Source organism: Lactuca sativa, chromosome 1 (assembly GCF_002870075.4).
Source record: "Lactuca sativa cultivar Salinas chromosome 1, Lsat_Salinas_v11, whole genome shotgun sequence".
NCBI lineage: Eukaryota > Viridiplantae > Streptophyta > Magnoliopsida > Asterales > Asteraceae > Lactuca > Lactuca sativa.
The window spans coordinates 84569914-84642002 of record NC_056623.2 but is presented as its reverse complement, the minus strand read 5'-3'; the positions used below and the strand labels follow the sequence as shown (position 1 = coordinate 84642002).

Genomic DNA, 72089 nt, shown 5'->3' with positions numbered 1-72089 from the left:
AATCATTACATTCACGATAAAAGTTCATAATGTTAAGAGAATAAACTTGAAAGTGCTAAATTCCAATTTCCGCACAAGATTCAAATTTCCATAAGTACTATTTGCTACTTCTTTCATTTACCTCTAAATGAAAACATTTTAATGTCACCTAATTGTATCTTTGTAACACACACAATGTTATTCCCTTCCAACTCAACTGTTTCAAGTCTTCCCATGTTCAAGTTAAACTTAACTACTTCAACACTGTTATGACCAAAAACAACATGAAGGGGTGTATTTGCTATCACTACTAGAAAAACAACCTTTTACGACGCTCATTGCGCGTCGTAAAAGGCTCAGATGACGCGCAAATGTGCGTCAAGGAAGGTCCTGTCATAAAGAGAGACGATGCGCATTTACAACGCGCAATTACGACGTGCGTTTACGACACTCAATGCGTATCAAGGAAGGTCCTGTCATAAAGGAAGACGACACGCATTCGCGTGTCGTAACCTTACGACGCACGTGTTAATGACACACAATGCGTATCAAGAAAGCCCCTGTCAAGAAAGGCCATGTCATAAATGAAGATGACACACATTTTTGCGTATCGTAAATTTAAATGTTTAAAAAAATAAATTTATATATTTATTAATTTTTAAATTAAAATTGCATTTAATTTCTCATAATTGAAATAAAATACTATATACAAAAAATACAATCGATTGCATGATATAAAATAAAATTTCATACTCAAAAAATAAAATAAGTTGCACAAATTATAATGTCATACAAAGAATCATTCAAATGTTAAACAAAAATAATAAATTGCTAACATGGGTTATACATTGCTATAAAACTAACAAATAATCATACAACTCTGTTTCTTACTGGAAAGGAATGCCAAACATGATTACAAGTCTCCTTTAATCTTGATTACTCACCTGCTTAAGTAGAATGCTGTTGTTGAGAAGGTTACCTAGCAACAGAGAAAAACACAACACCTCTCCCACAATCACAACATCATTTACAGAAAAAAGGTTGTCAATTACTTTCATTAAGACTTTCATTTAATCAAAAAAAAATATTAAATAAAAGGGTGGTGCTGACCAACAAGTCCTTAATAGGCTTTTCATTACCTGATAAAGAAGAATATCAGAAGCCATCAACACCGGATAGGTCAAAAGTCCAACCCCAACATTTTCATCCCCTTAAAAACAATAACAAAACAACCATCATTAATTTCAAAAAACAATCTTGAATTAGCAAATATTATTGAATTTTATTTTCATCAAAGCCCCTTAATTTTGTTTAAATAAAGACGCACCGCCTTACACGATTTCTCTTTGAACTAAATCATTCCGTTGAGCCAACAGATTGGTGTGGTAGCACTGAGCAGCCACATCAGCTCTACATGAGCACGAACATGAGATTGAACAAATACAAAAGCCTGTTTGTATACACACATTGTAAATTCAGTTTGCAACATTAAATTATTATTATTAAATTATTTTTAAAAAAAGACCTTTGAGGTGTCAACACCACATGCCAAATAAAGTGTTGCGGTTTCTTTAGTTGCTTTAGACAGTTGTTGGACATCATAAGGTAGAGTTATATGTGTTAATGTTACAAAAACAAATGGAACAAAGTGATGCATATATAAAATTATGATTAGTATGCATAAATCAGATGTCCTAAAATGCTTAGTGCACATACTGCATGGAGATCCACAATAAAGAATAATGTCTCATACTTATCCTGAAAGAAAAAAAAAACATATATATATATATATATATATATATATATATATATATATATATATATATATATATAAATAAATAATTGGTCTAATTCTTTAAACTATATAGAAAGATTTATACATTAATGAAACTGGTACCTGTAGTGATACCTAATTTTTTATTGCACCAAGATAATTCCCATGGTGTATAAATCCTGTTGGCTTGACACCAGACACAATTCTCTTTCTGTAAAATACATTTTTTGGTTCATAGATTTAGTTAAGGACACCTGGAAAGAAAATATAAAATAACAATTAATTGAGATTTAATATAGTTACTTTATAGAGGTGGAGGAAGTTTCTGAAATAACAGGTTCAGGGGTTGCAACACTGCAATAGCATCTTTGGCTGCTAACACCTCCAACAATTGGAATATGATTCTCTCGAGTCAAATGTAGTCTTCGTTGTAATTTACTTGAAGTACTATAGGACCTTTTTCAAAAAATCCGTTTATTGGATCATTTTTTGGGTAATGGTTATTTTCAAAAGTCACCTTTAGACTTTTTCAAGCATCTTCATCTCTCAGAGACAATATGTCAAACACATGGCAGGCATAAGACTAAATTTCAGAACTAAGTCACTGTACATGGCCTATTCAGCTCATCATTGTTTCAATGTTCAGAATAAAACTTCACTGGCAAAGATGATACAAAAAATGACATATGTGGGTAGAGAGATATATTTATCAAGAAATGGTTAATTGAGCTACAAAAAGTGATGTTCACCTTAGGAGTAGAAACATTCTAATCTATCAGCAATTAGCCATTGCCCTACTCCAATTGTTAGCATAACCTGTTCAAGGAGATGAATGCAAATAGGTTAAGTTTGGATAGTAGTGGGAGCAGTAAGTCATCATCTTAGGGATCAACTATACTTGTTATATGTTCAATCATTACTTACTGGAAAAAGTTTATTATGAAGCCTCTGGTGGCTGATATCAGCACCTCCAACCTCCCACCCAACCAAAGTATAGTACCTTAATTGTTGAAACCGTGGTAGACACTTCTCAACTGAGTTATTTATGCCTGGAATATGGTCACTACCACGAACTACATAAACTATACCATGCTCATCAACTGCAGCCATTAATAACTTTACCTGCATTTGAAGAACATCAAGAAAATAAACATATAAAAAAAACTTAATCAATCGACTAACAAGAAGACTTACTAGATTAGTGATTTTATCTATATCTACAGTCCCTTCATATGTGATGTTTATACATTATTTGCTGAAATAGCTTCTTTTCCTCGCTGCTTATACCTGACATACAAAAAATTGATGTAAATGTCATGTTGTCTACATAGTATTTACAGGGTGTTTGGATATGCATTTAAACTAAATAATTAGTTATGATGTGTTTCGGGAAAAATTCTGATTATTAAGGTCAAAATAATCAGATTTGGAACAAAATAAAACCCACAAATGGAGAATGAATGTAAATGGCATACAAGAATATCATCCAAATTGATTTATTTCAACCTTTTACAAAGTCAAAAGTATCAAAACAAAATAAAACCCACCGATATTAGAATATTAATGATCTATCCATTCATGTAAATGTACAGAGACATGCTCACTCTCAAGAGCCATGTGATGCTTATGCACAAAGTCAACAGGGTTTTTGGGCCAAGGAGGAAGCTTAACACAATCTGAAAAGTAAGCAATAGAATCAAATTACAACCCTTTAAAAACAGAAAAAAAAAAAAAAAAAAAAAAAAAAAAACAATTAAAGTCCACCTAGCTTATCTCCAAGTTGTGTGGTACCAGAATCAATTAATAATATCTCTGGAAGGTAAAACACCTCAAGAACCTAAGACAAAAAGAAAAGCAGGTTTTATTATAAATTTTGGCATAAGAAGCCAAAACCTTTTTTCAACAAACAAAAGATCAATTTTGTAGTTTTGGTATGTATTCATACCAGTTCCTTCACGTCACTCATGTCCTCCATAACATCATTCCAAATAGCAGGAATATCTAAAAACATCCTGTCTGCATGATCAAACTTTCCAACTTGTAATTGAATTAATAGAGTGGTAAATGACTCCACTCGTATGAGGTAATACAAGACCTGTCACAAAGAAGAAAAGTTTAGTTTTACACTTGCACATTGTCGATTGAAAGGGTCATAATGTCTAAATAAAGCCCCCTTATGTTGACTATTTGAATCTTCACATATACCCCAAGCAAGTGAATTTATATCAGAAAGCATGGGATAGCTTACAATACTACTTACAGCTCCACCTGCACAGAAGATTCATATAACTTGCATCTTAAAATCAACATAAATTAGGTTTTATCATAGGATAAGCAATTAAGATTGTTAGATTGGATGTTCACCTTTGACTAGAGGAAGAAGTAACCCTCCATGGTGATATGAAAGCAATAATATAAGTTCCCTGATTGGGGAAAGGAAAGCTTCACGGAACTGTGCCAGGTTTGCTAGCAATCGAGAAGATTCCCATTTTTGCAATTGCACAATGGCAGGGCCCTCTTCACCAAAGCTATAAGTCATGACGCTTCCAATATCTTTGACTCGTATGGTCCAAAATACCCATGACTTCTCATCACTTTAGTTATTGGGTTTCATATCATGATAAAATTCTAGAAACCCTATCTCTCCCTTCCAAAATCAGAGATTACAAATCCATATTACTGAGGATGAACTAAAGATGGTGGAGATTTTGCCCTAAATCAGTGGTGTTAGAGGAAGAAACAGAGGAAAAGGTAGCGAGTGTCGCTGGAGAGAATGTAGATGAACGATTATAAGCACATCATACCTTTGTTAAACCGAAAGAGAAGAATCGGACCTGCTTCTCATTCAATCGAAACTATGGGTTTCATATCATGATAAAATTCCAGAAACCCTATCTCTCTGCTACAATGGTTCAATCCTGCATTTTGATTCCGCCACAACCACCACAATGGTTTTGACTCTCGATTCAGTATAGGGAATAAACCATACAAGAGCTATCAAATAACCCTTGGAGTGAAATTGAAGAAACCGTGAAGATTTTAGTGGATAGATAACAACGGTTTTAGTGAAGAGATGAAGAGCTGGGGAGGGGACGAAATTGATTTCTAACTAAAAAGAAAAATCTAATTGAATAGATAAACCTATTAAGGTAGCGGCCAGGGATGTGAGATGGGACGCAATCACAGGTGTGGTAGAAGAGTCACATTCGTAGTCATCAGTGCGATGGAGGAGTCGCACACCCAATTGAGAGTGAAACGATTCTGTTATAAGTATTAGCTTATCGTTGGTCGATTTGTAATGAGGAAGGTCTGACGTAGCTGGAGGAGAAGTGACCAAAGGCGAAGCAAGGTGAATCGTCCATTGTTTCAGAGCTAAGAGAGATGAGAGATTGTTTTTGTTCTTGAAAAAAGCCCTAGCAAAAATGGTCACAACGATTTTGTGGAATTTTGTATTTGGTGATGTTTTGGGATTTTTTTTTGTGCGAGAAAAGAGGAGTGGATATGATATTAGGGTTTTTTGGGTATTGATCAGTGAGGAGAGGGAAGAACGATGGAAATAATGCAGAGGATGAACGAGATGTTTGATGATACTGAAGATGAAGATGAGGGACCTAGGGCTTTTTCTTGCTAAGTAGAAGAGGCGGGGGGATTAACTTTTGGGATTCAATAGGCGGGGTAATTTTTGTGGATTTCATTTCCCGCCTAAAACGCGTGTTTCACTTAAAAATTATAAAGCGACACCTTTACATGACACACATTTTATGAAAGGCGCCCTCCGCATTTTTTTTCTTTTCTGACACTAATTTTAGGGCGCACACAAATGCGTGCCCTCTATCCTTCAAATTTTGCAAAACTGACATTATCTTTTAGGGCACTTCAAATGCGCGTCGTCTATCAGCGAGTGTCATTGTTTGCGCGACATTAAAGGGCTGTTTTCTTGTAGTGTATCTACATAAAGAAATATTTATGAATGTAAATAATCGAATTAATAGGGTAAATGTCACTCCTTACTTATGGATCCTCAAATCATCTCATTTATAAAACATCAAGAATAACTAACTATGAACATCAAAAGAATAAAATTATGTCACAATTCTACTCAAGCATAACATCAAACGGGTAGTGTGCGATTATTATTAACTTAAAATGGTTCCTAATTCATTGCCCATTATTTTCAATTTTTAAGATTCATGAATAAGTTAAAACAAACAGTAGTTTTATATTAGGATTTATATTATATTACCACCAAAACACATCAACAATAGATAGCCTTGTTCGAATACACTAGTAAATGTGGAAAAGATAGCAGGGCCGGTCTAGACGGTAGGCAACCCGGGCGACCGCCTAGGGCCCACGACTCCAAGGGGCCCAAAATTTATGGGTTATATAGTGTACATATATAAACCAAATATTACCAAAATGATTTTTAGGGCCTAAAGTTTGCAAACTCAAACTAGCTCAAAAGATAAATAATTTGTCTTGCTTGTTATTGCTAATTAAACATGTTTATAGTGAAGAAAAAATGATATTTTTTTTAATCTTTATTATATTTGTCTTTAAGGGGCATTTTTTCCTTTTGCCCCGGGTCCCATATACGCTTGGACCGGCCCTGAAAGATAACATAATAAAAAACTGATTATCAATGATAGTTTTATCAAGGAGGAAGTAGATAAAGTGATCGTATCAAGGAGAGCAAAATCGGAATTATGGGAGTGTTTTGGTATGAGCCGGTAGCAAGGTCGATATTCACATAATCATAAAATTCAACAACCAAGAACTAAAATAAGCATGATTTACTCCGAAAATCACAAACCATATGCAATTATCCTTACGTCTGTAAAAAAAAATTAAATAAATAAATAAATAATAATAATAATAATAATAATAATAATAATAATAATAAGATGAAGTTAGATAAGTAATCTAAAATCAATGGCAAGAGAATTTCAATTATTTGCCACAAATGGAATCTATCTTTAAAAATGGGTGATTCACTCGGGTTGGATGTATATATTAAGGGAAATCCTTCTCTTATGCATTTTAACTTTGGATACGATTATGATTTCTTTCTTACTATTGAATTCAAAATTGATTGCTGATATTTTAGGATATGAATTCAACGTCATCATTGATGACTGGTATAACAGAAATTGACAACTAAGAGTAAAGGGGTATTTCCTAATTTAATGTGAATATTTGAAGTATTTGTAATGCTGAAAATCAGGAACTCGGATTGTAAAGGCAAATGAAAATTTTCACTTAGACATTTTGGGCGGGAAAATTAGTTTGGGGGAGGTCTTAGCAATTGTCACGTGACAATTAGATACTTATTTATTAATTAGGATTGAAGATTACTAACAATATCTATTATGATGTGCTACTCAATTATAGTTCAACTAGAAATAACATTAATTTATTTTGAACAAGAAGTCATAACACCGCTACCAATAAACACACCAAAACAATAAACATCAACTTTATTTGGATAAATACCAATTATATTGGCCTTACATGGTCTCGTGGAAAAGTTTTTTTTTTTTTTTTTTTTTGGAATTACAACATCACATGACCCACCCAATATAAAGAATTTCAAACATTATCTATTTGGAACCCTCGTACTCGTGACACCAGATTCCGAATAAGTCTTTAGAATGTTGTACGGTACAACCCCAACTCCATTCTTGTTCTTCCTACTCTCATCTGCATTCCTCCCATCAATAATCCCTTCCAATTCATTCAACATCCCTGCAAATATTTCATAATTAAGCAGCTTTTATCTACCGATTTGCCTCAAAAGCTGGTTCACACGTCTCCCCAATATACTCATTCTCTGTTGAACGATTTGATAAAACATCCAAAACCACCATAACGTCTGAAGCTTGAACATGAGACGGAAATGCAGACACAAGTTCATCTTCAGACATACACTTAAAAACCTTCCAGTCATCATCAGTCGGATCTTCACATGGAATCTTCACTCGGGCAATGGTCGGCCTGTTTGGAATGTATCCTGCAAAGTCATACTGCCCGAAGTTGACCGCTACATGCTGACCGGAAGCTACCCAGATGATTTTTCTCAAAAATTACGATTAAATCATTTGGTGTTTTGATAACTGGCCACTAGGGTTCGTCTTTTTTGTCTACGTGTCCGACTGTTCTAATGTCTGTCCACAATGCTTGAAGCTCTGAATCAGATTCTACAAGAGTCTCTTCTGGCTAGTAATGGTTGACATTTGTCAACCATTACTACCCAGAAGAGAATCTTGTAGAATCTGATTAAGAGCTTCAAGCATGGTGGACATAGATTAGAACAGTAGGGCACGCAGACAAAAAAGACGAACCATGGTGACCTGTTCTCAAAAGACCAAAAGATTTAATCGGAATTTTGACAGTAGCTTCCAGTCACCATGCAACGGTCAACTTCCGGCAGTATGACTTTGCAGGATACATTCAAAACAGGCTGACCATGCCCGAGTGAAGATCCGACTGATGATGACTGGGAGACATTTATGTGTAGGATAATCTTTGATGATTAGCTTTACACCATGTGGCGAATCTGAATCTTCTGCAGCCATGCATGCCCCTTGCAATAAGGTCATCTGTAATGCTTCATGATCAAACCGCCATTGTTGACCATACAATCAAACTCAACTCAATGCTATACTTTCCTACAGAATATGTGAGAGCTTCGCGAGCCAAAGCATTGATCTCCAATGTATATGGGAAATGAGGGCGTAATAGATTATGTATCGGGTGCATTTTCGTAAGTTGACGATTGGTCACAATTATATATGGTTCAGTGCAACAGTGTGTTCTCAACCTGACAATTTGAAATCAGACTATCTTAAAAAAATAACTTTTAATAAGATTATGGTTGATCACTTCAAATCTTAAATAAAGGATGTGTGGCTAGTTACTTACCAGTGATCACTTAATTACGAGTTGATGGTAACCACTATCATGAACAAGAGCATGGATAATTAGCAAGCTTCCGTAGCCAAGAACCTGTTGCATCCCAATATGGAGTGAATACTCGCTTCGATTGAGGTTTACCATTGCCAGGTTGCCTAACAAGCTCGATTGTCAATGGTCTTAATGTTCCAGATGACATAAGAAACATCAGCGTTCTTGATCCATATGAAGTGGTTCTGAAATTTTTTTGATCTCTAACTTTGCGCCAACACATCATGATAATCTATAATGAAAAGCTTCTTGTTCTCTATTGCCTGCATACGACGTAGGATTGACATGGTTGGTTAATTTTCACGTGCATAAGCCTGTGATCTCTTTGGTTATTGCCCATTCAGGTGGACCATACACCTCAGGATCAAGTTTACTTTGCAGTGGCCATTCTAGTTAGTTTCTTTAGGGTTATTGCTAAAACCCTAATTTTACACAAAATAAAATTAGTTCAATTTACCCTCTATCCGGCTAACCCGACTTATGAGGGGCTGACTGGGCGCAGCTGCAACGTCAGCGACTACTCCTTCCACAGAAAAGAAAAACACAAGGCAAGCTCGAAAGGGGGTGAGGTGATTTTTCAACCACAATGCTAAATGGATTTTTTATTTCTTATTTTGGAAAAACTTCATTCTTATGTTGTGTCATTATAATCAATTTATTTTTTATATTAGTTTTTTTATTCAAGTCTTAAAAACCGAAAATTGTATTCAGTTGGATCATTTACCGGTAATAGGTTATCATACTTTCAAAAATTATATTAATTATATTAAAATTTACACTTTCGAACCATATTTAAAAATTTTGATATAATTTTATCCAAAATTAAGATTTTTACATTTAAAAAAAAAATTAATATGTTTTGTTTGTTGTATAAAATCATATTTTTACAAAAAAAAAAAAAAAAAGTATTTTTTTCACATAAAAAGCCTTCTTTTTTCTATATATTCTTTTTAAATAAAAAATATTATGTATGCGAAAAGACCTATTTATAAAAATATTTTTTATTTTAAATACCTATTTATAAAAAGGTAGTAATGTGAATATGAGTAAAATACACTTATGTAAAATACGTTATTATACTTATACATACCTTAAAAAACGTTTATAAAATAGGTAGCTATTATACTCATACATATCTTAAAAAACATTTATATTCATTTTAAAAAACGTTATATACAATTTTAAATATATAAATACCATTAAAAATATATTTAAACATTTATATTTAAATTTATTTAAAAAAGTATTTGAAAATATATGTACATAAGGTAAATAGCACAAAAGGCACTCAGTTTATACCAAAATTTTAATTTGACACTGTGTTTTTTTATCACAAATTTGATACTGAGTTTTCCAATTTGTTGCAATTCTGACCACTTGACCGGTCAACCAGGTTAAATGCTGACATGACATGATGACGTAGCATTCTGACATGATATATATATATATATATATATATATATATATATATATATATATATATAACTTTTAGTATTGATGAAAAGACTTTGATGCAATTAATAATTTTAAGTAAATTACAGTTTTTGTATGTGGTTGACATGAATTTGCAGGTTTAGTCTTAATTTTGAAATTTAGATAACACTTAATTTTATGGGTGGCAAATACTTTGGTTTTGGGGTGGTTACTAATCTAGCCAAATTAAGAAAGTCATTAGCAATTTATAGTTAAAAATTAGTAAATGTCAAAATATAACCCACAAAACCGTAGGTTTCGATATTCGTCTACTGTTTCGCCAAATCGTATACTGTTTCGTGTTTTACAAAACCGTAGGTTTTTTAAACCTACGGTTTCCCAAATCGTAGCTACGGTTTTGGGTGAAAAAATACATTATTTTTTTTTTTTAAATCTACTGTTTTGAGGTTTTAAAAAACCTACAGTTTTGTATCCTAAAAATGAAAAAAAAAATAATTATACAAAACATAAATTAATAGACGATTTGGCGAAATAATTGTCAACCTACAGTTGACTACTTTTTTGTGGGCTATTTTTGGCTAAGTGGTTTTTTTTTGTCTGTTTTTTATTAAGTAATTAAAGATTTTGATTAGATTTGTATTTTCTCCATTAATTTTGAAATTTAGATAATACTTAATTTTATGGTTGGCAAATACTTTGGTTTTTGTCTTTTTCTAATTACCATCTATATTCGGTTATCTTCCTGGAAAATGATGATGATGTCTATTTATTGTCTTCTTCTTTTTACATTTTTATTAAACTTAAGTGACTATTTCTGTAGATTCGGAAATGCTCCCTGTAATATCTTCCAACCCTACATAATGGTATTGCCGGTAACTGAAATACAGACTAATTTTCCAACCATATGTATTAGCGGTGTAAAATTTTCATATTAGGACAATACCTGCGTAATTGTGTCAACCACATAACCCAAAATTTCAATTTACTATTCATTCTTTATGTAATTCTTTTAATATTTGAGTTTTCATCAAAAACAAATCAATTTGTAATTTATATAAATTGTACATTATATATTAAAAAACAATATGTGAATAGTTTCTTCAATTCATCACGCGTTGGAGAGGTGACAGATTAATTTTCGGCCAAAAAGCATACGAGGAATGCATATGGGGTGTGTGGCCCATGTGGCGGAGTGACCTTATCCACTCGTTGCATCTCCTATTACTTTTAAACTTGGAGATTAATTTATTTATATCTTTAGAAAGAGAGAAATGTTTTAATTTTCTTTTCTTTATGTAGATTATGACACATTTGACTTTTTTTTTTTTTTTTTTTTTTTTTTTTTTTTTTTTTTTTCATTTTTTACAAGTTTTCTCTAATGGTGCCAAGACCATACTCCCATTCATTTACAAGTTGTTAAGGCCATTTACATTTTTTGGTCGTCATAAAATCAGCATAGACACTTACTAGGGTCAACCGAGGCTGCATAAAGCTCCAAAAGTAGCGATTTTCCGAGCAGATCTCCGATGTAGTCAAAGGCTCTGTCAAAAGAAAGGTTCGATAGGACACCACGTCCGTCAAATTTGCCGATTGAGGTTTTGTAGGAAAAGCTAGGATGTTAAGAAAGAGAAAGGATGAAGGGCTTCCGATATTGTCAACAACCCCATTTCCGGGGATAAGATTCTTCTTCCCTTGTGTGAGTAACCCTGGAGCAAGGCTGTGGTGGTGGGAGAGGTTATTGAATTGAGCTTTCAACATGCTTGTGAATTAATATTGATGTACAAAAACTATCATGCATGCCTCCTTATATATAGAAGAAGAAGAACAAAAAGACAAAAAGAAGAAGCGCTTAATATATAATAGAAAATTATTAAATTACAAAACTATCCATATCGACTAATCGTAGCTAGGTTGTTTTAATTTCTACTTTTATACATTTGCCTGTTCACTGAAAAGTCTCATGTTTTTAGTAAGTTATATTAGTAGTTTATAGTACTTAACCTTGAAAATGAAGTATAGATACTACAAGGACAAAGACCATTACCGGCGATAAAAGTCGCCGGTAAAAGTCACAAAAGTCGCCGGTACTGATAATAGCGGCGACGCGTCGCCGGTACTGAGTTGCCGCTACTGCCTCGTCGCTATTGATCAGTTTGTCGCCGCTAATGATAATAGTCGCCGCTATTAGTATGTCGTCGCTAATGACTATTGTCGCCGCTAATAATGTTGTCACCGAGAATGACCTATGTCGTCGGTAAAAGGGTCGCCGGCAAAAGTGTCGCCGGTAATGAGCTCTGTCGCCGGTAAAAGCGTCGCCGGTAATTTTTTTTCAATTTTTTTTTTAAATAATGATTTTCGTTGCCGGTGATAATATCGCAGGTAAAAGTGTCGCCGGTAATAACAATATTCGATTAAATATCAAAACCAATAGTGTCGACGCTAATTACAAAACAAACATCCTATTAAATATCAAACATAACAGTGTCAATGCAAATTACAAACAAACATCCAAAATACAATTAAATATCAAAAGTCAAAATATCCGAGTAGCAAAACAACAAAATTTTTACAATCTACCAAGTAGCAAAACGAGACAATATATGCAAATAAAACCCATTCTTACATACCCTCATCGACGTTCCCATCGTTTCCTTGATTATTTTGGGATTGAAAAAACGAATAAAGCTCATCCCTACATGCCGGGTCGGCGAGCATTGCACGAAGATTTTCCAACTACATAATTAATAACAATATATATAAACTTATAAGTTAGATCGTCAAACATAAACAAAAACTATCAAAATACATTGTTATTTTTAAAGTAAGATAGAAAACCAAAGTACATTGCTAAATTTTGCACTTGGGACAAAAACCAAATTACCAAACTTTTTAGCAAATAACCACCACAAAACCAAAACTACCAAATCAACATGCATTTTACGATGCTAAAGTAGATTGCTATTTTACCTGTGATGGTTGTGATGGTTGCGAAGGCTGTGGAATCGTCGGGAGACCAGAAGGTTTGCGGCCAATGCCTCTAATGTGGCCACGTCGCTCTCCTAATACTTTCTCGAACGTAGCTCTTTCTTGAGTTGGCGTAAACTCACTTTTGAGTTTGTTCTAGCAGCTCTTCAACTAACCGATTCTGTAACTCCCAAAAGTGAGTAACAATTAAGTATAAATAAACATTTAAATATATGATAAAATTATAATTAAATACTTACATATTGTTGTTCCGATTCAGCAGTAACAAATACACCATTCTTATCGGTATGAGCTTTGCGAAATGTTTCCACTCTCTTAAGGTTATGTTTAAGTTTAAAAATTAGATTATATTTTAAATAAATAATTACATGTATCGTACGGTACCTTCTTATAGCAAGTACTGCTATACGAGCTCGAACCCCCACGATTCACAGTTTTTTGCTTTTCACGGATTTTTTGTTCCTTTCTGAAGCAATTTTGTGTTCGTCAGTTTGAAAATATTCAACTGTCTTCTCCCAGTTATCAACAAGCATACCATCCGGAGGATTTGCCAATGCTCTCGGGATATCTTCATACCCTCCGACCTTCTTGAAATATTCTTTTGCGTCGGCTTTACGCTCTCGAAAACCTTTTAACAAGGCTGCTTGAAAACTCTCTGTCAATAAAGTAGCTTGTGCATCCTGGTATATTTGATTGAGATCAAACTTTGTCTACAATAAAAAAAAAAAAAAGTTAACCAAGTAAAAAACAATTATAGTTAAACCTATAAAATATGTTTAAATAAATAATTACCGCTAAATGTTGTAATACAGTGTCCTTTATATCAGGGGAAACTCTTTTCCAACTCCATTTGTCGAAAGGGACCATCTGCCACATTGTTTTCCCAACTTCTCGGGAAAACATGTCTCCCGCCTCTCCTACGTGATTAAATGTGATATCCCTATCATATTGCATGCCTATTGGTTTCCCCTGGTTCTGCAAGATTGCTTTTTCAAGCTTTATATTTTTTGCTTTTCCTCGAGCTTTCCTTCGGGCACGTCCCTCAACTACAAATGTAATTAAAAATTATTAGAAACGACATTTAATTTATGATAATTGAACAAAAATAGTAAATAAAAATTCATGATGAGACTTACCGTCCTGCTCGTGCTGGCTAGGACTTCTACCACCTGGGAAAGGTGGGTCCTCAGCTCCGTCTCCCCTATGTCCACGACCCATGACAGCAGCCATGGTAAACATAAACAACAGCCACACTCTCATCATTTCCTGAAAAATTATAAGATATACAAATACAATTTTTATTATAGATACACATTACATAGAAAAACATTTAGATAGGAATAAACATTTAGATAGGAATAAACATTTCTATTTAAACTAGAAATCCAAATACAGTTCATATTACAAACACATATTACAAATACATATTACAGAAGAACTATTCTAATCAGAATCTTCCTCATATCCTTCAGTGTCTTCTTCAGTAAGAATAGACATTCATTTGCGGGCCCATTGCAAGAACCGACAACTCTTCGTGGAATTCTGGAGATTTTTCTATTTTCATTTGATAAACCTAACAATTATAAATTAATATGTATTATGTATTCGTTAGATCAATAAAACAAATTTGTTTATTAATTTATATTACCTTTTCACGAAACCAATTACGAAATTCTCTCTTTTCATCACTTTGGGGAGTTGATCAAATGAACTATCAGTCCATTTGTTGTTCACCTTGATATGCATTAACTTTGCTAGAAACTCAAGGGAAGAAAAGATGCAACCAGTATACAATTGAGTTTCCATTTCTTCCAACAACTGTGCAAAATTATCATCCACACCGCTACCCCTTGTATTCGAGGTTCCTTCATCGAGGTTGGTATCATTTTCTCTCGACTCCCACATCACATCGTCGATTAAATCAGCCATTTCGTTACTTGGCAAGACGACGGGAGGAATAAAAGATTCACCATGATAGATCCAAATTTTGTACGCCTTACTGAAACCATTTATAAATATATGGCGTTCAACTACAATCGGGTACTTGAAGTAACGGTTATCACATTTTTCACACGCACATCTAATTTTACCATTACTATCAAGGTGCAACTTGGACTTCTCAATAAAAGCTTTGAGTCCTGCTTGGAACTCGGGATGGTTTCAATATGGATTAGTAGTCCAGCTTTTATCAATAGACATGATGTTGCTGAAACATAATTTTGGGTTTAGAGTTTAGTATACAGAATTAGCATTGTTTTTTTTTTCAATCCACATTTTTTTACATCTAAAATAATACAAAAATTAAGTAATAAAGAAATGAAAAAAATAACTTAAAAATTTTTATTTATGCATTTTTTAATTAATTTCAATTAAAATTACTTGTAAGTTTTTAAAAAATTTTATAATAGACATTATGTTGTTGTGTTGTTTTTTTAACCATCGAGATTAAAATATATATAAGTTTTTAAACAATTTTATAATTTTTTTTGTGTTTTTTTTCCAATTATAAGTTAACTATATAACCTATTGGTTAATTAATTTGGAGTTAGCTTGGGTAAAAACTAGAAGCTTTCTAGTTTTTGTATATAAGTTTTTAAACAATTTTATAACTTTTTTTGTGTTTTTTTTTTCAAATTATAAAAATAATGTATTTTTATTTTTTTTCAATTATAGCATCCTACTTATAAGAAAACCACACATAATTTTACATAATACATAAGAACATGAAATTCACATACTTTTACATACGTATTATGTTGTTGTGTTGTTTTTTTACCGTCGAGATTAAAATATATATAAGTTTTTAAACAATTTTATAATATTTTTTGTGGTTTTTTTTCCAATTATAAGTTAATTATATAACTTATTGGTTAATTAATTTGGAGTTAGCTTGGGTAAAAACTAGAAGCTTTCTAGTTTTTGTATATAAGTTTTTAAACAATTTTATAGTTTTTTTTTTTGTGTTTTTTTTTCAATTTATAAAAATAATGTATTTTTATTTTTTTTTTCAATTATAGCATCCTACTTATATGAAAACCACACATAATTTTACATAATACATAAGAACATGAAATTCACATACTTTTACATACGTATTATGTTGTTGTGTTGTTTTTTTACCGTCGAGATTAAAATGTATATAAGTTTTTAAACAATTTTATAATTTTTTTTGTGTTTTTTTCCAATTATAAGTTAACTATATAACTTATTGGTTAATTAATTTGGAGTTAGCTTGGATAAAAACTAGAAGCTTTCTAGTTTTTGTATATAAGTTTTTAAACAATTTTATAGTTTTTTTTTTGTGTTTTTTTTTCAATTTATAAAAATAATGTATTTATATTTTTTTTTTTCAATTATAGCATCCTACTTATAATAAAACCACATATAATTTTACATAATACATAAGAACATGAAATTCACATACTTTTACATACGTATTATGTTGTTGTGTTGTTTTTTTTTACCGTCGAGATTAAAATGTATATAAGTTTTTAAACAATTTTATATTTTTTTTTTGTGTTTTTTTTCCAATTATAAGTTAACTATATAACTTATTGGTTAATTAATTTGGAGTTAGCTTGGGTAAAAACTAGAAGCTTTCTAGTTTTTGTATATAAGTTTTAAACAATTTTATAGTTTTTTTTGTGGTTTCTTTTTCAAATTATAAAAATAATGTATTTTTATTTTTTTTTTCAATTATAGCATCCTACTTATAAGAAAACCACATACTTTTACATACATATTATGTTATTGTGTTGTTCTTTTTACCGTCGATGTTAAAATATATATAAGTTTTTAAACAATTTTATAATTTTTTTTTTGTTTTTTTCCAATTATAAGTTAACTATATAACTTATTGGTTAATTAATTTGGAGTTAGCTTGGTTAAAAACTAGAAGCTTTCTAGTTTTTGTATATAAGTTTTAAACAATTTTATAGTTTTTTTTGTGTTCTTTTTTCAAATTATAAAAATAATGTATTTTTTTTTTTCAATTATAGTATCCTACTTATACCAAAACCACATAGTTTTACATAATACATAAGAAGGTGAAATTCACATGCTTTTACATACATATACCACATATACACCAAATACAAATACACACAAAAGAACATCCCACTTAAACCAAATACACATAATTTCGCATATATACATAATAACATCCTATTTATACCAAATACAAAAGTTTCACAATCATATATCACATTTACAACAAACATACATACATTCACATACACACAATAGCATTCTACTTATAACAAATACATATAATTTCTACTAATATACCACATATACATCAAACACACATACATTGGAATATATATACCAAATTCACATATATTCAAACAAATACGGAATATACAATCTAATTTTCACATATGACAATTTTCACATAATTTCACATATAAATACAACTTGAAGCTATACAACTAATTGCAATTAAATAACCACAAACAAAAAATTGAATAACTTGCTTCTAATCCAAAACAACAACACCAAAAACAAGAATATGAACAATTTATTATCATTCAATCACTACATAATGCTACAAATCGAAATTCATACAAAATAAAAATGAAATCATCAAAAAAAACTTACATTTCTTCAAGAAATGGAGGTACCTAGAAATTGATCACAAAGCTTTAACCATTTGCTTGGAACAATGCTTCTAATCCAAAACAACACCACCAAAAATAAAGAATATGAGCAATTTATTATCATTCAATCACTACATAAAGCTACAAATCAAAATTCATACAAAATAAAAATGAAATCATCAAAAAAAAACTTACCTTTCTTCGAGAAATGGAGGTAGAAATTGATCCCAAAGCTTTAACCACACCTAGAGACACTTGCTTGGAACAATGTGGGGAGAAATTTGCTTGGAAGAAGCAGATTGAAGAGGAAATCGGCGAGATGGTGAAGGAAATTGGAAGCAAACAGAAAGGAAAATGAAGAAGGGAGGTTATCTGCGTGCGTTTTTTTTTTATCTACGACAGGCAATAGCGGCGACGCCAGGGACATTACCGACGACAATGAGTAATAGCGGCGACAAACTGGAGAGAAGGGTATCGCGTCATTTTTAGCAGACTATTAGCGGCGACTTTTTTAACCTTTAGCGGCAACATCTGTGTCGCTGATATTAGGTTAGACCGGATAAGGCACCCCACCCGTTGGATTGGATATCTCATCGAACGGTTGAGATGCAATAGAGGGGGAAAGTGCGGATTCGGGTGACAACCCTTTAGCGGCGACACTATTAGCGGCGACAAGGGGCTTTACCGGCGACTCTAGATAAAGTCGTCGGTAAAGCCCTTGTCGCCGCTAATAAGTATATTTCTTGTAGTTCTTTTTTGGATGGTATCATTTTTTATTTATTAATCTTGAGCAATGAATATTACTTGAAGGGTAACTGGCTCGACCGGCGGTTGTTTCATTGCGTTGTAGGTATGTGTAAAATTTTAGCTCCCATTTTTTGTGGACGGGAAACTTTAGGAACACATAACATTTAAATTTAATATAATTAATTTACAATGATTTTTTTTTTAAAAAAAAATTACTGTGTTGGAAATAGACTTATCAATTTTTATTTAGTAATTTTGAGCAATGAATATTATTTGAAGGGTAGACGAGCGGTTGTTTCATTGTGTTGTAGATATGTGTGAAATTTTACTTCCCATTTTTTGTCGACTGGGAACTTTAGACGAAGTATAGGAACACATAACATTTAAATTTAGTATAATTCATTTACCATGATTTAAAAATAAATAAATAAAAAATACTGTGTTGGAAATAGACTAATCATTTTTTATTTATTAATCTGAGCAATGAAATATTACTTGAAGGGTAACTAGAGGAGCGGTTATTTCATTGTGTTGTAGATATGTGTCAAATTTTACTTTCTATTTTTGTGGACCAGGAACTTTAGAAGAAATATAGCAACCCATAAAATTTAAATTTAATATAAGTAATTCACAACGATCTTTTTTTAAATAAATCTATTACAAAACAATTTTAATTAGTGACAAAACGTGACATCCATAATTTTACGGTCAATTAAAAAAAAGCTTTATGTTTATTTAATTTAGAGCATTTTAAAAAAAAAAAAAAAAATACATCAACGCGGAATTTGTCCAAAAACATTACTTTGATGTGAGATAATAATAATATCAAAGTATCTCGGAAGAAACGATTTTTATTAATATTTAAAAACTTTGTATGTCATAACTAATACAAAAAACATAAACATAAACTTGTATTTACGGACCTTACAACAAATCATTATACTAATGGTCTAAACTCCTCAAATCTCTCAGTAGATTTAAACATCACTATCTCTAAACATTCATACCGCTACCTGTAATACAACAAACCGAGTCGGTCAGGCTTGTGTGTCTGGTGAGCAAATAAGGTTTCCAAGATCTAAAAGAAGGATTCTACTTTAATTATTTGCAATAATAATGTAACATCCTGTTTCGGATCGTCTGTGATTTGGGATTCGTGGGCTGCAACCCGGGAATGAGAAAGCCTTGAGGTTGCGACAAGTTACTAGAAGCGTAGGGCTTCTCGCCACCTTTTCCGTGTATATGAGGTTCACGATAAACAGACTTACAACGAAGAAGCAATGATAGTTTGAAGTGTTGGCAAGTTTAGTCCCTTATTTGAGAAAATGTGGCAACTGAGTACGCGGGGCGTACACGTGTGTACGCTCAGCGTACTCATGTGTGTGATTTGGAAGCGGAGCCACCTAGTACGCTTGTGACATCCCCATTTTCACGGCCAGAGAAGACCGATTTTGTTTATGCTTTATAAAGATCAGAGTACTTTTAATAAAAATGTTATGAAATTTGTTCCCAGAAAAACATGATAAATGTGTTATCAAAGCATTTCCGAAGAAATGTATTTTTATTCCTTTTAAAATCTTGGGATGTCATCGTCAATACAGAAACATAAACATAAACAGAACTTACATTTATTTACACTAGTGATCTACATCTCTTTAATCTCAGTGTAATGTAACTTCATATCGACACCTGTGATACTGTAACGCCCCATTTCTGATATGTGATTTAAATAAAGTAAGTTTCAATTCTAGAGGGGTACTTGACGAGTCTGTAGCCCAACTCGTCGAGTAGAGACGGGTTTTGTCTGTGTTTTAAGCTGGCTACTCGACGAGTCCATATTTTGGACTCGGTAAGTCTTCCAGTCTGGATGAAACCCTAATTTCAAGGGTTTGCACCCTATTTAAACATCATTTTGCGCCCCAAACCAGCCTACATAACCCTCAGAACGTCCCTTACTAAAACCTAGCCTCCCTTTAAGCATTCTTGGAGTATTTCTCATTTTGTGGAGGATTTTGGTGCATTTTGAAGTTAGAAGAAGAAGAGAGAAGTGGGGTTCTCAAGAGTAGCAAAGAAGATCTGAGTTTATTGTGTCATTCCAGCTTCCATTAAGGTATAAAGCTCGAATCTTTGCTTGTCATTATGTAGATCTCCTTAAAAGCTTGCTAGGGTTATTTTTGAGCCTTTTCTAGACTTTGAGGTCGATTTATGTGTGGTAAAGATGAATGGGTTTCAGATCTAAGCATTTCAGGACTCGTTAAGCTCAAGGTTGCTACCTTTATTGAGCTAAGCACCCATTCCAAATCTAGATCTCCTCTTTTAGCTCCTTATTGGGCATTTTAGCTTATTATGAGCATGCATGAACGTAAAGTTAGAAACTTTACGTTTGAAATCAGTCCTAGGAACCCAGATCTATGAGTTGGATGCATTGGAATCGAGAAAGATCGACTGTATAGTAATGGCATGCTTCAGACTCAGCGAGTCGAGTCGTGAGTCCTCGGTTTTTCCCCGATTTGAGAGTTTAGGGTGAATCAGTAAGTAGAGTAAGGACTCAGTGAGTTAAGACTTGGATCTGGAAGCAGTCAAACTCGACTATTTGTTCATACGATTCGGCGAGTCAAAGACTGGGTGTGTTCTTCTGCTGAAAGGGAACTCGACAAGTTGTTCATACAACTCGGCGCGTCGGATGAAGATTAGACTTGATGATAGTGTCGAAGAAGAACCCGTCAAGTCCTTGCCAAACTCGATGAGTAGAAGCAAGTAGAGGATTAGAATGGATGATGGGGACTCGGCGAGTTTACGGTCCAACTCGACGAGTCTGGTCAACTGAAAGTTGACTTTGACCTGGAAGTTGACTTTTCTGGGGGTAAATAGTCATTTTACCCTGAGATTAGTTATCGGTATTTGATTTAGTGTTTATGGGATTTGTAGTCGGGGAGTTCCAGAGCAGCAGTTAGACAGTTTCAGATCTTGCATCTCAGCAGCCAGAGTTGCGAGGTGAGTTTTTCCTTCCAATAGGAATGGGTCTACGGCCACAATGCCGGCCCGTCTAGTTGGCAGTAGTTCGGTGTGCTTGACATCTTTGTCATTCAAGCATGTCCTTTGTGTTATGGGTTCCGGACTTCAGTCCGATGCAGTATGTAGCATGTGTATTCATGTTAGTTGATATGTTTATGATATACTATGTTCAGTAAGTTTCCGGACTTCGGTCCGATGCAGGGGACGGGGTCTTAGTAAGTTCCGGAATTCGGTCCAATGCAGTTTCCGGACTTCGGTCCGATGTAGAGGGCAAGGCCCTGGGTAGTTCTGGACTTCGGTCCGATGTAGTTTCCAGACTTTGGTCCGATGCAGTGGGCAAGGCCCAATAGTTGTTTATATGTTATTGCATGGTATGTGGTAGTTTGGGGGAGCTTACTAAGCTTCGTGCTTACAATTTCAGTTTTGGTTTCAAGTACTTCCGCTAGCAAAGGGAAGAGCTCGGGTTGATGGCATCGCACACACCACAACTTCAGTTTTATCATGGGAGTTTTATTCAGATATTTTGATATGATTGATACAGTTTTGTTATGACACAGTTACTGTGACTTTTGAGTTACTCATTCCATGGTTCTTATTATATATGACACTCGATGTTGTGATTTTTAGTAATATTAAAAACGAAAATTTTTTGGGTCGTATTTTTGGGATGTTACAGATACAAATAAGCTTGAGTGGGTTAGGTTGGAAAACCTGGTGAACATATAGGGATTTTAATCCCACAATGTTATATCATATATATATAATTTAGAACTCACAAAATATACAATTTCCTCATATTTATAATCAACTCTTACCCCACCCCGTCAATCCTCACAACGAGACTATCCATACTCTCGTACCTTAAATTTTACCTCTTACTCCTAGATCTAATCCATGTTCTCAGATCAATAATTGTGCACATTCCATACTCTCGGATTAGGTACAAGTGTCTACGTCTAAATCCATACTCTCGGATTAATGACAGATAACTATGTCCTGTCCATACTCCCAGACTAAGGACAGCTGACTATCTCTTAATCCATACTCCCGGATTAATGAAATTTGACTATCTCCAATCCATACTCTCGGACTAGGGACAATGATTATGTCTAATCCATGCTCCCGAATCAATGACATATATTAAAGTTCTATGCTGTGAGTATAACTCACTCGTACTCATAAGAAGATACAACCCAATATTCCTCATAATTAATTTAGGTTTATCTTTATCCTAAATCATCATATATAATCAGGTATGTTCTTTAACACATATTTCAGGCAACATCAAATAACTCGCACATAAACATATATTTAATACTTCAATCAATACTTGTATTAAAATCATGTTCATGAAAGGGACTATGCGTTCACTTGATAAGGCTGTGACTCGACACTTGGACAGTACTTCGTTACAGTTAAAACAATTTCCCTCAGACAAAACCTAGTATCATTACCACTAGAGTTTAGTCTAATGTTAATACTATTATATAAGCGTTAAACAATACTCTTCACCCACTATGTATAGACAGGGGCCAAGCATGGAACAATGGAGGGAAAAATCATTATGATATATAGCACTTCTGAATCCAACAACCCAAGCGGCCCTCCAAACTAGATCCCCCGTACCACGAGTGGTTAAAAATATATTATAACGACACTTATATAACTCATAATAATAGCCCGAATACTTATTATAAGGTCCTACTAACATTACTATATTGAAACATAAGATATACTAACGATAGGGTCGGCGTAGCTTACTTACAGCGGGTTTTCTCGAAAACTGGCCTTCACTGGAGTAGCGTTTCCAAGCTGAAAGGCTAGAGCCTCGGGGCTTCCTTCGGGTTTTAGGGGTTTACCTATACTTTAGGGGGGCTTAAGGGGAGCTAAAGAGAGGCTCTAGTGAGAGAAAGTGAAGTTGGAATGTTCTGAAGAATGAGAAAACCCGACACTTCTATTTATAGGCTGGAAATCTGATGGACTTGCCGATTTGGGTCCCTGACTCACTGAGTCAGTTCCATATGTCATCATTTGATGGCTTTCCTTGGAGAGAAAGCAATGGCTGTGATCGTGCCACGTCACCTAAACTCGTACAACACCCTCCCGACTTAGAAACATCATAACTCTCGCATACGAGCTTTGTTTTCGACGTTCTTTATATCCACGCATAGGTGAAAACAAGATCTACAACTTTCATTTAGACTCCGTCGGCTAATTCTCGACCGTCTTAAATTTAACAGTAGGAGGAGATTATACTGTTAAATGTCCGCGTAAAATTCATAACTCCTACATACAGATTGCGTTTTCGTCTGTCTTTTTATCGTTGAGTTCCTATTAATGAGATCTTCAACTATCATTTAGGTCGCGTAGGCCAAAAAATGCTCGAACTACAATCCAAGTTTTGGGTCGTATACTGCAATGCCAAATCTTAGAAAATTCATAACTTCCTCATACGCAGGGTCGGCCTTATTGTTTTAGTAGTTAAGATAGGGCTTAGGGCCCCCAATTGTAAGGGCCCTAATTTCTTTCGATCCAAGCTTGTTAGTTTCCAAAAAATCACACGTATCGCATTCTTCAAGTGACGACTAGCGATTAAACTTCCAAAAAGTCACGCGCTGTTCTTCACGATCTTCTTCCTTCTTCAATCTTCATTCTCAGTTAAGGTTTCTCAATTGCTAAAAAATTACTGATCTTGATGATCTGATGCAGTAATGTTATTCTGCTATCATTGAAAAGGTATGCTTGTATTTTCACTTTTCAATTTTGATTCTTCTGTTATCTCTAATTATCTAGTTGGGGTTAATAGCCAATTGAATGAATTGATTAGGGTTAATGATACAATCACGGATGTCATTTGTTAAAGGACTGATTTGTATATAATGGATAATATCTTCTGGTTCATGGACTGGTTTATGTTTGAAAATACTGGTTCATGGATTGTTATGCTATTTGATTTCGAGTATCTCATATCAATTAAACTGCCTTGTAAAATTAGGTATTCATCTTTAAGTCAACATAGTAAAGTTTGGAACCATATAATTAAAACACATACTTGTATTAGTTTTTTTTGTTACAACGCTTTTACCCAACAGAAAGAACGAAACAAAAGGGTGCATGATAATTCTCCATGACGTCCCCGTAGTTTGAAGAGAAACCCTTTTAAACCCTTCAACTTCTAGTAAGCTTCACAAACTAACTCCCATCAGCTTTATTAACTTTTTTTGAATGATTTTTTTCATAATAAATTAACTTTTTTTACAATGAATGATTTTTTTCATAATAAACTAACATTTGAAAGTATTGGTCTATTTGACAATGTTTTGTTCGCTATTAATGACAGAATAATATGGAATTGCATGTGAAATTTCAATTAGACTGTATATAATTGGTTTTATTAGAAATATAGCATCTAAAATAGAAAAAGTTTTTAATTTATATTTTTGGTGTCACATAACGGTTTACTTGATTACCTAAAAAAGGCTAGAAAAATTAACTTTATGTCATAAAATATATTCACAAAAAACATAAACATAAAAAAAAAAAAAAAAAAAATTAACTCCGCCATTTGTAAACTTTTCGGTTTATTATTGTCGGTCTCAAGCCCGGATAAAGGAGCAGGGTTTATAATATCAAGTATAGTAAATGTCAAAGGGCCCCAAATTTTTTGGTTCGCTTAGAGCCCTCAAACTGGTTGAGCCGGCCCTGCTCATACGAAGTCAAATTTGGGCGTTCTTTTTATGGACGCTCTCGGTTTAACGTATACTACAAATTTTGTTTAGATTACTAAGGATAAAAAGTCCTTTATCAAAAATTCACTATTTACGTCTCCCGGTGCCGTGCTGGTTTTGCCGTAAAACTTCGACGGGCCATAACTTCTTCGTTATAACTCGGATCTCGGCATTCTTTATATATACGAAACCCTTGAGACATATTCTACAACTTGGTTAAGATTATTTCTTCTAAATAATCTTTTGTCGAAGATTCATTTTCGACCCCTATTATCTCTAAATTGACTAGCCCGGATCTACGAGCGTTACAACGTTGGGCATACCAGAGGGTATGTTGGGTGTACTAGGCACAGGATGAAAAACCTAAATGAAGGGTGTTCCTTATTTAAACAACATGATGGCCTCATTTTTGGCCACCATTTCCAGCCTTCAACCCTCTCAAAACCCTAATTTTCGTTCCTTTAGCGTGAGTGTCTATTTGTGAGCTTCTAAGTGTTCTTTTGGTACCCTTGGAGTGAAGAAGGAGCATTGAATAGAATGGAGCTGGAGTCCAGGCGTTGGATATGAGCTTTTCTGTGGGTGGAGCATCATTTGAAGGTATAAAGCTCAAAGCTTTCTCATCCTTTTTTATTTGAGCATATTATGGTCTATTTTAGGGTTTTTGGTCCCAAAGCTTGAAGCTTTATGAGTTCTTGAACTCCAAAGCCTAATATTTGTCCTTTTAAGTGTTTCTAGTGGAGAGGATTCATAAAAATGAGGTCTGGGACATTAAAACCACCCCATGCATGAGATATGAGCATTTTTTTGGAGTAAAGAGTGAGTATATTTGGGTTTGGGACTTTATCAGCCATGCTAAGGCTTAAATTCATGAACTTTTTGGAGTATGAGCATTTAAGGAGTCCAGATCTGAGAGTATAGCTATGGTCTTAACGAGTTAAGACCAAGAGAGTGGGAAAAAGTAAGTCTGGACGTACGCCGAGCGTAAATCTAGTACGCCCTACGTACTGATCAAGTGTCCCCGATCAAGGTTCGTGTGTACGCTGAGCGTACCAAGGGAGGTACGCCTAGCGTAATCTCGTTGTGGTCTTTTGGGCTAAATCTCATATTGGGCTTTAAGTAATGGGCCTGAATTTTTGGGCTTGTTGTACTGGAGTTTTTGATTAGAGAAATATTGTATATGTCTTGGGCTTTTGTGTTGGGCTTGCCATTTAGACTTAGGTTTAAGAGTTAGGCCTTGGGAGAGCCCATTTAGTATTGGGCCTTGGTGGGTCCAATGGGCTTGAGTTATTTGTGGGCCGGGTAGTGGACTATCTTTAGACCTAATGAGCGAGGTTTGGTCTTAGATCATAATTGGGTTAATTATGGGTTTTGGTTAAGTGTTGGAGGCCGGTGTGCAGCAGCAACATCGATAGGAGTTGTTCATCATATGAGGTGAGTCTTCTCACTATACTTACCTTGAGTGGTAACTTTGTGTGACCGGAGGGTATTGTATGTTATATTGAGTATTGTGATATCCAGCATTATGCCTTAGTGATTTATGATGTGTATTATTCTGAGCTTTATTGAGTTAGGACCGGAGGGTCCACCCGAGTTGTGGGACCGAAGGGTTCCACTGAGACACATTGACCGAAGGGTCATATTCGAGATATAGCCATGAGAGGATAGTGAGATATGTGTGGTATTTTGGGGAACTCAGTAAGCTTCGTGCTTACTGTGTTATATGATATGTGTTTCAGGTACTTCTCAGGATCGCGGGAAGGCACCGACGTGATTGTACACACGAGATGGAGTTATGTTTGAGGATCCTGGATTTTTATTCAACCATTATGGATATGTGTTATGATAAATTAATACTTTGGGGTTTTTGTGAAATGTGTTAATGAGAATTATGTGATTTAAAAATTAAAACAAATTTGTTTGAAAATTTACGGTGTTACAAGTTGGTATCAGAGCCTTGGTTTGAGGGATTCTGATGTATCTTCAGGTGTGTCTGGACTCAAACTGAGGACTTGAGAAAAAATTGCAAAAGAAATGGTTTTTTTAAATGAGAAAGAGTTTTAAGAGAAAAGCGAGTTGGAGCAGCGTGTACAGTCAGCCAGAGCCCGAACATTGACTTCTCAAAATACCCTTACTTAGTTGTGTTATGATATATTCATGAGATATTAGGGATGCATGCTAGAGGATAGGCTAAGTATTTCATATCTTAGGGCTAGAGTTGCATGTTTTCTGATGCCTTAGCCTAGGGAATGCTATTGATTGATATTATTTGCTATTGCTCTGTGTATGTGCTGAGTAAGAGTACCTAGCAGTAATCTTTTAGAGAGAGCTTTGAGTAGAGGAGTAATCTAGGAGAGATACCTAGATGTGAATTTGAGGAATCTACTGAGAGAGTAGTGAGATACCCACGAGAGGTAGGGTTGCGTGAGTTCGGTAATGCCTTTTAGAGTTGTGGATAGAGTGAGTGGAGTTGTATGCTAGAGTGGTTTTATGTGTTGGTGGAGGTGATTCGATGCCCAAATGTTGCTTGCTTTGTGCTTTGTGCTTTGTGGAACTCTTGATGATGGGAGACAGCTACTAAGTGAATATGATGATATTCAGGAGGTAGATGTCTGGCATCATGAGGAGTTCTTCAACAGCTGATGGTAGACAAATGTGAGAACCTAGGAAGAGCCTAAGGGTGAATTTAGTCAGATGAGTACGCTGATAGAGGAGAGTATTCGCTAGAGAGAGAACATGTGTAATGGTATTGGTGATCGAGAAGGTTGAGCAGCTACTTAGGAAATCTGTGACGATCCGTGTAGAAAGTATGGGTAGATGTGGCAGGTAGTATGGGTCCGTACTACTGAAAGAAGAGGACCCATACTCGAAACAGGGAGAATTCCATAGGTTCTAAATAGCAGGTTAATAGGAGATAACATGGTTTGGGTACCATGATTCGTAGCAGAGTGTGTTTCCATCTTACCAGTTATCCAGCAGTAGGTATTCAGACTGAGAAAGGATATGGTAAACTGTGGGGCCAGAGGGCCATGTCGTTTGAGCTTTGAAAAAGTGTACCTTGCGAGGAAAATTGAATTTAGATTTCAATGAGTTTGACTGGTGAGCTGCCAGTGGAGTCGCAGGACTTGAGGAAAAGTGGATATGATGTGTTGTGGAGGATTGCAATCTGGGTTAAGTGATCGGCCGATGATCAAAATGTCACTTTCTGTGATGAGAATTTCACTAGTTCTGCTTCTTGTGTGGAGTGAAAGTGATAACGAGCTTCGGGTTCCATAGTTTGGAGGTAACCCCGAGGAGTACCATATGATTGTGATATTTTCACCAAGATATATTGTTGCAAGTTATTTCTAATACCGTGAGAGAGTCATCATTGGGGACTGAGATGGATAAGCACAAGGAGATGCCTTAGTTGAGTAAGGCATACTTTTAGCAATAGTTCCAGGTGATCAAGAGGAGTACACCGAGGCGGCGGCCCTCATTGCCTACGTTGTGTATCAACTGTGAGAGTAAGGTCTCTTGCTCTTATGATAATTTCCGCGATGGAATATTGGTTGAGGAATCAGAGACGAAGTGTGTGATAGTGCATTATTTCCAGATTGAGAGTCATGACTAATTCGGGACGATTGGGATATATGGCGGTGTGTCGGTATGGGATTTCGTGATGACTCGAGGTAGTCACGTTGGGAGGATTCCGAGGTTTGCATTTGAGATATGGGATACTTAGACTTATGTGGTCACTATCTGGAAGATCATCGAGTGATGCGTAGTATATTCCATGATTCGGAAATGGTACATCTGGCGAGCCAGTTTGTAGTGTGGTCTGTTTGGTATGTCAATGGGCGATGGTTCGAACCCTAAGTGGGGGACAACTGGGTATTCTATGGGGGAGGATCCTCACTCTAATGTTGAACAAAAGTTTAGGTTATGAGGATTTTCAGTGCGAGTATGTAAGAGGAGATTTATGTGGTAGTCAAGGCAGTGTACAACGCGAGATGATGCATGTCGCATATTGTCAGGAGAAATTAAGTGACTTCATGGCAGGTGGCTGATAGATAGGAATCTGATTATGGTTTGTGTTCTTTGGATGTACCAATGTATGAGTTTCAAGATGGTTGGGTTGCCAAGGTCAAGATTCAATTTCGGAGAGACTAATAGTTCGATGTATGAGTTATTATTTGTACTTCGGGAGGGACATCAGTTGATTTGTCAATCAACTATAGGGTCGATATGAGTAGTCCGCATGGGCTTGATCAGTAGCAGATGGGGCTTTGGATTGTTGTCAACATGTTCTCAGTCATGACGATTCCTACGTGCTTCCAATTGTGAGTTGGATTACTTCAAGGTTTCGAGTTGTGTGAGTGGAAGACTAGTGGTCGTGGCAAGACATTGTGAGATTATGTAAGGGTGTATCGAGGTATCCGAGTATGATGCCCTAGGTTGTTGGATTATTATGAGACTTGGGTGTGTCCGATGGCAGGTAGACCATCAAGCGACTATATTTTCAAATTTGAGATCATCAGCTAATGGTCGCCAGGCGGGAATTATTCAAGAGTGTGACTGTACTGAGGGAAGTGCCCTGTCTATGAGAACTTAAGCCAAGTGTAGTGATGCATAAACTGGGTAGGTGTGAGCACCTAACTATGTTGTACCGTGGAGTATTCGATAGTGAATTCATGGGGTGATTAGAGAGTGAACATGATGGGTTATGAGCAATACATCAATTCCATGGTGCACATGCAAACCCTAAAGCTTTGGATCTAGGTTTATCTATTGTACATGAAAATTATCCAAAGCTTAAAAACCCTAGATCTAGCATACAAAATCCGAAAATAACAAATAAAACAAGTTTATATGATTACCTTGATTGTTGCTTGAAGATCTTTAGCTTATGAGAACCTAGCACCTCAAATGTGATGCCTCTAATGGATCATAAACACCAAAGCAAGTTGAATGATCTAGCAGAGAGAGGATGAGAGGCTCAAAATCGGCTCTAAGACTTCTTAGGGTTTCTGGGTGCCGATTTCTGAAGCCCTAGGGGTCCTTATATAGTGGAGCTGTTAGGGTTTCAGTCAAAACCCTAATTGGATAGCTTAGGCCTTAAGCAGTCCAATGGAACCTTCTAGAATAAGGCCCTGGATGATTTCAAGGTAGGCTTCCACCTTAATTTCGTCCACCCCTTTATCCATATGATCCACCGCCCAAAATCCAATTATCTTATAATTGCAATTCCAGTCCCCTAAGTTTAATTAATATCTTTTTATCACAAAATTAATTCTTGACCAATATTAATTAATCAATATGATTTCTCTTTTAATATATTATTCATATAATATATTAATAAACCATAATATCCTCTTTCTCCACTAATCATCCAGTCAAATTCCTTCAGTGAAGGCAACTCAAAAGGACCATGATACAACCGGGTTAAGTACATACCAAATATAGTTATGGACTTAGACACTAATCCAACAGTCTCCCACTTGGATAAGTCTGATAACTATAGATGTATGTATGACTTCAAAATCCGATTAGCAATCGTAGCTCTTAAAAGCCGCTGTTGAACTCTGACTTATCCTTTAGATAAGGGATTGTATAGTCCTCCGTTCTCAAGATATCATGCGAACAATTACATGGAATATTATCATACTTGTTGTCCAACAGTTTGTTTCTCGATCTCTAATTTGTCTGACATAGAACTTAATTGAACACATCAACTCAGTCCTGACCGGGCCCGACACATAAGTCAAACCAAATCATCAAGGGGCCCAAGATATCACTTTTACCCTCTTAGGATAAAAGGAATGGATAAACTTCGAATTATGCATTTACTATTCACTCATCAAATCATACACAACAATGCATTTTATAACATCAAGTTACTGATGTGTTTACGCATTATCAATGCTCAACCAAATCGCAAAAAATAGACCATATATCTAGGCTTAAAGACTATATGATATTATCTTCTTACGAGTACTCGTGATAAATTCCATGAAGTGATACTAGTGAGCGTGGGTTTAATCCAATACTCAAATATTATTTCATAAGTACTCATGAACGTTGCAGCAAACTTTTTATATGTCTAATACACTTTAAACAATCTACAAGCCAATTCATGACAGTCTTCTTTCATACCTACTTCCAAAGTATGAACGACTGTGGATTGTTCGAATAATCTTATTTTTTAGGAAGTGAAAACATGCAAAGTGAAACAATAGGTAAATAATTAACACAAGACAATAACTTCATTTATAAATAATACTCATTTATTTAATCATCAAATGTTAATTACCATTTATCTATTACACGTTTCAAAACTATCTAATCACTAAAACTTATATCGTCCTTCAACCCAATGCTCCTAGCGTGCTGCCAGTGCTTAACCCTACTCAGTCCCTTCGTAAGCGGATGTGTTGGGTTATCCTCTGACGATACCCTCTTTACTATGAGGAGTCCCTCTTCTACCCGATGTCTAATAAAGTGATATTTCCTGTCGATATGCCTAGATCTGCCATGATCCCTCGATTCCTTGGTTAAGGCAACCGCACCTTCATTGTCGCAGAAAATCTCCATAGGCTCCTTTATGGCTGGCACAACTCCAAGGTCTCCGATGAAGTTCTTCAACCATATTGCCTCTTTTGACACGTCGCTCGCCACTATGTACTCTGATTCGCACGTTGAATCAGCTACGGTCTCTTGCTTGGAACTTTTCCAAGTCACTGCTCCTCCTATTAAGGTAAAGACCCAACCCGACTGAGAGCGGAAGTTGTCTCTGTCGGTCTGAAAAGTGGCGTCACTATACCCTCATACCCTTAAGTCATCACTCCCACCGAGGATAAGAAACCATTCCTTGGTCCTCCGAAGGTACTTAAGAATATTCTTGACTGCGGTCCAACATGCTCTACCATGGTTCCCTTGATATCTGCTAACCATGCTTAAAGCGAAGGCCACATCAGGGAGAGTACAAGTCATAGCATACATGATTAAGCCAACTGCAGAAGCATAAGGTACTCAACTCATCTCTTCTATCTCGGCTTTGGTACTCGGGCTTTGAGTCTTACTCAATTTGGCATTGATTTGGATCGATAACTCCCCTTTCTTGGAATTCTCCATACTAAACGTTTTAGTACCGTATCCAAGTAAGTATTTTGACTAAGTCCTGTTAGCCTTTTACTCCTGTTTCTCACTATCCTTATTCTCAGAATATAGGCAGCTTCTCCGAGGTCCTTCATAGCGAAGCACTTCCCAAGCCAGGACTTAACTTCCTGCATGGTTGGGATGTCGTTTCCTATGAGCAGTATGCCATCGACATACAATACGAGGAAGCTAACTATACTCCCACTGGCGTTGACATATACATAGGACTCATCCTCGCTATGTGGGAAGCCAAACTCTTTGACTTTCTCATCGAAACAAAGATTCCATCTGCGAGATGCTTGTTTCAATCCATAAATGGATTTCTCAAGCTTATACACTCTATTAGGATGCTTTGCATCGACAAAACCCTCTGGCTGCCTCATGTAAACATCCTCAGCCAACTTCCCATTAAGGAAAGCGGTTTTGACATCCATCTGCCATATTTTATAATCATGAAACACAACTATGGCTAGCATGATAATCCTAATAGAATTTATCTTCGCAACTGGCGAGAAAGGTCTCATCATAGTCAACTCTGGGAGTTTGAGTAAAGCCCTTCGCAACCAGTCATGCCTTATAAGTGTGTACCTTCCCATCCATGTCGGTCTTCTTCTTGAAGATCCATTTGCACCCAACTGTCTTACGACCTGGCACATTGTCAACCAAATTAAAAACTTGGTTGTCATACATGGACTGAATCTCGCTATCCATAGCCTCTTTCCATTTCGCTGATTCCGGGCCTGTCATGGCTTCCTTGTAGTTGTTAGGTTCATCCAAATTTACTAGTGTTCTATCACTAATAAACGTATCACCTTCAGTAGTAATATGAAAAACCATAGAACTCCGGTGGAACACTAACTCTACTAGAACTTCTATGAGTTGGGGACTCATCAACAGGTTCAACATGAGTTTCCTCCTCAAGTTAAACGTCAGTTTAGAGGTTCCTTCATCGTTCGATTCTTGAAGCTCTTCAAGATCGATTTGCCTCCCACTGTCCCCTTGGCTTATGAGTTCTCGTTCTCAGAAAACCCCTCTCCTTGTAACGAATACAACATTGTCACTCGGTCTATAGAAGAGATATCCAAAGGACTTTTGCGGGTAGCTGATGAAAATGCACTGCTCACTATGAGGTTCGAGCGTTTCGTGAGTCTGTCATCTTACAAAAGCCTCGCAACCCCAAACCTTGATGTGTGGCAACGAGGGAGCTTTCCCTATCCACATCTCGTGAGGTGTTTTGGCAACCTTCTTTGTAGGGACTAGGTTAAGGATATGGGCGAAAGTCTCTAAGGTATACCCTAGAATGAGATAGGTAACGAAGCACAACTCATCATAGAACGAACCATGTCCAACAAGGTTCGATTAAGCCTCTCAGCCACACCATTCAACTGTGGTGTCCTAGGTGGCGTCAATTGCGAAATGATTCCGCATTCCTTGAGGTAGTTGTGGAAGTCAAGACTAAGGTACTCACCAACTCGATCGGATCAGAGCATCTTAATTTTCCTGCCCAGCTGATTCTCCACTTCCTGCTTAAACTCTTTGAACTTTTCAAAGGTTTCTAACTTGTGCTTGACTAAGTAGATATACCCGTATCTGCTATAATCATCGGTGAAAGTCACATAGAAGCAGCTTGCATCCCTTGTGGTGGATCTAAAGGGCCCACACACATCGGTGTGTATGAGATCCAATAAACCCTCACCCCTTTCACAAGTACTATTGAAGGGTGACTTGGTCATCTTTCGATGTAAACAAGACTCGCACACATCATTGTGCCTAAGGTCGAATGACTCCAACACTCCATCCTTTTGGAGTTGGGCTATGCGTTTCTTATTGACGTGTCCAAGACGACAATGCCACAAACATGCTTTATCCAAATCATTGGAAGAATCGACATACAACACATCATTTCCTAAGTTGTTTACAACCATCACAGTTTCATATATGCCATTACAAGGCAATGCTTCAAAATAGAAAACACCATTAAAGAAAGCATTAATAGAACCCTTTTCATTATCAAACGAAAATATAAAACCTTGTTTATATAAACCATGAAAAGAAATGATGTTTCTTGCCATTTCTGATGAATAGCAACAATTATTCAAATCTAGTCCTAACCTACTACTAAGCACTAAAGAGTAAACTCCAATCTTGGTGACAGGAAACGCTCTTCTGTTCTGCATGATCAAGTTTATCTTCCCATGCTCCACATCCATACTTCTTCTTAGGCCCTGCAAATCAGATGAAATGTGAAAACCACATCCTGTATCAAGAACCCAAGAAATAGCATGTGATGAGTTATTATATTAAATTGTATAAGTATCTGCGAAGGATGGTTTTATCTTTCCATCCTTGATATCCTGTAAATACTTCGGGCAACTTCGTTTCCAATGCCCTTTCTCATGGCAGTTGCAGCACTCTGCATCCTTCGGGTTGGAGGAGGGTGCAGCGGGACCAACCTTGGTTCCACTAGAAGAGGTGCCATCTTGGGACTTTCCCTTATGGTAGCTCTTGGAAGGAGTCTTCCTCTCCTTACCATTCCCCTTGAGGTTGCTCTCAGCAGGCCTTGTAGCTTGCTCAAAGTGACCTCCTCCTTATTCATGTGGTAGGTCATGTGGAACCGGTTGTAACAAGGAGGTAAGGAGTGAAGAATGATATTAATCGCCAGCTCTTCATCGACGTTAACATTTAACTTCAGCAGGCGTTCGACATATCTCTACATTTTCTGCAGATGGGCCGTGATGGACTCTCCATCCTTCATTTTGGTAGTGATCATCGAGGTAATGATCTTGTACCTCTCCTGCCTGACACTTTGGTGGTACCTGTCCAATAAATCCTGATGCATCTCATAGGGTTAGTAGTCATCGTAGGACTTTTGGTGTTCGGCAGTCATAGTCACGAGCATGATGAAATGGACTTTCGTAGCATCGCGCTCATGAGCCTCAAAGGCAACGATCTCCTTGGGAGTGGCAGTGTTGACGTTTACTTCTTTCAGCTCCTTGTCGAGGACATAATCCTTGTCCTTGTAGTGGGTAACCATTCGAATGTTGCGGATCCAATCATTGAAATTGGACCCATCGAAAATCACCCTCCCATGAGTGAGAATGAGCTGGAAGAGTTCGAGCTAAACGCGTTGTTTTTGTTTGAGGTAGACATCTGAAAAAGAAGAGAGACAAAGTTTGATTAGATAAGAATCCCCGATTAAACACCCAAATGAGAAATTATGGTTAGGATCCAAGAACATTATTCACAATTTAGAAGAGGGATGCCATAATCTAAATCGAAAATAATTTGAAGGTAAGTAAATGACAATTCACTAATTTCCACCATGAAAAACAAAAAAAAATTAAGTTTTAAATGTATCGAAACTCCTAGATCTTTTGAGATTCATTGAACTTTTTGTTAGAACAATGTTCTATCAGGATTGATAGATTCTAAGCAATCTAATGATTAAGAACGTAATAAAGAACACGAGTATGGCTTTGAATATGTTGTATGATTAATGCTTCAACACCTCAGAAGAGCTCAATTAAGAACTTCAACTGTAAAGGTGTTTTAGGGTTACAAAATAATGAATCTGATAATCAACTCCATATAATGCATACATGCATGCATATATGTATAGAATAACCCTACTAGCTAATCTAGATAATCATGGATGGACATGCCCAATCCGGATGCAAAACGTAAGGCCCAAGCCGCAACACAAACAGACTCAACAATCTCCCCCTTTGCGTCTTTGGAGCCGAAACCTCAATTCTGTTTAGCAATAGAATACTTCTTCACTATCTTAAACACCCTCGATATGATGGCCAAAAGATGATAGCGAAATGTAATGTACCACCGAAGCATGACTTTAAAATTCTTCTTGTGCACCTCTGAATTCTGCTTGCACCGATGTATTATGTTGATGATGTGCTTCAAGCAATCAGTAGAAAATTAGTGCTTATCTACCAGAGCAAACAAAAATATGTGAGCTTCACCTTTAGTAAACATCACAATGAGATGTGTTGAATCTATTTGGCCCATCTTCATCTTGTTCACATCCCTAGCTTTGGTGTAGGCTTGACTGTTGGCTTCTTGTTCATAACCTTTGCTATCTCCTGATCCATAGTTGCAACTTCATAGATGTAGGAGGCCAACATTCTCTTTAAGTGTTCTAGAATCGGCTCATATTCCATCAGATTAGTGAGCAGAATGTTGTATAGAAAAATCCAATCATGGGGATTGAGATTAGGAAGGTCTGCAAGAGAGATAGTCGACACTGTGTTTGTTGTACCGTGAGTGATCTTGAAATTGACATTGATAAATCTCCCAGTAGGTGAGGGTTTGAGAACCTTGACTGTAATGATCTTCTGTGCACTCCAAGTCAAGTACTGCGGTTGGCCATACTTCAGATAGAAGTCAATCAGCTCTCGGTCAACCTTTGGATGAGGAAAAGGAACCTCAGCAGTTGAATCAAAACAATGGAATGTGAACGCCTTCCTTGTAACTGGCATGTCAAACTGCGAGTCCTTTGAATTATCACAGTCAAACGAAGCAACAGGTTCCAACCAATAGACTGATGGAAACTCTATAGCTTGATTGATAAGTGCTTCTTTCGTCCATAAGGGAAACAAGGCCTTTTTACAGTTCAAGGCTTCTTCTTCTTCATTGTTTCTCCATTCCCTCTCCTCTGCTTCCTTCACAACTTTCAAATTTTCATTCAGCTCTCGTTCTCTCCTCTTTCTTTGGAGAGCCTCAACAATTGTTTCACCAACATCACTATCACTATCATCAGCAGTCTCCTTTTTCATTTCATGTGGACCAGAACCTGAAGCTACATTATCCTTTAGTTCGGTTGTGACTTGGACTTCTGGGTGTATAGTTTTTGTTTTTGTTTTCACAGTCACTCTTGGTTGAGAACTTTCGGTGGATCAACACAAGCACCTTCTCCCCCTTTGTTTTGGAGGCATGAACCTCTCAGAAACACCCTTCATTTCATGGAGCATTGCAAGGGCAGGAAGCAGTTTGGTGGTAAGATGATTTATGATGGTGAGAGTTAGGATGGGATTATGAGCACCAACGAGATTGGTCATCATGTCCTTTACATCGCCTGCACAGCTTCAAAATAAATCCCGTTCTATCTTTAATAAAGAAATTTCTTTCTCTGCTTGGGCTAACTGCACCTTCTGGACTTCAATAGTAGATGCTTGTTTGGTAAGATCTGCCTTCAGAGCACTTTCGGTTTCCAGGTCAGCTTGAAGAGAGGCAAAACGAGAATTCACTTAACTTAAAAAGGAAGTGTTCTTGGTTTGGATAGATGAACGCATAGCTTTAAACTTGGTGCTTTCTTCCTAAAGGGACTTAGAAAATGAATCCACAGAGGCTTGTACTTTCGTTGCACTTGTATCAGCATGACTTTTTAATGAGCCAAGAAAAATCTGAGTTGTATGAACAATCTCAGTACAAGAAGAAGTAGACTCATCAATAGCTTTAGTAGATTTTTCAATTGATGTTGTCTATTGTTCTATGGCAGTCTCCATAAAAGCTTTAAGAACCACACCACTATAAGCCTTGCTGTCTTCAAGCAAATGATCCAGCTTTTCATGAATGCTCTGTAAATGTTGGCTGTTGACAGGAGCATCATTGTCTTCATCAGATGGAAGCCGATATGGACCGAAGTATCTAGAGTCATACTCATCATTCTCTCCACCAAGAGTGGCACCGGAATCGGTTGAGTTGGCAGGTGAAAGAGGTTTAGTGATTACTGGAGTTTTGGTTGTAGTAGTTGCCCCCGTATCAGATACGTTGACTTCCACTGTTGGGTCAGGAATAGTAGTGATGGTTGATTGTGAAATTATAGGAGGTGGTAATGGAGATGTAGAAATTGGAATAGTAGTAACTAATGGAGTTGGTGGTAAAGAAGTCGTTGGTTGTGAAGTAGTGGGTGGAGGACCGATAGGAACCGAAACTATAATTGTTTGTTTCGGTGATGGAGGTGGGGTAGGAATTTTGTCATGAATGGGTTCGGTTGGAGTTGGGGATATGGGAGGTGTATTGCCTCTCGGTGATTCATGATGACCCTCCTCTTCTTCATATTCCTTGTCATTTTCTCAGCCAGCAGGAGTGGGACTCTTGGATCTCCTTTCCCTCTCCTCTTCTTCCTTCACAACTTTCAAATTTTCATTTAGCTCTCGTTCTCTCTTCTTTCTTTGGAGAGCCTCAGCAATTGTTTCACCAACATCACTATCACTATCATCAGCAGTCTCCTTTTGCTTTTCATGTGGACCAGAACCTGAAGCTACATTATCCTTCAGTTCGGTTGTGACTTTGACTTCTGGGTGTATAGTTTTTGTTTCTGTTTTCACAGTCACTCTCGGTTGAGCACTTTCGGTTTTTACAATCACTTTCGATGGAACAACATAAGCACCTTCTCCCCCTTGTTTCGGAGGCATGAACCTCTCAGAAACACCCTTCATTTCATGGAGCATTACAAGGGCAGAAAGTAGTTTGGTGGTAAGATGATTTATGATGGTGAGAGTTAGGATGGGATCATGAGCACCAAGGAGATTGGTCAACATGTCCTTTACATCGCCTGCACAACTTCAAAATAAAGCCCGTTCTGTCTTTAATAAAGAAATTTCTTTCTTTGCTTGGGCTAACTGTACCTTCTGGACTTCAATAGTAGATGCTTGTTTGGCAAGATCTACCTTCAGAGCACTTTCAGCTTCCAGGTCAGCTTGAAGAGAGGCAAAACGAGAATTTACTAAACTTAAAAAGGACGTGTTCTCGGTTTGGATAGATCAATGCACAACTTCAAACTTGGTGCTTTCTTCCTGAAGGGACTTAGAAAATGAATCCACAGAGGCTTGTACTTTCGCTGCACTTGTATCAGCATGACTTTTTAATGAGTCAAGAAAAATCTGAGTTGTATGAACAATCTCAGTAACATCATTATTTACCTTTTTACAAGAAGAAGTAGACTCATCAATAGATTTAGTAGATTTTTCAATTGATGTTGTGTATTGTTCTATGGCAGTCTCCAGAAAAGCTTTAAGAACCACACCACTATAAGCCTTGTTGTCTTCAAGCAAACGATCCAGCTTTTCATGAATGCTCTGTAAATGTTAGCTGTTGAAAGGAGCATCATTGTCTTCATCAGATGGAAGCTGATATGGATTGAAGTATGTAGAGTCATACTCATCATTCTCTCCACCGAGAGTGGCATCGGAATCAGTTGAGTTGGTAGGTGAAAGAGGTTTAGTGATGACTGAAGTTTCGGTTGTAGTAGTTGCCCCCATATCAGATACGTTGACTTCCACTGTTGGGTCAGGAACAGTAGTGGTGGTTGATTGTGAAATTATAAGAGGTGGTAATGGAGATGTAGAAATGAGAATAGTAGTAACTGGTGGAGCTGGTGTTAAAGAAGTCGTTGGTTGTGAAGTAGTGGGTGGAGGATCGATAGGCACCGAAACTGTAATTGTTTGTTTCGGTGATGGAGGTGGGGTAGGAATTTTTTCATGAATGGGTTCGGTTGGAGTTGGGGATCTGGGAGGTGTATTGCCTCTTGGTGATTCATGATGACCCTCCTCTTCTTCATATTCCTTGTCATTTTCTGAGCCAGGAGGAGTGGGACTCTTGGATCTTCTTGCCATTTTCTTAAGCTTCTTGGGCTTGGAAGAATATCCTTTATGAGACTTTCGTTTTTGAGTCTTAGAAGCTTTAGTCTTATCCTCTTCTGTGGAGTCCTTCTTTGTGGTAGTGCATTTCCCTTGGTTGCCAGGCTTGTCTACAGCTTCCAGGGCAGCCTGCTGTTCTGGAGTAAGGACTCTCGGTCCCTTAGGAGGAAGTGTTCTGTATTCCGCCATGACATGACTTTCAGCTGAGACACAGCGATACATGGATTTAGGAATGGAGCCCTTGTGATGGAACTTTGTTGGATCAGAGATGATGATCTTCTTAGTGTGAAACGTAGCAATGGACGCGACTAGGGCATCCTTCATCACAGGAATGTCCAAAGTGTTAATCGCCCTTCTTGTAATAAGCATCCAGAAGCACCCACATGATATCTCTGAATGCCTCGTAGATGTATTGAGACTCTGCACCACTTGAGACCAAATAATTGTCCCATAATCAAGGTTGATGCCATTGTAGAGACTGTATAAAAGGGTAAGAAAACCCTTGCTAGAGCCATCTGATCCACCACTCCTTTCTGCCAAACTCTTGATGAGAAGAGTTAACAAACCATTCCATTGAGAAGGTAAACAAGACTTCTTAAATTTTGTGACTGTGGTTAGCACATCTGTATATCCCATCTCGTAAAGCATTGAGAACAGCTATGTAGTCGTGATAAAGTCTGGTGAGATTACTGAGGAATCAACAACAAGATTCATCAACGAGCAAAATCTCCCATTTGAAATAGAAGCCTTCTTGTTATGTATTTGAAAGAAAATACGTTCTTTGTTCTTGTCATATGAGGCCGTGGAGTAGACCTGTGATAATAGTGACATCGGAACGGCTTCAACTTGAGTTAGGGCTACAACCAGTGGAGAATACTTCAAACACTCAACAACTTGAAGCATATACGAATCATACAAAAACGGGTTAAGTTCGATGATCATATTCTGATTTGGCTTGATTGAAAGCAATGTAGACGAAGTAGTATGATCGTGAACGGATGAAGAAGTCGCCATTGGTGAATGAAGAAGGAAGATAAATAGTTGGAACTTGCGTTGTAATCTTGAGAGAATTTGTTGGTGGTAAAAGACAAATAAAGGAAAATCTCTTTATATACCGTTGCCAGGAGAGAGAATGTAGATGATGATAATGACGTGATCACTAAAATGTCGCCTGGAAAAGCGCGATGTGACAGGTTGGGTACTCCCAGGTAAACGTCAGCATGCGTGGGTATAGAGACTGTTCAAACTCACGCGCCCAAATTCTTATCCTCAATCGTCGTTTGAAATTCAGTGTGACTTCAAGAACATGATTGCCCCTGTTTAAACAAAACTCGAACCAACAGCAACTAGAGTTTTGGAAAATAAAATTTTTGTGCAATAGAGTGACAATCGATAAAGAAATAAAGCAAGTGTGTTTGGGATGTGAGTGATGTCTCATTATAAGACAGAAAGCAGGTGATCCCGGGCAAGAATCGCTTCCTTCAGAGTCAAAAGAGACTTGAAGTGTTTGTGTGGTTTCCCGAAAAATACGATCAAGTGTTTGTTGAGAAACAATGAAAAGCTTCTTTTAATTGTTAGGCTTTAGGAAGCTTATCTTCAACCGAACTTCGGGTCTTAACATAAGACTGAACGTTGGAAGAGGTACTTGTGAGACCGATGTAGTATGTTGAACAAGTAGGTGAGATATAAGTTGGAGTGACAAATGAAGTAATAGAAATCTCAAAACAAAAAATAAACTAGATCTTTCTGGGAAGAAATGCCTTGGTTTTAGACAATTTCATAAAGCCCATGCAAAAATAAAAAGAGATTTCATTGGGTAACCAGTAAGTTCTTGAATTTGATAATTCACCATCAATTCATTATAAGTGTTGGATTTTGGGTTTCACTCAGCACGTGGTATATGTATCTAAGATCAAAAACACAGACTTTGTGCAACCATAAACCTCAGTGGTAAGAACCGATAGTCTCAAGGGTTACATTGGTGAACCGAAAGTAGATGGAGAATATAAGGAAGGTGGCTAAAGAACTGAAAGTACCTTCTACTGTAAAGACATGACAAAGCAGACAAACTCTTAACTCATATGAGAAGAGTAAGGTAGCTCTAGACCGAGTTGATGTTAATAGCCTAATTGGGAAGAAACGATAGGTATAGATCGAATCATTAAGGCCTACTCTAAGTCGTAGAGGCTTTGGTCAACATGTAACAACATGCTTCTAGGGACCCTTAACTAGTTCTTATGGAAATAATTGTACCTGCCTTAGCTCCAAATTTTGTTGTACTAGTACTCTTGTGACCTAATTAAAGTAAAAACAAACAAACACACCACACAAACAAAACGAAAAATATTTTTGAAGATTTGAGTTTTCTGAAAAATAATAAAAATAGAAAGAGAAAATATTTTTGGATTTTTGAAGTTTTCTGAAAAAGAAAAATAATAAAAAAAGAAAAATTAAATAAGCATAAACCATATTAAAGACGAGAGAAAGGAATGTACATAGTATACAACCAAAACCTTATCTTCATTGAGTGAAGCGAAATAGACCGAGCGGTCGGTTCATTTCGGTTCTTAAAATTTTAGAGTCGAAATAGACCGAGCGGTCGGTTCATTTCGGTTCCTTAAAATTTTAGAGCTGAAATAGACCGAGCGGTCGGTTCATTAAAATTCTAGAGCCGAAATAGACCGAGCGTTCTCTCCATTTCGCTTGTCTAATTTTTAGTGAGAGATTTGAGGATTCGGTACCGACTGTACTTCCATCATACCCAAGCCTTGTAAGATTTTGTTAAAGAGTGCTTCAGGTAATGCTTTAGTGAATATGTCAGCCAATTGATCAGTAGATCGAACAAAACACACTTCCACTTGCTTGATGAATGTCTTCAACTTGGGAGTTGCATCTGATTTCTGCTTAAGAAAGAAAACCCAGATGAAGCGTGAAAAGTCATCTACAATTACAAGAATGTACTTACTACTACCGAAGCTTTTATAGCAGAAGGTCCACATAAGTCGATGTGCAAGAGTTCAAGAGCTTCAATTATCTTTGTATTGATTCGTGTAGGGTGGCTCTTTCTGCTTTGTTTTCCCATTTCACATGTTGCACACAGATGTTCCTTGTCGAACTTAAGAAGAGGAAGTCCTCTAACGTGATCACCAAGTACAAACTTATTAATGTATTTGAAGTTCAGGTGCAATAATCGTCGATGCCATAACTAGCTTTCATCTGTATTTGCCCTTGACAACAAACATATTGCTAGTTTTCCTCGTATAGGGTTGAGATTTAAAGGGTACATCTCTCCCTTACGTTCATATTTCAACAGAACCTTATTGGATTGTTTCTCAATTATCTTAGAGCCCTCATCATAAAATGATACTTTTAGACCTGTGCCCACGACTAATTGTGGCACTCTAATGAGGTTATGCTGCAATCCTTCCACATATGCCACTTTTTGAATCTATAAATCTCCATTTGTTATCTTATCGTATCCCTTGATTGTTCCATAGGAGTTATTTCCATATTTTACACACCCACCATCTTTCAGGGACCGAAACTCCATTAGCTCTTCCTTCCTTCCTGTCATGTGACGCGAGCAGCCACTGTCTATATACCATTCATCATCGAACTGCTCGTCACTGATTACCTGCAAATTCAAGCAGATTTAGGAACCCAAAGTCACTTGGGTCCTTGTGAGTTTTTCACAGAAAATAGAATTGCAGTGGAAATATCAACCAAATATGTTCTTTTTACTAGAGTAGTTTGATCTTTTCTTTTAATTGTATACACTTTGATTTTAGTTTTATCTTGTTTAAACTTAAGTGCATTGGTTGGTTTGTTAGATGACATTTGCTTTTAATTTTTCTTTTGACTCCTAGTGTTAGTTGATGATTTCTTATTATGGAACTTAGATTCTGAAGTTATCTTTCCCTTTCCTTTGTTGTCCTTCAAAGAATTTGCTTTGCATTGGGACTTGGATGGACCGGAACTGGTTTTAGGACCGAAACTGGGTTTAGGACCGAAACTAGACTGTGGACCGAAAGTTGACTTTCGGTTCTGAGACTTGGAATAGTAGGAACTTGGACTGAAGTTTTCCTTTCCTTTATCCGATGATGCTCTCTTAGGAGGAACATGATTTTGATTTTGAGATTGCCAGTAACTTTTTCGCTCATTCAGATTCTTTGCATATCTTTGATTTCTTAAGCGTTTCTATTCAGCTAGCTCCTTTTGTGATTTGTGGATGTTGAAGCTGACCTTTGGCTTCTCCTTTTGAGTTTCGGTTGTTTTAACTAGAAATTTATGTTCTTCCTTTGGTTCTTTAGGGATTTCTTTAATTCCACTTGTGCTTGGTTTGTCAAAACTCGAAGGTTTGTTTATGGGTTCAGCAACATATCTTCCTTTAACCCTCCAAGAAGTCTGTTCACACAAGCCTACATTTTCGTCTGCATTATCAATAGGAGTTGACCAGAAGTAGTCGTCACACCCTTCAGCATTATCATTGTCGACCATGATTCTTAATTCTGATGTCTGCTTTGGAGTGACCCCTGTAACTGCATAAACCTGATTTGGCATAGTTTGAACATTTTGATAAACCATAGCCTTTTCTTTGAGTTTATTTTCCTTATCTTTTGACAGTCGAGCGAATTCAACTGAATTTTATGAGATTAGGGATTTCTCATTCTTGGTTTTGCTCTTTATAAACTCAAAGCAATCAACCACATCTTCTACTGATATCTCACTCATCTCACTTTCCTCATCAAATTCAGACGTATTTTCTAGGTCCATTTTATTATTAGAAGCTAATTTGGCATTGGATTGGTCAAATGAGTGAATAGTGTCTGACTTAATTTTCAACCTATCATTTTCATCTAAAATATCTTTTAGCATACATTTGTGTTCCTTGGAATCAATGAAGGTTTCTATTTTGTCCAGTCCAATTTTGTAGGACATGGATGTCTCTTCTGATGACACTTCTGATTTACATTCTGCTATGACCTCGTCTTCTTTAAATTCAAGAAATGGCAAAATCATCTTATGAATTTTCTTTCCTATCTCACAACTTAAATGCAATTGAGTTATATTTGTATAAAAACACTTAGCAATTAAACAAAAAACATTCCTTTGTTTTAAAAACTTTAGATTGTCTCTTTGCAAATAAATACTTTCATCCCTAGCCCTAACTAACTCCTGCTCCTTCAGCTCTATCCACATTCTTCTCTCCTCACTCTTCGTTGTCACCATGCTGATTTGGTCAGTTAGGTTAGAATTTTTTTAACCGAGTTTGCATGAGACTACCGCTTAGATTAGAAAATTTAAGTTTTAAATCATTTAAATCTTCTTCAGATTCTGTTATTGGAACATTAAGAGATCCTAGGATAGATTGTACCTTTTTTATCAAATGATCGCAGTCGTTGATCTGCTCACTAACTGGCTTCGCTGCAAAACATTTGTTTTCAGTCAGGTTCGGTCCCTCACTTGCACCCTCAGTTGATGAACTAGCTGTGACAACCAAGCACTTTCCAGCCGAACCTACTTCCTTTGCCACATAAGCCTTTCCATGAATGGGCTTTCTCACCTCTTTGTCTTCAGAGTCGGTTGACCAAACTTCGACGCCATCGAAATCGTCTTCATCAACATTCTCCTGTACAATCAAGGCATTCATAGAACTATTGTTGCCTTCTTTTTCTTATCTCTTCCAACTTGCACATATAGTACGCCTCATCATCTTCACCATCTCTTTTCTCAGCCATTTTCCTTAGCATGCAATCCTTGGCAAAGTGATTCTTGCCGCGACAGTAATTGCAGTCGTATCCTGAGTCTCCTGCAAGCTTGCTCTCCTTCTTATCTTCATCCTTTTGCGTGGAGATTTTTGCTTCATCCTTCACTTTCTCAGAGCTATAACTTCCCTGCCAGTTTCGGTTCTTATTGACGAGAAATTTTCTCCTTGCAAACTTCTTTGGATTGGTGACCATCATAGCATACTCCTCACTTGTGAGGTCACACTCAGACATATCAGATTCTTCTTCTTCTTCTGCAATACTTTTTCCTTTAGAGACGAGCCAGCAATCCCACACCAGAAATGACTTTCGCTTCTTTGGTTACTACACTTTCATGGAATTAAGTATTCCCACAAGTTTCGCAAGCGAGTAAGACTTCAACTGTTCATGCGCTTTTACAGTAGAAACCACAGCCATCCATTCCGGTCTGAGCCCGCTCACGAAAGTTACTTTCTGCTCAATCAATTTCCTCTCTATTCAATGCTTGATCATCTTACTTACGAGATGATTGCACCGATTAAAAGTTTGTATGAGCTTTTCCTCAGGTTTCTGTTCAAAAACTCCAAATTCTGATAGCAGCAAGGTTTGAATGGAGTGTTCAAGATCTTCATCGGTCGAATAGAGTTCTTTCAATCTATCCCAGATTTCTTTCGCCATCGTGCATGAACCAACCAACCGAAAGGTGTCAGATTGTAAGGCGAATCTAATCATCCTCATGGCCTTCACATTACATAGCAATTTGTCTTTCTCGTCCTGCTGCATCTTGTCTACATCCGCCACCAGCTTGTTATATTCCTTTTGGGACTTGACAGTTGTGTTCGTTCCTGAGTGAGCAAACGGACCAAGTGTGATAGCCTCCCAGATGAGATAGCCATGATCTTCAGATCCATTCACGTAGTCTTCGAAGTGATGTGCCCACACTTCGTAGTCTTAAGTGTAGAGAATGGGTATCCTGGTTGTAGATCCAATGTTGTTTGATATGTTGATGGGGTTTGTTTGCGAATCTTCGTGAGACATGGTGAGCTGCTAGAATCAAACCTGTAAACTTGAGATTAGGGTTTTATCTAAAACTGAGTTGCCATCGAAAGAAAGAAGACGACTTCTTATTTATAGATAAAAGCGGAAACCCTAAGGAATTCTGAATACAGAAGGAATGTGTATTGATCACACAGTCTCCTGCTCTGATACCAATTGTTAGAACAATGTTCTATCAGGATCGATAGATTCTAAGCAAGCTAATGATTAAGAACGTAATAAAGAACACGAATATGGCTTTGAATATGTCATATGATTAATGCTTCAACACCTCAGAAGAGATCGATTAAGAACTTCAACTGTAGAGGTGTTTTAGGGTTACAAAATAATGAACGTCATAATCAACTCCATATAATGCATACATGCATATATATATATATATATATATATATATATATATATATATATATATATATATATATATATATATATATATAATAACCCTACTAGCTAATCTTGATAATCACGGATGGAGAGGCCCAATCCGGATTCAAAACGTAAGGCCTAAGAGGAAACACAAACAGACTCAACACTTTTCAATGGCATGTTTAAGTCTTGATATGCCGTTCAAGTTTGTGACTGGGATATCGAGGATCACAAACAAGGTGTGAATAACCATGCAAATGTACTTGGTTCCCTCAATGTTATAGTCACCTAATCAATGTGCCAGTTAGCCACACACGCTCCATTGATCTATGACAAAGATCGAGTCACCCTTTTCCACCTTTGCTAGACCCAAATTAGTGTGTCGATTAACCACACACGCTCCACTAATGGCTTGGCAAGGGTACAAAGCGTAATTTCATGGAATAGCATCATTGTCACATTTTTCCTAAAGTAACTAAGATTGAGAATTTTGTTAAAAAAACTTTAGTTACTTTATTAAACATTATACTTTTAATGAGGAATTAGTTTCCCTATCCTACCCGTTCGGCTAGCGACCGTCCACCAATCAAGGAAGCGGTGGGTGAGAGTGGACACCCATTAAACTATCATTTTAAAGGCATCAACCTTATACCCCCTATTATAGATCGTCTTCGTGAATGAGGCCTACTAACGGTAAGACTAACATTAATCTTATACATATATATAATCATTATTCTTATAATATTATAATAGTATAAGGGTTAAATTTTAAACTTGTAAAATTCTAGGGTTTAGAATTTAAACATTTCAAAAATTAAACTTTTTTTTTTTTATCAAAATTTAAATTCCAAAACTTGAGGGAAAGTTTTCAAACTTTTTAAAACTTTCTAGATAAAAATTCAAATAATTTTATTAAACTATTAATTGGCAATTATCTAATTTTGATCTAATCCAATTCCATGGCAAGATAATTCCATCAAATATTTCAAATAATTAAGGTTTATCATATAAGGCAATAATTATTTAATAAATTGGCAATTATCTTCTATTTTAATAAGGATAATCACATCATATTAATAAAATTTGGATTTTATCAATCAAAAACGTTTTTGGTAATTATCCCAAGTAAAAATAGGCCAAAATCCCGAAATATCCTCTGTCTGACTCTCCGACTCGCCGAGTCACCATCTGGACTCGTTGAGTTCATCTAACTCGTCGAGTTCATCAGGTGACTCGAAGAGTTTGTCAAGCAGAAAGTAAAATTTTTGATTTTAGGCAATGAATAGTCATACAATGCATCAAATACAATAGAAACCAATCAAGGCTCTGATACCACTGATGGGTTATGAGCAATACATCAATTCTATGGTGCACATGCAAACGCTAAAGCTTTGGATCTAGGTTTATCTATTGTACATGAAAATTATCCAAAGCTTACAAACCCTAGATCTAGCATACAAAATCCAAAAATAACAAATAAAACAAGTTTAGATGATTACCTTGATTGTTGCTTGAAGATCTTTAGCTTATGATAACCTAGCACCTCAAATGTGATGCCTCTAATGGATCATAAACACCAAAGCAAGTTGAATGATCTAGGAGACAGAGAGGATGAGAGGCTCAAAATCGGCTGTAAGACTTCTTAGGGATTCTGGGTGCCGATTTCTGAAGCCCTAGGGGTCCTTATATAGTGGAGCTGTTAGGGTTTCAGTCAAAACCCTAATTGGATAGCTTAGGCCTTAAGGAGTCCAATGGAACCTTCTAGAATAAGGCCCTGGATGATTTCAAGGTGGGCTTCCACCTTAATTTCGTCCATCCCATTATCCATATGATCCACAGCCCAAAATCCAATTATCTTATAATTGCAATTCCAGTCCCCCTAAGTTTAATTAATATGTTTTTATCACAAAATTAATTTCTTAATTAATTCTTGACCAAAATTAATTAATCAATATGATTTATCTTTTAATATATTATTCATATAATATATTAATAAACCATAATATCCTTTTTCTCCACTAACCATCCAGTCAAATTGCTCCGGTGAAGGCAACCCAAAAGGACCATGCTACAACCGGGTCAAGTACATACCAAATATAGTTATGCAATTAGACACTAATCCAACAGAACGGGTCCGGGTGGGAGGAATCACTGAGGACTGTCAGGGAGACCGTGGAGAGAGCCCATGGAGAGTAAGAGAAGGTGTCGTAATATTACGGGGGTACGAGAGAGAGTATCGTGTGACTGCGGGGGAGTCGTAGCATACGGGAGTCAGAGAGAGAGAGAGAGAGTATCATGTAACTATGGGGAGCCGTAGTATAAGCAAGTCAGAGAGAGAGTATCGCGTGACTGTGGGTAGCCGTAGCATACGTGAGTCAGTGAGAGGGTATTGTGTGACTGCGGAGAGTCGTAGCATTCGCGAGGCTAAAAGGAAGTGTCATAGGACTATAAGGAGCCATAGTGCTTGTTAGTCAGCGAGAGAGTGTTGTATAATTGTGGGGAGTCGCATCCTTACTAGCCAGGGTATGATGCAGAAAGGCTCTTAGGCTTGGGCAGCCTTGCCATATGAGATTGTGGGAACCTGGTGGCCGAACCAGGGGTGAGACTAGGGTCTCAGCAATGGTCGGAACCCGTTGTGTTTTGAGTTAGAGAGGGTTTGTCGCAAATCGAAAGGATCAAGGTGTAATGCATGCGTATATTCGTGGAACATGGGTCATGAGTATTGGGTTAGGACGAGTGGTTTCAACTCTGTGTCGGACCAGAATCTGGTGGGTGAGCTTGGCTTTATCTGTGTGGAGGACGACCGGCTTGGGATTTCGGGTGGATTTCATTTTGGGAGGGATGTGTTTCCTATTTGATGTTTTAGAGTTGGGTGAACCTAATAATTGGTTTGAGGAGGACCACGACACACATGAAGTAACATGTGGTAGATGGCCAAGGTTGTGTGTGGGGTTCGATTTCAAATCGGGTGTAGAAATCGTTTAGGGTAAAGCGAACTTCGTGATTGTAGAGTTCAGTGTGATTGGATAAGACAAATCGGTTGGATAGGACTATTGTGAAGTCGTATAGCCGAATGGGCTATGACAACCTTGGAGATTCAACTATTGGGTTGGGAGTTGATCTTGTATTCGGATTTGGTGTCAAGCATTTAGAGGCAGCTGGATTTATGTTTCCGGATATCAGTGAAATGATTATGTCTTCCGGATTTATGTTTCCGGATAGTACAGTCAGGTATGCACATTGAATTTGGGGACGGAGTTGAATCATCCTCGGGTCGGCAGTGAAATGATTATGTCTTACGTGAGGTCGAACCAAGTGTAGAGTTCTGGTTCCCATGTGGATTGGTAGGTCTTCATTTAGTGTTAAGGACAGAGTGCTGACTTTCACTCTTCAAATGGGTTCTGATAGCAATATCGGAGGTTGGTCATTGGTGCGAGATGGCCTCCGTTTCTTTGGGGTTTTGGTCGGAGTCGACTGTTGTGTCGGGCATAAATATTCAACAGCTAATTATGGTTGGAGATGTTTTATCGAGTCTGTTATTCGATGAGCGAATGACATGGGCATATACTGTAACGCCCGTAGATACGGGCTAGTCAGTTTAGAGATGATAAGCGTTAAAAATGACTTTTTGATAGAAGAGTGTTTAGAATAAATAATCTTAACCAAGATGTGGTATATGTCAAAAGGTTTCCGTACATATAAAGAACGCTAGAATCCGAGTTATAACGAAGAAATTATGACCTATCGAAGTTTCGCGACAGATTCGGCACGACGCTGTAGGACGTAAATAGTGAATTTACGATAGAGCAATATTCAGTTTTAGTGATCTAAACGAAATTTGTAGAATACGTTAAACCGAGAGCATGCATAAAAAGAATATCTAAATCTGACTTCGTATGAGGAAGTTATGATTTTTCGAAATTCCAACTTAGGAGTATGCAGCCCAAAGTTCGAATATGAGATCGAGTGGTTTCTAGCCGAAACAATCTAAACTATAATCGAAGATCTCATTGATAATAATGCAACGGTAAAAAGACAGACGAAAACAGACGTCAGATGAAGAAGTTGTGAATTTCTAATGGAGTTTTCCTGTCCCGGCCTACTAAAATAATATAATAAAAAATAAATTCAAAATTAGCCGACAGATTTTAGACGAGAGTTGTAGAACATAATCTCACCTACGCGTGGATATAAAGAACGTTGAAAACGAAACTCGTATGCGAAAGATATGAATTTCTAAATTTCGGGGCACGAACCCCGACACTGTGTTAGAGTTCACGACGTGAACACTGGGGTCACAACGTGAACTCAGTAATAATGTCTGCTGGAACCTGTCAGACCCAAGTTGCGATGACGCACCTGATGATGACTGAACTCATAACGTGAATATTTGAGATTCACGACGTGAATCTAGAAAAATGGCCATATAAATAGAAATCAAAGGGCAGCCGATTTTGGTTGCTAATTCCTTCACTCTCTCACTCCTGATACCCTCTCTAGCTGTCTTGAAGCACCCCCGAAGCCCCTGTATCACCCCAATACACGAAGCAAGTCCCGAAGCCTCGAAGATCCCGAGAAGAAAAGAGTTTTCGAGCCGAAACTCTGCCCAAGAGAAGCCTGGTGTGTGAAGATATCTTGGTTTCATCGAAGAGTTCTACTCGCTACTAGAAAAATAGTCTTTTACAACGCGCAATGCGTGTCGTAAAACGTTCAGTCGACGTGCAAATCCGTATCAAAGAAGGCCATGTCATAAAGGAAGACGAGACACATTTGCGCGTCGTAACCTTACGACGCGCAATGCGTGTCAAGGAAGGCCATGTCATAAAGAAGATGATACACATTCACATGTCGTAAAACTACACACATTTACGACTTGCATTGCGTATCATTAAAGCTCGTGTCATAAAGAAAGACGACACACATTTTTGTGTGTCATAAAGTTTAAATGTTTTAAATATATATATATATATATATATATATATATATATATATATATATATATATATATATATATATATATATATATATATATATATTATATATATATTTAAATTTACTATTTTTCAAATTACATCACATATTTATTGTCACATAACATAAAATAAAATTTCATACACAAAAAATAAAATAAATTGCACAAAGTATAATATGTCATACAAATAATCATTCAAATGTTAAACAAAAACAATACATTGCTAACATGGGTTATACATTCCTATAAAACTAACAACCCTCGGTGACCTTGATCTAGATCGACGTCGACTTGCCATGGCGACGATTGGATTTTATATACACGACATGATTACCGACCTAAGACCTTGAGCCAAGTGCATCCCATGCTCTATTTCCAGCAACCACCACATGTTTTAGTGTCTCACAGGCTAGTATACTTCCTCATTCCCATCTAATAGTTTTCATTAACAATGGAACCACCTGTAAGGGTGGGGTGGGGTCGTACATGTACACAACGACAACCACTTATTCCAGCATGTTTACTATATATATATATATATATATATATATATATATATATATATATATATATATATATATATATATATATATATCATACAATTACAAACACAAGTAACTCACCTGTTTACTTTCGAGTTAGGAAAGTAGCTCCATAACAAAGTCTAACTAACTATGAATATTATGAAACCAAATCAAACCACAAATTACAAACTGATAAACAAAGTCAACCAAGTTAAGATTAAGATGATGGGATCTAAAATGCCATACCAATTTGGGAAAAGCATCCAGCTCCTGGATAACTGTAAAGGGTAAGAAGGTAAAATCATTTGTAAAAAAAAGAATAATAATGTAAATTCATTGGTAAAAGGGTAAGAAAGTAAACTCACTTGTAGAAGGGGATAAATTCGTACTTGTCCCAATTCCCACTCTAGAATTCCCAGCTTCTTCATGTGCAGTTCCTAATTAGGTGACGTGTCAACCGGAATCCTATGTGGCATCATTTCTTCTCCAGCCTCAACCGTATCCAACATTAACTGTCAATCCAACACACAACCATCAATAAAATAACAGGTACGGATACAGATAAGGATATAGATAAAGGTAAAGGGTTAGTTAATATTGCATGCTTTCTATGCTTTACAACCTTTCGTTGCTTGAATCCAGAGTTCATTGGCCCAATCCTGCAATACACAAACATAAGTTTAGAGATAAAGTGTGTGTGTGTGAGAGAGAGAGAGAGAGAGAGAGAGAGAGACAGAGAGAGAGATTGGTGGTTACATTCTACAACATCCAAGAAAAAGAAGACATGATTCCGAAGGTCTAGGAAATATAAAATGAAAAAAACATATAAATATTGATACACCTGTGGCACTCCCACTAGATATTTCACAAGATTCTTGTAGACACTTGTTGCAAAACCAATCAAGACATAAAAATACATGGATTATGAAAAAAAAAGGAATATTATTATTTATTATTTTATTACCTTTCCATTTGTTGATTCCAAAGAAGGGCATATTTGTCACGTATGGTACCACCTGAATTTACCAAAGCATCAACTTCTGATTACTTATTTCTTTCAGACCTTTCTCATTGTTGTCTAATTAATGTTCCTCTGAAATCTTGTGGCATGTAGCTTATAACTGTATCCACATCATCCATATCATCAATCTCTTCTGGTGTAGACTATTTTTGAAGCTGCCAACAACAACAAAAAACACAAAAACTAAAAGGTGAGATGGGATTTACAAATAAATAAATAAATAAAAGAATTAGTATCTCACAGATTTTAGCCAATTAGAGCTTTGAAGAAAGAAAAGAAAAGAAATAAAAAGACTATTATTGTATGAATTAAGATAAGAATCTTACTTCACACATTTGATGGAGTTATGTGCTTTGTCTTCCAATAAGAACAACACAATACCAAACTGTGGTGTCATTTCCAGCATGTGGGTAGCCTTTTAGATCACAACCAAGCTCCATAGATGTAACACTTTTTAATTGGGGAAGCACTAATGAAAAAATAAATAATTAAATATAATATTAGGTGTGAAAAATAACAAAAATGATTTATGTACCTTGATGTTTATTTTGTTCCATGACATCAATAAGTCTTGAATTATTGATTGAGCTATGGTAGACTACAGGTTTGACATTGGGGTCTCTTAGAATAACAATGGCAGGAGCTTCTTCCATACAAAGTTTGCAATTGTTATTATATATAATTTAAATTAATCACTAATTTAAACAGTTGTTGAGGAGAGAGTTTATGGAAATTACCAAAGCGTCCCTAGAGTAGTAAGAAATGCGAGGTAAGATTAGTATGGTTGTTGCAAACCAATCAGTAACAACATCAATAGACAACTTCAGCCTTCCCCTTTAAGTTCAATATCAAAGAGCATACATAACAGAATAAATGAAGAATTTCAAAATATTGGAAGAACTGGATAAAAGGGTATGATTGAGTTACCTCATGCAATAGTCAAATTTAGCAGGAAAATCAATCTTAGTCATAAATAGCTCAACAAACCCCCCTTCTTTGCATTTACCAGTACATTTGAGTGCCAAAGGAGCCTCCTCTTAAAGCTGAAACTCATAGAAAATGTCTATTTTAAATGGTCAAATAGAATATAATGGTCTAATCAATATGTATATATATATATATATATATATATAGAGAGAGAGAGAGAGAGAGACCTTTGTGCCATAGACAATACAACCCCAGAGAAAGGGTGAAAGCAAGCCACATTCACCTCGTCGTCTGCACTGGGAAGCACACTCACCACTTCCATATCTGAAAATCTATATACCTACAACATTCAAAACTTCAACCTTTTTTATTTTTTTTTTCAACATAGCTGTGATTTTACCCTCTTGATGATGAAGTTGTGATTGTACCCCAGAAATTGAATCGCCTTCAAACTGAGGAAGCACACATGCAACACAAGTAGTTAGATATCTCCAACAAGCTGAAAAGGAGCACCCATTTCACTGCAATAGCATACAATACAAACATCAACCGCCACCAAGCTCCTTATTTATTTATTTATTTATAAAAATGTTACCTTCTTTGAAGGTATCTTCAACTTACGTTTCTCCCTGGTCTCCATACCCCAACTTTAAAGGTATCTTCAACTTACGTTTCTCCCCAACACACATTGCCAATAGTCCTTGACTTCCATAATATATATAAGAATTAAATTTCACAAGAATCAAATTGGGTCATATCATATGGTTTTATACCTTTTATCACCTGACCAGTACCAAGTTCGAATTCAATTGGGTCACCCTTTTCGAAGCTGGAATTGAAAACAGTTCCATCAGTAAGTTTCCCCTGCAAAACGAGAGCTTAAAAGAATGTTCAAAGATATACATACAAATACAATCATTCATTAAGTGATACAGAAAACTGAGATAATAACTAAGAGAAGAGGGGGGATGGGATGGGATGGAGAAAGAAAGGAAATAGATATGTAGATGTATCTACTAACTCACCCGATAATGAACTTTCACCCTATCACCTTTATGTGCTTGGATTTCACAAGATGCTAGTTAGAACTGCAACAACAACAACAACAACAACAACAACAACAACAACAACAACAACAACAACAACAAAATGTAGGTGGTCGATACAGTTCATGTTCATAGCTCTTTTTAAACTCAAAATACATCAAATCAACAGCTTGGCATGCAAGTGAAAACCAAAATCAATAAACTAACTACATTACTCTCTAGATGCATCCTCTGTGCAACCAATTATCCATACTATCTTTTTCTAGCAAAATCAAACGCATTGCATATAAAAACACCCCCTAATTGGGAAAGCTAAGACATCTTCAGATCCAAATTTTCCCCAAAAGCATATGATATTGTCTGATAGATTTGGGAGGTTGATGAATTTAAGATTTGCAAGTGCTATGAAAACAAGAACAATTCAAGAGCAGGGGATCACAGGGAGAAATTTGGGAATAACTTTGATCGTACAATGCAAATTTGAATCACGAGCTTAAAACAACAAATTTGGGGGAAGTTCAAGAACAAGTGATCATTTGATATCAGCAAAGAACCCTATCTTTGATCGTACAATGCAAATTTGAGAAATGAGTTAGTGAAACTTTGGAATAACTTTTCAGTTAGCCGAGTTGGGCAGCATCAAATGCTTGTTGTCTAGATTAGATTTGGAAGTAATAGAAAAGAACCCAGTCGCATTTGTTTTCTCCGTCATTGACAGCGGTTTGTGAAGACGATGATGTCATTGTGTACTGCGATGTGGAGTTCCGATCCTGAACCGACATCTTTAGATGGCGGAAGTGTTTGCTTAGGAACTTCAAACTCTTAAATATTATGAGGTTCAAAGCTGGTGGTGGCGTCTTAGGGCTTGCATAGGGAGAGAAAGAGAGAGAGAGAGAGAGAGAGAGAGAAAGAGAGGAAGACGAAATAGTTAAAGGATTATTAGGGCTTTTTGGTAGAGGATTTTAGAAGAAGAAGAAGAAGTAGATGTATCGGTGGGATGTTTAATTTTTTGGTATTTCATTCCCCCCCCCCCCTAAGAAAACACGCCTTCCTAAAGAAAAATATAAAGCGACAGTTTTAGACGACACGCTTTTTTATGATAGGTGCCCTCCGTGTTTTTAATTTTTTTGTTGGAAACTATTTTTAGGGCACGCACAAATGCGTGCCCTCTATCCATCAAATTTTGCAAAACTGACATTATTTTTTAGGGCACGCACAAATGTGCGTCCTCTATCAGCGAGTGTCATTGTTTGCGCGTCATTAAAGGGCTATTTTCTAGTAGTGACTTTAATAGCCGTAGTGCTGTCCGATAATCGTCTTATCATGTGAGTGCATAGTCCATTTCATGAACATGATTTTAATACAAGTATTGGTTTAATGTACTAAATATATGTCTTGTGTGAATTATTTGGTGATGTCTGAATGAAGTGTTAAAGAACATACCTGATTGTTTCTGATAACTTCGGTTAAAGAGTAAACCTAAGGTTTGTTATAATGGTTATGGGGTAGTATCTCTTTATGAGTACAAATGAGATATATACGGAGAACAGAAATTTAAAATATGTCATTGATCCGGAAGCATAGATTAGACATAGTTATTCATCCCTAGTCTGAGAGTATGGATGGGACTTAGTTAATTGTCATTAATCTGGGAGTATGGATTAAGACTTAGTCAGTTATCATTAATCCGGGAGTATGGATTAAGACATAGTCAGTTGTCCTTAGTCCGGGAGTATGGACAGTACATAGAATCTATCATTAGTCCGGGAGTATGGATTTAGACATAGACCAATTGTCCCTTATCCGTGAGTACGGAATGGGCACAATCATTGACTCGAGAATATGAATTAGATCTGCGAGTAAGAGTTAAATTTAAGGTCCAACAGTATGGATAATCTCGTTGAGAGGATTGATGGGGTGGGGTAAGAGTTGGTTATATATATAGAGAGAAAATTTTATAGTGTGAATTCTAAATTATATATATATGTTATAACATTGTGGGATTGAAATCCCTATCTACTCACCAGGTTTTCCCAACCTGACCCACTCAATATTTTTGTATCACATTTATCGATACAAAGACACATTACACTGAGAGATTGAAGAGACGTATATCATTAGTGTAGATGAATGTAAGTTCGGTTTATGCTTATGTGTTTGTATTGACCAGGACATCCCAAATGTTTTAAAACGTAAAAAATACATCTCTTCGGAGATGTTTTGATAAAGTATTTATCATGTTTTTTAGGAATAAATTCCGTAGCACTTTAAATCAAAGGATTACTCTGATTTTATTTTAAAAAGCATAAAATAAATCGGAGTTTTCTGGTCGTGAATTTGGGGATGTCACAGTTGGTATCAAAACATTAGTTTAAGCGAACTAGGAATTTGTAGGATTTCTAGACTTAAACTTAGAATGCTAAGTGATGGTTGTGAGATGAGTGTCTACCATATTTTAGACACGAGCAATAGTTTATTTTAGGAAAGATGCCTAAAATGATTTTATGTGCTAAATGCTATATGTTTACAATATATGCTATTATTTGTTTGGATCTATGGTCCGTTGCCGACCGGATCTGGAAACCTTACGTGTTTAGGATTTTGAGCGTACGAATACGATATTAGAACTAGCATGTAAACGTTTCAGAGTGAAAAGGAAATTTATACCTCTATCATAAATAAAGATTTCCTATCTTAAAATTGTCTCCTAAGTACACTGAGCGTCTGCTTGGGTGTACAAAATGTTATGGTGAAGACTCGTAGAGAATTGAGTAAATGGAGCAAATTAAAGGCTTATGATAGTGAATGACACCTATCGGAAGATATCGTAAGAGTGGTATCTTGCATTTAGAATATGTCTGATAAAATAACGGAACGTTTAAAGGAGTACGGTACATCTAAAGTACACCTTCGATTGGCAGGATGATGGAACGATTGGTGTAATTCTTGAAATTGTCCCATCGTCTGAAATTTCCATCACCAACCGAGTTGAAGTAGAATTGATGAGTGAAGATGTGCATGGAAGAAGTCCTGGTAGAGTTTACAAAAATTTGTACGATTAATTGGACACATTCGTATGTGTTAAATTGTTTTGTGATTTTAGGACTTGGGGACTGTAAGACAATACTTGGGACAAGTATGAGTAGGTGTGAATAGTAGTAGAGATCTATACTACTGGAAGCACAGGACTCATGCTTGGATCAGGGAAAGTCACAAGGTTACCAAGAAGCTAGTGATTGGTCTCGTTTTATTCAAGTATGTCGTTACCATTGTTTCGGTAATGACTAAGAAGATGATTGATATTCTAACCCTAGTGGTCATATTAAATTGATTCCGACTACGAGGAGTTTGTTACGTGGTTCGGACATCCAAGTTCGATGTAACATCAGAATTAAGGCAGAAGATTGAAATCAATGCGATTAATAGAATTGCGCTCGTTGTTAGAGAAATTGGTAGCTAGAGATGCTACATGTTAAAATGTAATTATATCACATCCGAAGATAAAGGAAGGTATAGTTTGTTATGGAATTTGACTCTAAGAGACTTGAGTCTAAACGTTGCATCACCCGATGATAGGTCATTAAAATATGACACATCAATCCATGGTAGTAATAAAAGAGCATGCCTTAAGTTTCTTAAAGAAGAAGAAGGAGTCTCTAGTAAGGATCGAGATTGTGACTTGATGGTCATAATTTGGATTTTAACATAAGATAGAAAGCAGGCGCAAGATTTGAGCACCGCCTACAATCAAGAAGTCCTAGAGTTAGATACTCATTCGAGGAAACATAGAAGTTACAGTTAGTACCTAGGACGAAAAGATAATGTATGGAATCATTATACAAGCCCTATTTTCGTTGATGGTTCCGGGACGTAATCATCCTAAGGAGGAGATAATTGTACTGCCCGTAGATCCGGGTTAAGTCAATTTAGAGACGATAAGCGTCAAAAATGACTTTTTGATAGAAGAGTGTTTAGAATAAATAATCTTAACCAAGATGTAATATATGTCACAAGGTTTCCGTACATATAATGAACGCTGAAATCCGAGTTATAACGAAGAAATTCTGACCTGTCGAAGTTTCACGACAGATTCGGCATGCGTTGTAGGACGTAAATAGTGAATTCAAGATAGAGTGATATTTAGTCTTAGTGATCTAAATGAAAGTCGTAGAATACGTTAAACCGAGAGCATGCATAAAAAGAATGTCTAAATCTGACTTCGTACGAGGAAGTTATGATTTTTCGAAGTTCCAACTTAGCAGTATGCAGCCCAAAGTTCGAATATGAGATCAAGTGGTTTCTAGCCGAAACAATCTAAATCAGAATTAAAGAACTCGTCGATAGTAATGCAACGGTAAAAAGACAGACAAAAACGGACGTCAGATGAAGAAGTTGTGAATTTCTAACGGAGGTTTCCTATCCCGGCCTACTAAAAATAATCTAATAAAATATAAATCAAACTTAGCCGACGGAGTCTGAACGAGAGTTGTAGAGCATAATCTCACCTATGTGTGGATATAAAGAACATCGAAAACGAAGATCGTATGCGAAAGATATGAATTTACGAAGTTCGAGGCACGAACCCCGACACTGTGTCAGAGTTCACGACGTGAACTCGGTAATAACGTCTCCTGGAGCCTGTCAGACCCAAGTTGCGATGAGCCGATGATGCACCTGATGATGACTGAACTCAGACATGAATATTTGACATTGAAGAGGTGAATCCAGAAAAATGGCCCTATAAATAGAAATCGAAGGGCAGCCGATTTTGGTTGTTAATTCCTTCACTCTCTCACTCCCGATACCCTCTCTAGCTGTCTTGAAGCACCCTTGAAGCCCTGGTATCTCCCCGACACCCAAAGCAAGTCCCGAAGCCCCAAAGATCCCGAGAAGAAAGAGTTTTCGAGCCGAAGCTCTGCCCGCGAGAAGCCCGGTGTGTGAAGATATCCTGGTTTCATCGAAGAGTTCTACTTTAAGAGCCGAAGTGCTGTCGGATAATCGTCTTATCATATGAGTGCATAGTCCCTTTCATGAACATGATTTAATACGAGTATTGCTTGAATGTATTTAGTATTTGTTTTGTGTGAATTATTTGGTGATGTCTGAATTAAGTGTTAAAGAACATACCTGATTGTTTATGATAAGTGATAACTTAGGTTAAAGAGTAAACCTAAGGTTTGTTATAATGGTTATGGGGTAGTATCTCTTTATGAGTACAAATGAGATATATACGGGAATAGAACTTTAAAATATGTCATTGATCCAGAAGCATGGATTAGACATAGTTATTCGTCCCTAGTCCGAGAGTATGTATGGGACTTAGTTAATTGTCATTAATTCGGGAGTGTGGATTAAGAATTAGTCAGTTGTCATTAATCCAGGAGTATGGATTAAGACATAGTCAGTTGTCCTTAGTACGGGAGTATGGATTTAGACATAGACCAATTGTCCCTCATCCGGGAGTATGGAATAGGCACAATCATGGACTCAAGAATACGAATTAGATCCGGGAGTAAGAGTTAAAATTTAAGGTCCAAGAGTATGGTTAGTCTCATTGAGAGGATTGACGGGGTGGGGTAGGAGTTGACTATATATATATATATATATATATATATATATATATATATATATATATATATATATATATATATATATATATATACACACAGAGAGAGAGAGAGAGAATTTTATATTGTGTGAATTCTAAATTATATATATTTTATAACATTGTGTGATTGAAATCCCTATGTACTCACCAGGTTTTCCCAACCTGACCCACTCAATATTTATGTATCACCTGTATCGATACAAAGACACATTACACTGAAATATTGAAGAGACGTATATCATTAGTGTAGATGAATGTAAGTTCGGTTTACGCTTATGTGTCTGAATTGACCAGGACATCCCAAATGTTTTAAAACCAAAAAAAAATACATCTCTTCGGAGATGTTTTGATAAAGTATTTATCATGTTTTCGGGGAACAAATTCCGCAACACTTTTAATCAAAGGATTACACCGATTTATTTTAAAAAGCATAAGCTAAATCGGTGTTTTCTGGTCGTGAATTTTGGGATGTCACAATTGGTATCAAAACATTAGTTTAAGCGAACTAGGAATTTGTAGGATTTCTAGACTTAAACTTAGAATGCTAAGTGATGATTGTAAGATAAGTGTCTACCATATTTTAGACACGAGCAATAGTTTATTTTAGGAAAGATGCCTAAAATGATTTTATGTGCTAAATGCTGTATGTTTACCATATATGCTATTATTTGTTTAGATCTATGGTCTGTTGCCGACCAGATCTGAAAACCTTACGTGTTTAGGATTTTAAGCGTACGACTACGATATTAGAACTAGCATGTAAACATTTCAGATTGATAAGGAAATTTATACCTCTAACGTAAATAAAGCTTTCCTATCTTAAAATTGTCGCCTAAGTACACCGAGCGTCTGGTTGGGTGTACAAAACGTTATGGTGAAGACTCGTAGAGAATTGAGTAAATGGAGGAAATTAAACGCTTATGATAGTGAATGACACCTATCGGAAGATATCATAAGAGTGGTATCTTGCCTTTAGAATATGTCTGATAAAATAACGGAACATTTAGAGGAGTACGGTACATCTAAAGTACACCTTCGATTGGCAGGATGATGGAACGATTGGTGTAATTCTTGAAATTGTCCCATTATCTGGAATTTCCATCACCAACCGAGTTGAAGTAGAATTGATGAGTGAAGATGCATATAGCAGAAGTCCTGGTAGAGTCTAGGAAAATTTGTACGATTAATTGGACACATTCGTATGTGTTAAATTGTTTTGTGATTTTAGGACTTGGGGACTGTAAGACAATACTTGGGACGAGTATGAGTAGGTGTGAATAGTAGTAGAGATATATACTACTGGAAGCACATGACTCACGCTTGGATCAGGGAAAGTCACAAGGTTACCAAGAAGCTAGTGATTGGTCTCGCTTTATTCAAGTATGTCGTTACCATTGTTTCAGTAATGACTAAGAAGATGATTGATATTTTGACCCTAGTGGTCATATCAAATTGATTCCGACTACGAGGAGTTTGTTACATGGTTCGGAGAACCAACTTCGATGTAACATCGGACTTAAGTCAGAAGATTGAAATCAATGCGATCAATAGAATTGCGCTCGTTGTTAGAGAAATTGGTAGCTAGAGATGTTGTAACACCCAAAATAAGAAAGGCCAAGAAATGAAAGAAAACTCTAAGTCAAAGGGTCAACTCGTCAAGTCCAGGGAGGAACTCGATGAGTCGGAGCGGGATACGGATTATCGAGTAAGTGACCGGGTCGACGAGTGGACTCGCGAGTCTGGTCTGAGCAAGGAAAACCCTAAATCCAAGACTTGGAGCCTATTTAAGCATCTCATTCTCTTTCCTAGGGATCCTTTACTGCATCTTTAACCCAGAACACCAAACCCTAGCCGTCATATCCGTTTTTGAGCTAATTATTGCCTTGAAGAGTGCATTAAAGCTTGGAGAAGGAAGAAGGATCTTGGAGGTGCGAGAAGGAGCTATAGATTCAGGATTGGGAAGACATTTCAGAACATTTGGAGGTAATAAACTAGTACTTGGACTCCATTACACCTAGATCTATTCTTATGTGTGAGTTTTGTGCATTTTTGGCATGATAACTAACCATTTCGAGCTAGAAATTCAGATCTGAGGTTGCTACCTTAGGTCCATGCTTGTTTTGGTCTAGAATCCCATAAAGTAATAGCTCTTGGTATGTTGGTGAAGCATTTTGTCATAAACCCTAGTTTTGAGTGTTTTGAGCCTAGATCTCCATAGCTACACGTAAGGTTTGCCACTTTACGTGAGGAATAGGCTTTAGAAGTATGGATCTATGTGTTGGATCCCCTGTTTGGCTCGAAAAGCCACTGCATGGATTAAGAGCTGGAACGACTCGGCGAGTCAGATGGGTGGACTCGGTGAGTTAGAAGAAGTTGGGCTGGAACTCGACGAGTTGGAAGAACAACTCGGCTAGTCTGTTGAAGATTGCCTTGGACTCGGTGAGTCTGTTCTTGGACTCGACGAGTCAAGTCGCGAAACCCGAAACCCTTCGAGTTAAGACTCGGATCAGTGCGTTGTGTGGGGACTCAGTGAGTTGGACAGGTCAGGACTCGGAAATCGGTAGACTCGGCGAGTCAGGGGCTGACTCGGCGAGTCGAGTTGCGGAGGAAAGGATTCTGAGCTAATGAACTCGGCGAGTCAGTAGGCAGACTCGGCGAGTAGGGTTGACCTAGAAGGTTGACTTTGACCAGGACTTTGACTTTGACCAGAGTTGACCTAGTTGACTTTCGGGGGACAGTTAGACTAAGTGTTGCTTTGATATTGGTAGCTCGGGGAGCTAATGGAGCAGGAGTTCAGAGAGTTGTCGGGCAGCAGCTAGAGGGGCTATCAGCAAGTTCAGCAAGTGCAGGTGAGTTTCCCTTTTGGGTGAATGGGTCTAAGGCCACAATACCGACCCATGTAGTTATGAGTAGAAGACCCAGGGGTTAGCCCTAGGCACAGTATGCTACTATGATATTCAGGACGAGGTCCAATGATACCGCGCGGGTGCCCAAGGAATGGTTTATATGATAGTTTATACTTGTTGTCTGTGTGATACATGTATGTGCCGGGTAAGGAGGTGAGTGTGGACGAGGTCCCGCACCTCACCAATAGTAGAGTGTGGATGGTGTTCCACATCTCATTAGTAGCAGAACAGGGGTGAGGCCCAAGTTAGGGAAAGAGTGAGTGTGGGATGGGCCCATATCTCACTACAAGTAGGAGTGTGGACGGGGTTCCATGACTAACCAGTTGCAGGACATGGGCGAGGCCCAAGATAGGCGAGGCCTTTAGAACAGGATTTGGTAGTGTACGATTGTGTGTATCTGTTGCAATAAGTTTATGTGTTAGTATTTGTTGGCGGGAAAGGCCCAATGACAGGCAAGGCCTAAGTGAAAATGATTTGTATCCGAGCGGGGCTCGAAGCCAGGAGAGGCCTGGAGCGGCAGGGCCGTTGTAGCGGGCGAGGCTCGAGGTAGGGGGCGTGGCCCAGTATGTGCAGTATGTGGTTATGCATGGTGTGTGGTAGGTTGGGGAACTCACTAAGCTTCATGCTTACGGTTTTTAGTTTTGGTTTTAGGTACTTCCGGTAGCGGAAGGAAGAGCTCGGGGTGATCGCATGGCACACACCATAGATTAAACCACCTGGGATGTTTACTCTGATAATGAACATATGTTTTGGAAATTAATACTCTGATTATGTTATGGATTGATAATTATGTTTTAAGTAATGTTTTATAAAAGAAATTTTTAGTCTGAAATTTTGGGACGTTACAAGTTGGTATCAGAGCCTTGGTTTGAGGGATTCGGACATACTCTCGGGTGTGTCTGAAGTCAAACTAAGGGATTGGTCTAAAAGTTTTTAGAATGAGAAGACAGTTTTGTAAAAATAGTTTTTAGAAATGAAAAACTTTTAGAAAAGCGAAAAGAATTTAGAAATAAAAGAATTTTGATAAGAGAAAAGGGTGTGGTGCATGCAATCAGCCGAGCTTAAGTAAGTACCCCCAAAATACCCTTGCAAGTTATGTTATGATTATCAGTTAATAGAACAACATGCTAGATTAGGACTAAGGATCTAGGGAGGATGTCTTATGTGCCTGTTATATGTGCTTTGAGTTGCATGATAGTGCTGATTAGACAGTAGTAGGATAGCCTGTTTAGGTTATGCCTCAGTTTATGAGTTTGTGTTGCATGCTAGTACAGATTCCTGATATGAGATTATGATTGCTTGAGTATGTTATGGTTAGATTTCCCTTGTATGAATGTTGCTTGCTTTGTTCATTGTGGGATTCTGAGTGATGGGAGTTAGCCATTAGGTGAATACGTAACGTCACATGTGAACAGGGTTGAATAATCTCAGAGTGCTGGATTTGGCCCTATTGCGCAGCTCTCATTTGAGTCCAACCGTTGTAGGGACGAGTCTTTTACTTGAAGGATTATCTGAGCCTCATCACATGTGATGGTATCCAGATGATGGCTAATTGGCATCATAAGGACGCCGTCAGCGGCTGAGGACTGGTTTGGTTTGAGTCAGAGGTTTCCCTGGGGCAAGCCTAGGATGAGGTAGTGCTGGGAGCAGTAGTAGTGGAAAAGGGACCTGGTGGAGTCGAAGCAGTTCTTGAGGAAAGTACGAATAGATGTGGAAGGTAGTATGGGCCCGTACTACTGAAAGAAGAGGATCCGTACTCGATTTGGGAAAGGCCAAGACAAGACCGGGAAACAGGTAGTGCGGGTGTTTGGTCTCATAGCAGTGATAAGTATTCTGATAAGTGGATGTATTATATTTTCAGCATGGTGACATTGCGAGAGACACCAGTGGGCGGATCAGGCGCCGGAGAGGGATCAGGCTCGGGTTCAGGAGCCGAGTAGCTCGAGGAGCGGATGAGGGAGTTGATATCAGCTGAGGTTACGCACAACATACTAGACCAAACTCCTGTGATCTTTGGCACGGTCAAGGAGGGTATACTGGAGATCTTGGATGAGAGGCTGGGAGCCTTCCGTACCGAGATGATGGCTTTGATGGGAGCGTGTACTTTGAAATTCCGAGAGTTCAGGGCTTTCGGGGCACCAGATTATCATGGAGCCAGGGACCCCATTGTTAGCAGCAGGTGGTTGGCTGATGTTGCCAACGCGTTCCGTATGAGCCGGTGTCCCAAGGGGGACAAGATCAGACTCGCTTCCTGTCTTCTGAAGCACAGAGCGAGGGATTGGTGGGAGGAGGTTGGTCATGCCATTGGTGATGATGTCGCGTTGGACGCGATGACATGGAGCGATTTCTCGTCCAGGTTCAGGGCGGAGTTTTCGCCGATTATTGAGGTGCAGCAGTTGGCACGGGAGTTTCAGGATTTGACGCAGACAACTGAGACTGTGGCGGAGATCACTGCCAAATTCAGGGAGAGGATCCTTCTTGTTCCGCAGTATGTCGCGGATGAGGATATGAAGAAGGCCCGATATCACGAGATGTTGAGGGCTGACATCAGGGAGTTCGTGAGCAGGTCCGGCTATAAGACGCTGGAAGATATGATCTCTCAGGCTAGAGAGAGGGAGATTGATTTGGAGCAGATCCGGAAGAGGAAGACGGATGAGGTTCAGGTAGCCGCAGGCTTGGGCAAAAGGCCCAAGGGATCGGATTCGAGATCGAGGGATTATCCGGACCGCAGCCGGTGCGGGAAGTGCGGCAGGGCGCACGGGGGCGCGTGCAGGAGTGGCAGCGGTGGTGAGTCTGGCTGCTTCAAGTGCGGTCAAACTGGTCATTTTAGCAGGGATTGTACTATTACCACCACACAGGGATTAGACTTGATATGTTCTCACTGCAATCAGCGGGGCCACAAGAAGGCCCAGTGCCCCACTTTATTTCCGGCAGGACGGGTGATGGCACCTGCCCCTGCAACCATGAGGATCACATACGGCCGTTAGGGCCGTGCAGAGGCACCTGCGGTAGGAGGCAGGGCTTTTCAGATAACTACCTTGGATATTTGAATGGTAATTAAGGGATGGGTTCTATTGGAGAAGGTTACTGAGGATGCAGTAACTGTAGCATGCCTGGGAGGGACTTGGTATGTCTCGCTAGTTCGGAGCTGTATGGTTTTAGAAATGGACTAGTTAGATCCCTAGCTATGGTAAGCTTGGGATTCCTCAGCAGATTGATTATGGAATGGTAGCAAGGATTCGGAATTCTTTTCGAAAATTAAGCAGCAAGGTGTAAGCAGGATCGAAGTGGGGGAGAATCCTCCGAGTGTACAAGGGTAAGAGCACGCAGATCCAGAATGAGTACGCGATCTTTGAGAAGGAAAAGGAGTGGTACAACGTTTGATAGATTGAGGAGTTCAGGGTTGGGAGTTTGAGGAACTCCCCATCAGTTACATGTAATGGTGATGGTTAGTACATGGTTGGGAATTCAGGGTGGAGGATCGCCTGTAGGACTCGAGTGAGTCGGAAGGAGGATCTTGAGAACTGATAGCATGGGGTGCTTTCGTATTAGCGGTCAGTGGTAGAGAGTGTTGTAAGACTACGGGGCAGTCGTAGCATCCACTAGCAGTCAGTGATGGAAGGTGATGTAAGACTGCAGGTAAGCCGTAGCATTCCATAGTAGCTTCGTTGGCGGAGTTGGGGCGATGCCCTCATCTCCTAGTGATCAGATAGGGATCAGGAATGGGTAGTGGACGATAATGGTAGGGAGTTTGCCTATATAGCCCTAGAAAGGTGAGGCCTTGGGAGAGGCCGCTCCAAGATATAGTTGGGTGAGACCCGTGGGCGAGGCCTGTATGAGAGTAACAGTATAGGTAAGACCTGAGAGCAGGGTTGCTCAATAGTATGCTTGGGTGAGACCCGTGGGCGAGGCCCGAGCGAGAGTGGTTAGACAAGTGGGACTAGAAGGATAGAGGCGGGTGAGACCCGTGGGCGAGGCCCGTGAGTTTTAGCAGCACAGGTGGGACCTGGTAGGGACCTTAGTGTCGAGCTAGGGGATCGAGGATCCCAGGATTGTAGTGCCTGAATGGCAGAATAGATTGAGCAATTATAGGTGGTCGAAGTTTCTTCGAAAGTCGCTGGGAGCGACTAGGAGTTGTGTTGGGGCTAGCGACCGGTGGGAGCCGGTAATCCAGATATTGATAGATTGGTAGCGACCAGGGTGGTCTCAGTTCATCCGGAAGGCAGGTAAGGAATAGCAGAAATTTCCAGCCAGTAGAAGTGCTGGTAAGCGGCCTATGGTGGAATTCAGTTAGTTGATCGTGGGGTGCTCGACACCCAATCATAGTAGAGAGGAATGTCCAGTGGATACTGGCGGTAATGACCCGTACTGGAAGGAGCGGGGGTGATGGAGTGGGTGAAGAATAGAACCTTCACGGTGACAGAGGAAGTAGTTGGTATGGAAGGTTGCCCTGGAAAGGGCGGAAATCGCACAAGGAAAGATGGGTGAACCCCTATGGGTTCAGTTGCAGTACTCAGAGAGTACCAGAAGGATTGTCGGTTGAGTAAATTGTGTTTCCAGGATGTTCAGGTCAGGGTTGACCCGAGATTATTATCCACAAGGATTAATGGTCGCCAGGAGGACCGGGCGAAAGGCCAGCAGAGGTAGTCCACAAGGGTTAGGGTGTTAGTTTTCCCAAACAGAGATTTGGAGGCAGTTCGCAGGATAGTTGGCCATAGCAAACTTCGAGGACGAAGTTTAGTTTAAGTGGGGAAGAGTTGTAACACCCAAAATAAGAAAGGCCAAGAAATGAAAGAAAACTCTAAGTCAAAGGGTCGGCTCGTCGAGTCCAGGGAGGAACTCGACGAGTCGGAGCGGGATCCGGGTTATCGAGTTAGTGACCGAATCGGCGAGTCGACGAGTCTGGTCTGAGCAAGGAAAACCCTAAATTCGGGACTTGGAGCCTATTTAAACCTCTCATTCTCTTCACTAGGGTTCCTTTACTGCCTCTCTAACCCAGAACACCAAACCCTAGCCGCCATATCCGTTTTGAGCTAATTATTGCCTTGAAGAGTGCATTAAAGCTTGGAGAAGGAAGAAGGATCTTGGAGGTGCGAGAAGGAGCTATAGATCCGGGATTGGGAAGACATTTCAGAACATTTGGAGGTAATAAACTAGTACTTTGACTCCTTTACACCTAGATCTATTCTTATGTGTGAGTTTTGTGCATTTTTGGCATGATAACTAACCATTTCGAGCTAGAAATTCAGATCTGAGGTTGCTACCTTAGGTCCATGCTTGTTTTGGTCTAGAATCCCATAAAGTAATAGCTCTTGGTATGTTGGTGAAGCATTTTGTCATAAACCCTAGTTTTGAGTGTTTTGAGCCTAGATCTCCATAGCTACACGTAAGGTTTACCACTTTACGTGAGGAATAGGCCTTAGAAGTATGGATCTATGTGTTGGATCCCCTGTTTGGCTCGAAAAGCCACTGCATGAATTAAGAGCTGGAACGACTCGGCGAGTCAGATGGGTGGACTCGACGAGTTGGATGAAGTTGGGCTGGAACTCGACAAGTTGGAAGAACAACTCGGCTAGTCTGTTGAAGATTGCCTTGGACTCGGCGAGTCAAGTCGTGAAACCCGAAACCCTTCGAGTTAAGACTCGGATCAGTGCGTTGTGTGGGGACTCAGTGAGTTGGACAGGTCAGGACTCGGAAATCGGTAGACTCGGCGAGTCAGGGGCTGACTCGGCGAGTCGAGTCGCGGATGAAAGGATTATGAGCTAATGAACTCGGCGAGTCAGTAGGCAGACTCGGCGAGTGGGGTTGACCTGGAAGGTTGACTTTGACCAGGACTTTGACTTTGACCAGAGTTGACCTAGTTGACTTTCGAGGGACAGTTAGACTAAGTGTTGCTTTGATATTGGTAGCTCGGGGAGCTAGTGGAGCAGGAGTTCATAGAGTTGCCGGGCAGCAGCTAGAGGGGCTATTAGCAAGTTCAGCAAGTGCAGGTGAGTTTCCCTTTTGGGTGAATGGGTCTAAGGCCACAATACCGACCCATGTAGTTATGAGTAGAAGACCCAGGGGTTAGCCCTAGGCACAGTATGCTACTATGATATTCAGGACGAGGTCCAATGATACCAGGCGGGTGCCCAAGGAATGATTTATATGATAGTTTATACTTGTTGTCTGTGTGATACATGTATGTGCCGGGTAAGGAGGTGAGTGTGGGCGAGGTCCCGCACCTCACCAATAGTAGAGTGTGGATGGTGTTCCACATCTCATTAGCAGCAGAACAGGGGCGAGGCCCAAGTTAGGGAAAGAGTGAGTGTGGGCTGGGCCCATATCTCACTACCAGTAGGAGTGTGGACGGGGTTCCATGACTAACCAGTTGCAGGACATGGGCGAGGCCCAAGATAGGCGAGGCCTTTAGAACAGGATTCGGTAGTGTATGTTAGTGTGTATCTGTTGCAATATTTTTGTGTGTTAGTATTTGTTGGCGGGCGAGGTTCAATGACAGGCGAAGCCTAAGTGAAACAGATTTGTATCCGAGCGGGGCTCGAAGCCAGGCGAGGCGTGGAGCGGCGGGGCCGTTATAGCGGGCGAGGCCCGAGGCAGGAGGCGTGGCCCAGTATGTGCAGTATGTGGTTATGCATGGTATGTGGTAGGTTGGGGAACTCCCTAAGCTTCGTGCTTACGATTTTCAGTTTTGTTTTCAGGTACTTCCGGTAGCGGAGGGAAGAGCTCGGGGTGATCGCATGGCACACACCTTAGATTAAACCGCCTGGGATGTTTACTCTGATAATGAACATATGTTTTGGAAATTAATACTGTGATTATGTTATGGATTGATAATTATGTTTTAAGTAATGTTTTATAAAAGAAATTTTTAGTTTGAAATTTTGGGACGTTACAGATGCTACATGTTAAAATGTAATTATATCACATCAGAACATAAAGGAAGGTATAGTTTGTTATGGAATTTGACTCTAAGAGACTTGAGTCTAAACGTTGCATCACCCGATGATAGGTCATTAAAATATGACACATCGATCCATGGTAGTAATAAAAGAACATGCCTTAAGTTTCTTAAAGAAGAAGAATGAGTCTCTAGTAAGGATCGAGATTGTGACTTGAAGGTCATAATTTGGATTTTAACATAAGATAGAAAGCAGGCGCAAGATTTGAGCACCGCCTACAATCAAGAAGTCCTAGAGTTAGATACTAATTCGAGGAAACATAGAAGTTACAGTTAGTACCTAGGACGAAAAGATAACATATGGAATCATTATACAAGCCCTATTTTCGTTGATGGTTCCGGGACGTAATCATCCTAAGGAGGAGATAATTGTACTGCCCGTAGATCCGGGTTAAGTCAATTTAGAGACGATAAGCGTCAAAAATGACTTTTTGATAGAAGAGTGTTTAGAATAAATAATCTTAACCAAGATGTAATATATGTCACAAGGTTTCCGTACATATAAAGAACGCTGAAATCCGAGTTATAACGAAGAAATTCTGACCTGTCGAAGTTTCGCGACAGATTCGGCACGCGTTGTAGGACGTAAATAGTGAATTCACGATAGAGTGATATTTAGTCTTGGTGATCTAAACAAAATTCGTAGAATACGTTAAACCGAGAGCGTGCATAAAAAGAACGTCTAAATCTGACTTCGTATGAGGAAGTTATGATTTTTCGAAATTCCAACTTAGCATTATGCAGGACAAAGTTCGAATATGAGATCAAGTGGTTTCTAGCCAAAATAATCTAAACGAGAATTGAATAACTCGTGGATAGTAATGCAACGGTAAATAGACAGACAAAAACGGACGTCAAATGAAGAAGTTGTGAATTTCTAACGGAGTTTTCCCGTGCCGGCCTACTAAAAACAATCTAATAAAATATAAAGTCAAAATTAGCCGACGGA

General features: G+C 37.9%; 2 protein-coding genes, 1 long non-coding RNA gene and 1 pseudogene across 8 annotated transcripts; all 4 read right to left on the bottom strand.

Moving 5' to 3' along the window:
• Positions 1 to 740: 740 nt before the first annotated feature.
• Positions 741 to 5400, bottom strand: LOC111887850 (uncharacterized). 6 transcript variants are annotated; one of them, XR_008232274.1, is made up of 12 exons: positions 4118 to 5400; positions 3699 to 4021; positions 3518 to 3590; positions 3301 to 3429; positions 2948 to 3040; positions 2678 to 2875; positions 2057 to 2569; positions 1877 to 1964; positions 1505 to 1737; positions 1307 to 1429; positions 1119 to 1189; positions 741 to 958 (listed from the first exon to the last, which is right to left on the bottom strand). It is a non-coding gene; the product is annotated as an uncharacterized LOC111887850 (long non-coding RNA). The 6 variants fall into 6 exon arrangements; XR_008232278.1 differs by having other exon boundaries at positions 1315 to 1429; XR_008232275.1 differs by having other exon boundaries at positions 1307 to 1737; positions 2057 to 2411; positions 2503 to 2569.
• A 1738-nt stretch (positions 5401 to 7138) lies between these two features.
• LOC111887863 (linoleate 13S-lipoxygenase 2-1, chloroplastic-like) lies at positions 7139 to 8055 on the bottom strand (annotated as a pseudogene).
• Positions 8056 to 37852: 29797 nt separating this feature from the next.
• Positions 37853 to 38914, bottom strand: LOC111887864 (uncharacterized). The gene is made up of 2 exons (XM_023884001.1): positions 38467 to 38914; positions 37853 to 38304 (listed from the first exon to the last, which is right to left on the bottom strand). The coding sequence occupies exons 1-2, from the start codon at positions 38912 to 38914 to the stop codon at positions 37853 to 37855; spliced, it is 900 nt and encodes a 299-aa protein (XP_023739769.1).
• A 546-nt stretch (positions 38915 to 39460) lies between these two features.
• Positions 39461 to 40648, bottom strand: LOC111887865 (uncharacterized). Its single transcript, XM_023884002.1, has one exon. The coding sequence runs from the start codon at positions 40646 to 40648 to the stop codon at positions 39461 to 39463; it is 1188 nt and encodes a 395-aa protein (XP_023739770.1).
• Between the last annotated feature and the right edge of the window lie 31441 nt (positions 40649 to 72089).

Coding starts and splice junctions, on each gene's coding strand:
- LOC111887864 (XM_023884001.1), bottom strand. CDS start 38,914: ATGTTGACCAATCTCCTTGGTGCTCATGATCCCATCCTAACTCTCACC. Junction 38,305..38,466: donor GAGGGAAAGGAGATCCAAGA/GTCCCACTCCTG, acceptor AAACAATTATAG/TTTCGGTTCCTATCGGTCCT.
- LOC111887865 (XM_023884002.1), bottom strand. CDS start 40,648: ATGGGATATACAGATGTGCTAACCACAGTCACAAAATTTAAGAAGTCT.